The sequence below is a fragment of the Helicoverpa armigera genome, chromosome 10 (genome assembly GCF_030705265.1).
Source record: "Helicoverpa armigera isolate CAAS_96S chromosome 10, ASM3070526v1, whole genome shotgun sequence".
Classification (NCBI taxonomy): domain Eukaryota; kingdom Metazoa; phylum Arthropoda; class Insecta; order Lepidoptera; family Noctuidae; genus Helicoverpa; species Helicoverpa armigera.
The window spans coordinates 6,858,313-6,919,260 of record NC_087129.1 but is presented as its reverse complement, the minus strand read 5'-3'; the positions used below and the strand labels follow the sequence as shown (position 1 = coordinate 6,919,260).

Sequence of the window (60,948 nt, the reverse complement as noted above, 5' to 3'; positions counted from 1 at the left end):
CGAACACGCAACAGGCAAGCAATCCCTCAGTCACTAGAACCACTCCAAGCGCGCAAGCTTTGTATTCAAAGTTTGCTGTTCTCGTGAGATATTTAATTTCTGTTCTATTTATCTTTCATCCAACTTAATGACAAATAACACAACAAAAATACTTCTACATATTGTTTACAATAATTTGTATTGTAACATTAAAATAATATCAAAAATCACCTATTACAAACGTGCATCATCCAATAAGAGCACATATTTTTATTTCACACTAAAACATTTATTTTCTTTTTCTCTTATTCCACATAATAGATCGTTCGGAAGATATGTCCCTATTTTTAGTGGTGGAGATGAAATCGAGCGTGAAATGGTTACCACACGGAGCGGTTGTCTCGTGAACAAACGAATACCGGATCGCCGTTTGCCGCCGGGGCGTTTGCCGGAAAATTGGCTGGCACACCACTACGCTCCGGCTTAATAATAACAATGTATTGAATGTCTGCCCTCCCCGTGATGGGCAACTACTTATCTGATAGAAAACCGGCAAGAGTGTGTTCGTAAATTAAATGAAAGATTTGAATTTTCCTTTTAAATCAAACTGAAAAAACTGAAATGTTTATAGTTTGCAGCGTTTTCCCGCTAGTATACTTTCCTCTTCGTTTTGTAAGGCGCGACACATTCCGAGCGATAAAAAGCTTGTCGGTTGTACATGTCATTCTTTGAACCGATACCTGTCAATTGATTGCTCGTTGGGGTTTCTTACGATCGGAAAAGCCGAGCGGAAAATCTGCTAGTGTGAAAACGCTTTAATAAGTAATTAATGCTATGCATGGCGGCTAGTAATTACCTCTGTAGGAAGAGGTTATTCTACAGCCTGTAAAAATCATGCATAGCCACTATCCCATTGCTTCCTGAAATCCTAATTCATCGCAACACAATTTTATCAACAAGGATTATCTTTTGATGATGTTGGATATTTTAATGGCTATAATTTCAAAATTTTAACATGAATGTCCCATTGGAAGAATATTAATATTATTAAAAAATCATACGTTACACGGTACAAGCCGCAGTAGGGACCTGCGCATCTGGTATTGCTTTACACATCTCTATTGACTGTTGTCTTTGACTAATATTGACAGAAAATGTCTATATTTTATTGAACTTTTTTGATGACTTGTCAATTTAAATTGCTTACTTTTACAATTTATATATTTTTACTATCAGGCGTTTTATTACTACAATAAGTAGGTAAATTTCTGTTTTAATAGTCTTAAAAAGGTCCTCTTATATACTTCTACGTTTAAAGTAGAATAAACTACTTGCTAGATATGAATTCAGAAATGAGTGAGGATGAAATGGAAGCTAACAAAATGCGAAATGCTCTTACTGCTATCGCAAATGAAATGCAAAAGTATGTACCCCAATGTATCAGTCCTTTAATTAATGTTCAACATCATCTTTATTTACTGAAGGAAGGCATATACCTACACGAACATTGGGCATCAAAATCAACCTATCAGAATTTCTAAAAGCAAAACTTTTCGTCCCCTTTATTGAGCATGTTGCCAAAGCCTTTAACTAAGTATGTCAGATAGACGTATCTAGATTTATCTAAGTTGACCAGGATCTGAGAGTTAATTTGAATCAAAACGATCCACTATCACTTTCTCAGAAATTCCATCAGGTATTAAAACTTGTAATGATAGCATCTAGCGTTTCAAATATACTGTTACTTACCTATACCTTCTTCACTTTTTCCTTAGGCTTCACAGTGAAACTGCATCTTCAAATGAAACAGAAAAGAATGAAAATGGAGAAACTTTAAATAAACTTATAAAATGCAAGACAAATCTTAATTTGAGAAAGATTCAAATTAAAAAACTAAAAAGAAATCTCCGAACAGCATGTGGTAAGAACATCAGTAGATATAAAAAATACCTACACCTAAATAGTAGATAACTACAATTTTATAGTGATTGGTTAAAAATACATTAGATATTAATTTGGAAAATAATATTTTCAGTCGTTGCTAAAACTATGTCATCAGCTAAGGCAGCCGAAGCAGCATCACTCAGTACCCATTTAGATATTACAAGAAGTAAATATATGGACTTAGTACACCAACAGAGTGAAAAAAATGAAGTAATACACCAATTGAATGGAGAAAACCGCGCTCTCCGTAATCGGCTAGATTTTTACAACAACATTATTCAATTAGGATATAAAGAGTTACAAAATATGCGAAATGAATGCGAAGAAAATATTTCTTTTGCCGAACAATTGAAACATATTATTGTTTGCTGTGGACAGTATTACGCAGATCATTTTAATGAACATGAGAGATGTACTCGATTAGAACAGAAAAATAGGTTCTTGAATACTAAAATAGTCATAATGGAAAGTAATTTGAAAGCAGCTACAGACGAACTCCGAAATCTTCGTACTTGCATAAAACCTTACCGTGAGAAAAGAGACACTCCAACAAATTCACGGCATTGCATTGACGTGGTATGCTCGGAGTACAAAATGGGTTCTCACCAAAGAAACTTTGCAAATGTAACCATGACGTTTGAACTAAATAATTGCTCTTCACCGACTTCTATGAAAGATCTAGACCTAACCAGCCACTTAAAGACAGTTAAAAAACTTCTCGATGATCAAGATAATCTCATAAAAGATTTGAAAAGTCTTTCAAAGGGAATAAATGTTGATGAAACATATTTAACTTATTTTATTTACATTTACTTACAGCGTCTGTTTGTAAGTACCCATCCTAAAGGCCATGAAACTCCTTAAGCTATTAGATTTTTTTTAACTATTTGTAAGCCTACGCTATCCCCAGTTGACAGGAATGTCAGGCTATGTTTTATGGCGGAACGGGAAGAAGTTCCCGCTACATGACAGGCCGTGGTGACCGAGGCAGTTTTACCACAGTGGTAGCGATAGTAGTATTTTGGCCAGCTTTACAGTTGGCTTAAACAGGAACTAAACATTTAGATCATAGCTTACCTATAACCGGAATTAAATCACCAACAATTAAAAAAGTGGTTCTAATTTAAATACTTAGGAGTCAATCAGTATAATGGCTTATAATTTCAATATTCTACGTGAAATGGTTTAGGTCCTAGGCCCATATTAGTCTATGCCCATGATGATACCTACATTAGTAACCACGAAATTCATCGAATCATTTCAATCACTCGAAATCTATTTCCTATATCTGTTATCTACTTATTAGGTACAACTACGGTGGTATGTATCTGCCTAAGTTTAAGAGGGCTATCACAAATTTTCGCGAATTTAAACGTTTTATACGAGTTTTGATGCTTTCGATATAGTCACTATAAAAAAACAAAAATAAGATTCAGAAAGTTTGATCATTTATCTTGAAAGTGTATTAAATAAATATTTTAATTTGTCCACGTACATCAGTAAAATCTTTGTCTCTGCAAAGGATGTTTCATAAAATGTTGCTTTTGGGTATCTTTTGATGCTTCGGTACTCCGAGGATATAGCAATTTAACCATTTATAAAAATGTTCAAGATACAACTATATCTTGTACTTGGAAGTGCTTAAATCAATTTATTACAATTCATACAGTATTACACCAAAAATAATTCTATAAAACTGAGAGTTACTGACAATTTTCCGTACGAAACTATATTTTTTATCTATGAAAGTATAATCCAAATTCAAATAAAAAACATTTAATAATTAAGGTGGTATTGTTATAAAGCTTGAAAAAAAAATTGGTCTATTTAAAAGTAAAACAATATTTTAAAATAATTTTTGTTTGCAATGCAAAAATCAATATAAATCTTGTGACGCGCGGTGTTCAACTTTAGTCAGCGCCAGGCGCTTACCGAGGAGGGACGTATCGCTCGCTGTTGCGCCGCGTAAACTCGCCGGAGTTCGAAAAATATAGCGCAACCTACGCATCTAACACGTTTTGATACTAGTGAGTTTTATTTTATTTATTAGTTATAATGATCTGATTGAAATGTAATATACATAAGTATTAGGCCATGATATTCTAATTCGAAAATGTTATAGATTGGGTTCTCTTTTTTTGATGTTGGTTATAAAGAAATATGTACGTAAATGTCATTGTCTTTAGTTTCGCTGTTGCATAATAATGTAATTGGACTTCTTTGATTCTTGCAGGATAATGAAAGCATATTTAATTCAGACTATCAGACTCAATTGAATACCAGTACAAATAATATGGTAAGTATTTTTTGTCACCCGCAAAAGGTATACGTGACATATTTGTTTTAATAAACTATCTACATTCCTAGTTTTCATTGTTGCAGGAAAATGAAGATACAATACATGGAAGACGAATTATAGATTTTAGTTTTTTTATAAATCAATTACTTATAATTGATAAACATGGTGAAAAGTTTGGTTGTCGATTAAATAATTTAAAAATTGTAAACGATTACTTGTTTATTGTAACTCAATCGAGCTATTCTAGGTTATAAAATTCATCGGTACAAATAATATTTCATAAACTATAAAAACAATAAATTATTTCGGAAAAAAGTGGCAAAGTCTCAAGGTGTCTCAAGTTTGTTTGTGCCGCGTGGCGGTCCGCAGGTGTGCGTTGCGTATTTCACTAGACGCACACATGCGCAAGTGCTGCCGGCTATCGTCTAATTTACCTACAACTGAGCAATTCGATTTTGTAATAGCGCTCTTAAAAATAAGTTTTATGAACTTTAAGAGAAATACACTACTAGGTTTTGTTTTTTTATGGATATTTTTTAAGCCTTTGAATATCTTACGAGCGAAGCGGACATACAGATCATTTCGAGATTTCGAGGGATAATACAGAATGGCAAAATTTTCAGCATTTTAACCTTTTAGCAATCTATGTATATTACCTACTATACTCTATGCCTTTTAGTGAGATATGGTTCTATCTCTATTTTTTTAATTTTATTGTACTTATATATGTTACCGGCCGAACCCGATTTTAGGACAAACCAGTTTTGCCTAGGCTCAACTAGTTCTTCCTATACGCGTTAGGATTAACTAGTATAGCCTAGTCCAAACTAATTTGACCTAAGCCCGATAGGACGGACCAGTTTAGGCTAGGCAAAACTAGTTGATCCTAATATCAATACGCACACTCTAGGATAAACTAGTATGGCCTAGTCTAAACAATAAACAAATGTAGCGAGGTCGGAAAGTAACTGAACAAACATGTCAGGACATGTTCATGCGGGAATGCCGATGAGAATGAGATGCAGCTGCAACAAGAATTGTTCCACAAACAGATGCCAGTGCAAGAAGGCAATGATACTCTGCAATTCTAAGTGCCACCAAAGCAAACCGTGTAAAAATAAATAACAATTTGAATAATTAACATAATACTCGTATGATTATTGCTTCTTAAAAAAAACAGTATTATTTTTTATAGTGTGATTGTTTGTATTACCAATTATTATCCATAACTTTTAACGACAACAATTTTAATTTGAGATTTGATTATTGCTTCTATTAAAAAAAAATACTTACCTATTATTTGTTAGTTTGCTACATATATGTAGTATGATTGTTCGTATTATCAATTTATCGATGAATCATTATAGTTTAATAAAGATGATTATTTTTCTAAACACGGAGTAGTTTATTTAGTTCATCTATTTATTTAGACTTTTAGATATGTATATGTTTTGACTAGGCTATACCAGTTTATCCTAGAGTGTGCGTACTTATATCAGGATCAACTAGTTTTGCCTAGCCTAAACTGGTCCGTCCTATCGGGCTTAGGACAAATTAGTTTGGACTAGGCTATACTAGTTAATCCTAACGCGTATAGGAAGAACTAGTTGAGCCTAGGCAAAACTGGTTTGTCCTAAAATCGGGTTCGGCCGGTAACATATATACGATATTTTTCATGGTTGATTTTCTAACCATGAAAAATATATAAGTTTTAATCTAACGCCATCTTTACTTTTGTGTACGTACGAATTTAGTTTAGTACTGCAATTGTCCGCAAGATAGCGCTGTTTTTGCATTGTCAAGTTTTGACGTACTACATACACAGATAACATAACTTTGACATTCACGTTAGTGACATTTTGACAATCAACAACAAAATTATCGTCATCGCACGTGTATATTTGTAGCCTGTGAGTGATTTATACTTGTATATAAGACTTGGCTACATAAATATAATTACGATTTCTTACATTCATCTAAATATAACACAGATGCATGTTGCTTAAAGTCTGTGCATCGTCAATATTGAAACACAGTGCTACAGTTGTAAACTTACGACAGTTTTGTAGTAAAAGCGCTAAAATGTCTTTAGAAGAAGCTAAACAATTTGCCGCTCACCGGGCTGTTAATGAGTACGTAACAAATGATTGTATATTCGGCGTCGGCAGTGGATCAACTGTTGTATACGCGGTTCAAAGGCTCGCTGAAAGAGTGGAAACGGAAAATTTGAAGGTGACCTGCATCCCTACATCATTTCAAGCAAAACAGCTGATCGTTAAGCATAACCTAACATTGGGCGAGCTTGATACGAATCCTACGATAGACGTGACAATCGATGGAGCCGACGAGGTGGATGCTCACATGACGCTCATCAAGGGTGGTGGCGGTTGTTTACTACAAGAAAAAATAGTTGCCTCTTGCTCCAAGAAGCTTATTGTTATAGCTGACTACACAAAAGATTCTAAAAAGCTAGGAGACAGATACAAAAAAGGTATACCAATAGAAGTTGTACCCATGGCTTATGTACCAATTCAGAATAAGATTGCTGCTCTTTATGGAGGGGAAGTGAAGTTACGCAAAGCTGTTGCCAAGGCTGGCCCTGTAGTGACTGACAATGGTAACTTCATTCTCGACTGGGTGTTCACAAACCAAGACTTGGATTGGGACAAAGTAAATAAGTATATAAAAATGATTCCTGGTGTTGTAGAGACTGGTTTATTTGTAAACATGTGTGAGAAGGCATACTTTGGACAGCCTGAAGGCAATGTAATAGAGAGAGTTGCTGTATAATTTAGCTGATAGTTCCAATCATGAACTCTGCTATTGTGTTATGTATTTTTGGTGTTCTTGTTTTAAGGATCAATTTATCAATGTTAAGAGAACTTAAGTATATTCCTCAAATGATGCAAGCTATACATTGATGTTATTAAGAGTTGAAAAGTACTAGCTAAGCGAAAATATTTTTGTATGATTTTCTGTGTACTTAGTGAATGTAAAAAAAGCTACAAGTTACATAATTTAGTTTTTTATGGATTTCATCATTTTTTTATCAGCAAAAAACATTGACCAATGTTGATTTCACAATCAAATGCCTTAGTGGGTGGTAACAATATAATAATATGTATGATAAGAATTAGCTTCACTGATAGTTACACAGTAGATTACTTGCTGGTCCATTTACTTAAGACACAATTTAAAATTTTCAGAGGCTAGGTCTGTGTTCTTGGAACAATCTTCCAGTTGGATCTAAATAAATATTCTAAATATGTAGTTGTTAGAAAAATAAATAGATAAAGTTTAAAAGATTTACTTCCTCCTCCTTGCTAAATATGTACTAGGAATTACCCTCTAACTTAAATCTCATAGAAAAATATTGTAATAGAGGTATTTACACTTAAAATAAACGTCAAAAATTGTTCATCACTGTCAACCGCAGGCATGCCCAAAAGGCTGGCAGCATTGCCACACTGATGACAATGCTTATCCTAAGTCCAAGATAGTTAGTAGCCAGCCTTTTGATCAAGGGAATCTCATAATATCTACTATCTGTTCTACGTGTGGGTTATACTTAAGTAGATACCAACTCATGTTTGTCATATTAATGAATGTGGTTGTATAAATTGTTGTTACTGAAGTGAGCGTTGTTGTGTTTGTGTCATGTCCTGGATAATATTTTCAGGTACATTACAATATGGGTAAAAATAAACGATAATAAAAGAAAAACACTATGATATTTCTTTGATTTAATCAAATAAGAAACACACTTTGGCAAATTAAAATTTTAACTTGTTTAAAATTAAACAAATCTGTGTAAGAGGTAGAAAAAATAAAATGTTAAATAGACTTATCATAGTATTAGGCCTTACACTTAAAAACTAAATTTTTGTTTATTAACAATAGCTTGTGGCAGATTTTTTATTTGCTTAACAATAAGACTTTTGTAAATAAACTGTGTGATCTAAACAGATAAATAATTCAGATCTTCTATTTTATAGCATTATATTCATATCATGGCCAAGAACATGTTTTATTATACATATATTTAGGGAATGTAACACAGTTGCTTTTATAATAAAACTTCAATGCATTTTTACATTGTTCTTATTAATAAATATTCCACTCTTCTGTGCACATTTTTACAAAAAATATCAAGCAAGAATTTTATTTCAAAACACTCAAATTGTGCAATCTGCCTGTACCTTACTGGCACTATGAGTAATCATAGGTTGATTCATAAAATCTATTCAAACTAAACACCTACAACAATATGTTGTTATCTTAACCAGACCAATTTAGAATAAAAGTATATGATATCATGCTTATATAAATTTCGATTAGAAGGACTGAAAAGGTCATGTCTATAACATTTAGCACATTAGTCATTAATTTTTGTAAAATGAAATTTTACATTTACTATGAAACAATAGTGTTCAGAACCATATCTTAAAGCATACAAACCAATTATGACAAACCACACTAAAAATAATAATTTGTGCTCTATTAAGCGAATTTTTGTCATGGAGGAATCCTTAATAAATTGTAACAGCTTCATGTGAAAACGTAGACCCTTTAGAATAGTGTTAACATGAATGACTTAGAAAGACATAACATTTAAGACATAAAGCTTCTATTCTCTATCTATGACAACAATAAATTGACATACACATTGAAAGGGAAATGAAGGTTACACATAAATGCCCAAACATTAAAAATTGGGGTGTTGAAACAGGAATAACCAGTATATTCAACCTATCTACATTACACCAAACATTCAGATATATTTAGATGTCAATAATAATTAGGGCTTCAGATAATACTGAGGAACTTAAAACCTGGACACCCTGTGAAAATCAGAGTGGTTATTTTGTCTTTTGAAACAAACAGGTACTTTTTTGTGAAACTTTAAAATAATTGCATATTTCTGTGTATCACTAAAACATTCAGTTGCAGTTGAGAATATTTAAAATGTAAGTGAACACACATCAACAGTATAGTGTAAGTATAGTGCATCTGTAAATGTCTAATAGAGACTTGTTTTTTTCATGATGCGTAAGAATTCTTCCTGATTGATTTCCCCATCACCATCTCTGTCAGCCTCGTCTATCATCTCGTGGAGTTCTTCATCTGTTAAGTTCTCGCCAAGTTCTTTAGCTACTCTTTTCAGATTTTTAAATGATATCTTGCCTGGAAATAAACAATTGAAATTGTAATTAATTCAATAAACCGAGTTGAACTCAATTAGCTACAAGTATTAGAATGTACAACAAAAATTTTACTGTAAAAATTTACAGGTACCACATAAAATCACACCATTTGGTTAAAATGGAGCTGATTGAAATAACATAGAAACAAGAATTCACTTCACTAGACAAAGACAAGTGGAAAGAGCAAAGAGGTATGTAAGCCTTCAATCAAGATACAGGCTAAGACTTATCTAGAGCTTTAGCTTAAGAGAACTCACCAGTTTCATCATCATCAAAAAGTTTAAATGCTTTCATTATTTCTTCTTTAGTATCCTTTTCTGCCATCTTGACAGTCATCAACTCTTGGAAATCTTCAAAGGATACCTTGCCATCTCCCTTATCTATTTCTGCAATCATCTTTTTAATTTCTTCTTTTTTCGGCTCAAAACCTAAAGCTCTGATAGCTACCTTCAATTCTTTAGTATCTATTTTCCCTGTATTTTCTGTGTCAAAGAGATCAAAGGCTTCTTTAATATCTCTTCTTTGTTCGTCTGTCAACTCAAACTTAGGTCCTGACTTCTTACGTACTCCTCCAGTGTTATTGGAGCCAACATTTTTCTTCTGAATATTTGCTACAGCAGTTGCCTGTAAATACGTAGCAGCACGTATGAAAATGGACCAGAATATAACTTATTGTATTCTTATGATCTTTTAGGGTAAATGGATATAACAAGGAAATGAAAATGAATAATTGAGTGCTTTTCCATCACTTACCATCGTGATAATGAGTAAAATAATTTGCTGCCTTGAAATTCGTTACCTGCATACAAAAGTTATGTTAGAAGCTAACTATCATGTCTGTTATTCCCAATGAATAGTAATCTTTCCAATATATTGATCCAATTTCTATATGTTTTCAAAATGAAATAATCACAACATTGAATTAAAATCTTTCATTTATTTATAATTGATATACGATCGACAAGTTCAAACAAGTTTTTTTTTAGTGCAATGTCACTAATGTCAGTGTCACTGCTGTCCTGTCAAGTGTCAGTCAGCTTATTTTATTTTTGTTTATGGCAATCGATGCTGATGTCGAGGTATCGACGATTCTGCCACTAACGAGTGCTCGTAATAAAGGTGTAAGAGGTAACAACCAAGAATTTTGGTACTGGTTCCATCCAGGGGCTTTCACGAAAGAAGTCCCGCAGACGCAACGCTAGTGTCTATGCGATTGCTCAGTAAATACGTACAAAAATATAGTTCCACAATTTTCCGTGGGACTTCTTTCGTCTTACGTATGTTGAGGTCGGCTTCCAGTGTTACCGGATGCAGCTGAGTACCAATGCTTACAAGGAGCGACTGCCTATTTGACCTCCACACCCCAGTTTCCCGGGTAACCCAATATCCTTCGGAAAGACTGGTGTCAGACTTACTGGCTTCTGACTACTTGCAACGACTGCCAAGGATGTTAACTGACAGCCGGGACCTACAGTTTAACGTGCCCTCCGAGTTATAGATAATTTTAGGTTTTCAGCCCACGAGTGTATCTACGCTATCCGTTCTGTGTGTATAGGTTTATTAGGTTATAAGCAACCGCGTGCATGGCACTCATTGATGTCGAATACATAGTCTATCATCTAGGTAAATTAGGTATGTACAAAAGAAACGAAGCACTTATAAAAAAAAGAATTCATTATAATTTAATACGATATCAATAAATTTGATTCATGCAACAAACAAGTATCAATACATTTGTTCTGTAGGCGGAACATTAGTGTTAAGGTGCAGAGGGCATGGTGCCGATGGACTTCATGAGGTGGTAGCAGTGCGGCAGGCGGGAGCGGTGGCCGATCTTCTGCAACGTGGCGGCGGCCTGTGCCAGCATGCCGGCGCGCTCGCCGGGCGCGGCGAGCACGGCGGGCGGCAGGTGCTTGCACGCCATGTACAGCGCCACGGCGCGCTCGCCCTCGCCGCCGCCGCCCTCCAGCGCGCGCTCTGACGAATATACACAAAATTACTTATTAATATACTTGCTTTTATTTTAACTTTATGCAACATAGTTAAATATGCTATAGGAAGGCATTCTCTCCCGCCAACCGTAAGGATGTGCATAGGTAATAGATACGCAATTAGGGCTACGAAAGCATCGTACATGCATATCGTTATTCTGATTCAGTAGCATAACACTTTTTTATATAACTGTTTAAGATTGAGGAATCATCATCCTCCTAGCCTTTTCCCAACTATGTTGCGGTCGGCTTCCAGTCCGGATTGAGAAACAACAAGATTGAGGAATGCTGTAGTAATATCCATCAAAGAAGAAAAGCTCAAAAAGATTTTCAGCCCTACCTTTGCCACAAATGATGGAGGAGCGATTGAGCCTCGGCCGCAGGCTGCCGTCCAACAGTTGCTGCGTGCGTCTGGGCGCTGCGCCCGCCATCATGCGGCACACCGCGGATTGCAGGAACACGCGGGAAGTCACCCACTGCAAATATATTAATAAAATATAAGTAAGTAATCATCGAAACCATTCCCCGTGAAAAGCTGTCAATACATAGGACCTCGAAATCCGAAATTGCTCTTATGGAAAAACATCATCTCTTGTATTCCATTTTTTTTTTTCATTCTGAAGTTTCTAATCTAAATAAAGCAAACTGCTTAAACCTAACATCAGTTAATACTAATCCTATGTTATACCCCTTCGCCCCAGCCCAGAAGGCAAGGAGAGAGCTTGGCTAAGAATGTATCTATTTCCAGTTGACTATTTGGGGTTGATTCCTATTTTCGACATAGTTATCACCTTCGTCTGACTAACCCTTTCCCAACTATGTTGAGGTCGGCTTCCAGCCTAACCAGATGCAGCTGAATTCCAGTGTGTTACATGGAGCGACTACATATATAACTCTTCAACCCGAAAAAAAAAGACATTAAAAAATAAGAAAAAAATACAAACCGGTAAATTCTGCGATATCCTCCTCAAAGAGTGGAGGTCTCGTTGGAAAGCGCGCAACTGTACGTGCGGCGCGGGTCCGCAAAATGTTTCCGCAGTCACGGCGCATGCGCGGTCCTCACTCGCCTCCCACACTCCCGCGCGGACTTCCAGTAGCCAATCGCAGCAGAGCACTTGCATAAGCTGCCGAAAATAATATTATATTTGTTTAATACATTGGAAAAAATAGATAAATAGATAAAGTAAGACATATAACGATTCGTTTAGTTTGGCATATAAATCGAGAAAATTATTATCATTCTTTCAAGCAGATAAATACGTTATCAAAAACATAAAATAGAGTTTATGAATAACAGCGATTCACACATTTCAGGTCAACATTTTCTAAGAGATAGATACATGTCGTCAAATAACTTCACAGTCCTGAAGTTAGCTACTACTGACTTAATATGAACAAAACACTACTGGGCATGCGACTTCAAAAGAACAAAGTTTTTTGCGAGAACTGTAATATTTCTTTGTGAGCACTAGTATTTAAAATAAAATAAGATGACAATAACTATTGCAATTAAAAAAATGAGTCAGCAAATACAATGCCTCGATTGTTAGGTACGCTATCAAAACAATGTGACATATTTTGAAAATGTATAGGACATGGGACAATAGCATTGTGCCAAGTTTTTTTTAATAACAACGTTAGAGTATTTAACAACATTCGATTAAGATTCTATATAACATCTAATACATAGATACATAGTACTTCATTCACTTACATGAAATTAAGGCAAAAGGAAGCACCATCGAAGGACCTTATATTTTCTGTATATAGGTACCTACAATTTATTTGGATATAAAAAATGCTTCAAATACTGATTGCACATTATATGAAACTTATTTTATAAGGACAATATTGGACCCACAGATAGGTTGCAAACATGCACAATATTCGATTACTTTCCAATATTTTCTATTACATTCAACTACAAAATTTTCATTTAAAAAATATAAGAATCAAACTTGCTACAATTTAACTTCTTTACCGACAATACGCATACAATAAAGCCAAAATACAGTCCATAGTACAACATCAAATCAAAAATATAAAAATAGCAATAAAAAAAAATAAAGAAAAAAAAATAAACCATGCAAGAAACAGCTCCGATGCGATGGATGCAACTAATGCGAGATTTGCCTTGTAGTAATATTGCACAACTCGTGTTACCAGTGCAATGCAACTACAATGCACTCCCGTAATAGTTATATCTTCAAGCTTCTTCTAGTAGCTAATCACATTCAAAAAACAACTGAAATAAGCAAATAATAAGGTATAAATTGTAATAAAATAATAATGATATATCTGATACGAACCAACATAAGTTGTGTAGGTTTACGGCAGCAGTAGTAGGCTAAAGAATCAGCTAATCTGGTTCCAGCAATGTCGCACACCTGTAATATTTGAATAACATTTTATATAAATCCAGAACTAAAAATCTGCATATTTTTTGGTAAGACAAATCTGTATTAGACCAATAATAAGTTCATTTAGTTAGGCCCTTTACAATTACAATAAAAAAACAGTTACATTATTATCACAAAGTAATTTTAAAAATTAACCACCACAAATAGCAGATACTATAGTCCTTTCTTAAATATTCACCAATAATTCACACACGAGACAGTTCGCAATGAGCAATAAACACTGTTTATAATAAGTAGCACACACCTTGAGTATGGTCTCTGCGGTCCTGTCGAACGAGCGCTCATCTCGGCACTGAGCGAGGCTCAATAGCCCGCGCCGGCTTTTGTATGCCATATGCAATGCCCTACGAATAATAGTACAATAGCTATATTTTCATCAGCTCATGTTTATGCTATGAAAGACAATAGTTATTAATACAACAACTATAAACTATACACTTTTGTTTTATAAACACCAGTGCGACTAGAATTTCTAAGTTTCGCTTGTATGAGAATCTTCTCATTGTTAATTAGACTGCTGTTGAATAATTATTTATTTTAATTAACATGTTATTGACCTGCATTTTACTACATGGGCTTATCACTTTGTGTATCGAAACACGTGTTGTAATTTGGTAATCGGTTTTAGTGATGTTCACAACAAAAAGTTACTAAAATTACTTTATTATAGCTGAATCGCAGGTAAGAACACAATTAGAATAAGAACAACATTTTGTGTTAATTACTTTGTATAGCATCTACCTAGCCATATTCCTAGCTCACAGTTCTAAAAAAAACCTTTATAATGTTCCTAAACGAACTTGATACTTTACATACCCAGGTAAAGGATCTTCACAGTTGGCGAGGGGTTCGGGCAACATGTTGAGTCGGTCACCGATTTCCACAGCTTTGCCCGTGTCGGCCAGCAACCAAGTAGCGGCCACACCCACTAGGTTTGCCCACCATTCCATTACAGGATCCCAGCAGCCTGAAGTCAGAATTGGGTATGTATTTTTTTCGTTCTATCTCAGTGGTTCTTAACCGGTGGTCCGCGGACCGCTGGTGGTCCCTGGAGGCATTACAAGTGGTCCGCGAAGCTCGGCTTCGCGACGTTGCTATAGGAGGTTTTCGCATGGACGTATATCGGGTGTGTCGTACCTAGTCCCCCCATTCATGAAAAAATCTATTTACTAAAATGATTATTTGAAAAATTGTTCGGTTAACCCTCAAATTTGGGAACTGCTAGACTGCTTTGATAAATCTGTCAGTATTAGATTAGAAGGCCAATTTATCGAGGAAGGTCACTTTAATCCCGCATGCGAAATAGTTCCCGTTTAGGAGGAAAAACTGCAAAAAATAGCTTGTAAATAATCAGGTTCAGCGATTTCTCCTTAAAGAAGAAATAATTCACGAGTCTACAAGTCCAAAATCTAACAAATAAGCTTTCTTATACTAAAAACTTCTTGTTTTTAATATAAACTCACCAGTATGCTGAGGTGCATCGGTAGACACGTCATCAGTGATCAGTTTGATCAGCTCCAGCACATCGCGCGTGTTGCTTCGCTCGTCAGCACACAGCAGCATTTGCAGGCTCTTTTGTAGGAGCTCCAGATGGTAAGCCTACGACAGTTAATAAAAATTAGAATTCCCAAATTCTCCCGGTAACCTGTTACTGTAAGTAGCAGGATGTCAAATAAGGTATATAGGAAGTCCATTATTTATCATCCTCATCCTCCGAGCCTTTTTCCCAATCACGTTGGGGTCGGCTTCCAGTCTAACCGGATTCAGCTGAGTACCAGTGCTTTACAAGAAGCGACTGCCTATCTGACCTCGTCAACCCAGTTACCCGGGCATTATTTATAAGTCTAATAAAGGCACTATAGTTTTGATACAGCACTGCAAGTCTGGAGCACCGTAATTTTGTTGTACAGGCTTGCGATCGGTATCTTTTTGTTATATAAGATTAATGAGGATAGCTTTAGTAACAAAATTTTTAAAAAATCGAGGGAATCTGCATCTGCATGATTAACTTGCATTTTTTAAAATACCGTTGCTAGCTATACATTATCTTCTGAACTTTATTAAAGAAAGACTTATCCTGTTTCTTTTATACCTGCTTAACCATTTCTAAAGAAGTGTAGACATTAGTTTATAAAGTTAAAGTAATGTCTATAGTTAAAGTAACGGTCAAATTGGTTTTTTCAAGGCTAAAGAAACAGCAGCAAAATTCATAGAAAAATTGAATTTAACCGTTACTTTTACTTTAGACATTACTTTGACTTTTACTTTAGCTTTAACTTTTGATGAAGAAACTGGCTGTTAGCCGAATATTAACTAATACTATATATTTTGAGAATAATATGTAATATTCGGCTTCATTTACAAAAAGAATAAAACCTTCCGTGTGAACATTCCACAGCTCCCTTTCTAAGGATTATCTAATACCTTTATTATAGTTTATATTGTAGTCAAAAGATAAGCTATTATGTCATAATATTGATATGTGGAAGCTAAACTATGTTCACCACCTGATTACACCTGAGTCATCAGTGTAACAATCAGATTGTTTTAATTCATTTGGTCCTACCAGCTGCTAGTGACGTCACATTCATAACAAATAAATTGTTCTATAGTATAACAGTGCTAGTCTAGTACACGAACGACTTCCGAACAACACGTCTTAGTCGCCGAATATCGGGAGGCAGTCAAAAGTTGAACCTCTTGTAAAAAAAAAAAAACTTTCACATCTAATAATGTTTATGAAATAAATAGTATAATATAATAATAAAAGTAGTGATGTTTTTAGTGCTCAATTGGCCAACGATCTAATTCAGGTAAGACTGTGGGTGCTCTGAAGGTACCTATGGTTTGGTAGCAAATTACAGACTGCTAATTCCGACTGCACCTGTCGCAGTTGTACAATATGTTTGTACGTATTTACATGAAAACGGTTTGGTGCGGTCAACAATTGCAGTCGGCAGCTTGCTTCCAAAACCTACTTTTATTTCTCAAAAACATAGAACCGCATAACAACCAAAAGTTGGCCTTTCTTACGCATTATTCGAAAACCAATTTATTATTACTTGATTTAAATGAAACTACGACTCACCCTCATAGCATAAGCCAATGGATCCGCAGGGTCAGGCAGCCTGCAGAACAGCGCAGCAGTAGCAGGGTTACGTTCGTAGGTCCAGCGTCGCGTGCGCAAGAACCGCATGCCTCGGGGGCTGCCCACCCAGCGCAGACGTACCGGCCACTCCGAGAGGGAGTCGGCACATGACACGCGGCACAGGCTCAGGTAATAACTGGGGAAAGATTAGCACTGTTATGTTAATGTGTTACAGGCATTCCCAATGTTCTATTTATATGTTATTTTGCTTAATAGAGAAAGAATTCCGACACAAACTCCATAAAAACAATGACAAATTCCTATCCCTATTAAGAAAAAATCGCTCGATCCTTCTCCATGTGAAAGAAGGCCTGTGTGAGTGGGACGATAAAAAGACTGTAACTTAGTAAGAAAAACAACAGACAGAATATTGTGAACGGCCGTTAGAGATTATATCCATCTAGTTTTGATAAGTAACTATTGTTGTTTGCTAATGTAATTTATTTGAAGTACTTATATAGTTATTAATTCACGCTAATATAATAAATGAAGAGAAAAACGGGAGAAATGTAGGCATGTGGATAGAGTTGAAAAATGTTGAGCGCTTAGATTCTAATAGTCTGATGCCTACTTCCAACAATTTTAACATTTCGTATGCGGTAAGTGGAAAGTGATAAAGGGTGGGGGCATTTTGGGGAATATCTTTTGTAAATATTGACGTACAAAAAGTGCGGTTTTGCAGTCTGTATAAATGATTTTGTGTTTGAGTGTATGTATTTGCACTTTCCAAAATAAATAAGTATTTTGCGCTCAGTAATTTTATTTTCCCTTAAGTCCCACATCCAAATACTTACGCACACAACCAATTGCCGAACTTGGGCATATAATCCTTGAAGACCAGTGCTGCAGTAACATAAGTATCAGCCAACAGATGTCTGTTGCCGGTCACTTCAGCTAAGTTGACGGCTTGTAGCGCTAGAAGAACTCGTTCGCTGCGGCCGCTGTGGCTTGATAGTATCTCTAACTGTGCGAGACGATGGGAGACGGTTGATACTTCAGCCGCCCAATGTTGAGTAGCTCGGCGTGATGGACTGTGGAAATAAATATTTGATTTATATAGGTATTATATAGTCGAAGAGCTGTGCTTATCTGATCTTGGCTGCTAGAGCATTCCCTATAGTCGAATTTACTAACAAACAGGAGTGCGCAGGGCAAGGCGTCGAATAGCAAACTTTGGAAGGAAGAGTTAAATGACGGGAATTTTACATCAGATTTTTTGTGAATTAAACTAGTAGTAGGAAGTAAGTTGCAACTACGGGAGATTCCTAACTTATCGCATTGTAATAAGATCTAACAAGAAGATAACTCGACTATGGTTTACTAATTTGGTATCACTTGTTTAGACACGAAATTAACTAGGTAACATTAACAAAAATATAAATATTCAAAAAAATAATAAAACTAAGTTGTTTTATTTACTGTTTTTTATTTGCTCCAATGCTTAGTATAAATAAATGAACTTAATTCATTCATTGGTCTTCATTTATCTGTTTCATTTCCTATGTATACCTATTTATTAGGTATTCTAGACTCTAGACGCATTAAAACACTCATACTATTGTTCATGTTAAATATCGAAACCTTTGTAACGTATAGCATTGTAAACAAAAAACAGTTTATATCCCAACCTGTCACTCCACAAATCACCAGCTCTCCTCGCGAGGAAGGCACCGAAGGGCAGTCGTTGTAACATCTGACGTAATACAGCGGCGATGAGAGCGGAGTACTTCGCGTGTCCCTGCCCGCCCGCCTGAACACTATTGCCTGACACCGCCAGACTCCGGTGAAGTTCCAACCGAGCGTTTTCTAAGTCACCCTGGGAAGTATAATGTTGGAGTTAAGGTGGTGATCTAAAGTAAGTATGCAAATAGTAAGGGAGTCTGCGGTAGTCTACTATGAACTGATATTCCGACCACAGATTTTATCGAAAACTAAACTAAGTTTGCATTGCAATAAAAGTAATTCTAATCATATTCTTATAACAAAAATTACCTTTCTAACTACATTCTTTTTGGAACGCAAATTAACTTTGAAATAAATAGGCAGGCGTGGTTATGTGCTTATGCCGACTATGTAACCTGTTCTGTTTCTGTGTGAGCTGAGGCTAAACTCTCAGGACATAAATTGTAAGGCTACCGATTAGATGACTTGGTTTGGTGAATGGAACAATATTTGTAAGAAGGAAGAATACTAACAGTTTCTTATGGTAGATAGAACACATCATATCAAACCCAAATAATCTCTTAGACCTCAATATGAATAAAAAAACTTTTAAGAAGAATTAAAATTATATTCTCACCTTTTTTATAAAATTGTCCGCTTGTCGTTTATGTTTGTAAAAAAGTCCAGCTTCTTTCGATTGTGATTTCGGTACGGAGTCGCCATACACCAGTAACTTGATCAGACATCCTCCCAATACAAGGAAATTTATCATGTATATGAAGAAAGTACTGAATAGCCAAGTTCCCCATGACATTCCCGTCGAACCTAGAATTTACAAACAATTATTTATAAGAAAGGTAGAATAGAAGAATGGCGTAAATAAGAGAAAAGCCTATTATATTTATAATGCACATAGCTATGTAAGGCAAATAAAAACAGATACTATTATAGACATATAGATATTATTACCCATTAAAGGGTACTTAATATAGTGGTAGGAATTGATTTAACCCTTCTAGGACTGGGTTGTTGCTTTTGGCCTATTTAACTGTTAGATAAAATGGTACTTACTAAAGTCATCATCAGCCAATATTTTTCTTTGATCAACCCTTGCAGAGAAATCAGTGACAGAAGACTCCAACATGAAGTTACCAAAGAATGAACTGAAGGGGTTGAAAGCTATCAGACCAACCATGAAGGCACACAAGGCTAGCCGAGAATGGTCACCCATTCCCATAACTATCTTCGAATTAGAGTACTTATCTTCAACCTGGAAACAATTTAACAATAGATTTGTCATGTTATCAGAATTTAAAATTCTGGAATGATTTTAAATTTTATAAGTTTTTTGTTTCTTACAAACAGAAATTATTCGAAATTATTGCCACTAACCAATTTGAAAAGTTATTTCACTGTTATACTATTCTCGATTAAACCATATAACTATTAGGCTATATTATATTCCATTATGGCATTATGTGAGTATTACCCATGGGATATGAGTAAACCACTGGAAAAATGCTACATAAAGTAGCAAATAATCAATCAGAGTTTCTGGTACACATTTTCTAGTACATGATTATTTTTTTAAACAAACATCCCATAAAGGAAGATTTTCTCAATTTCTATATTTTATATAAGTTACCTTATACTCAGGCGAAGAAGGCGAGTCACTGTCAAACCCGTGTGGTGAACTGGACGGTGATGAGATGTCGCTGTGTGGAGGAGTGTACGTAACGTCAAACTGTGGCTCTTTCACTCCAGACTTCTGGAACGCCAGCTTTAGAGCCATGTTCTCTTGTTTTAAGCGAGTATTCTGATTCTGCAGGTACTTTATGTATTCTATTGTTTTCCTTAATATAGCTGATTTGTTCAACTGGAAATTTAAATAGAGAGAAATTAAATCATATCCAATTAGAATGAGTTCTTTTGATCTTATCTTTAAACTTATTGTTATCCTATAAGAATTGAGTATTGGAAAAAAGTTTGATAGTAACTTGACATACTTATAAGAAAAGTAATTATATCACATGATAGTACCATTACATATGGCAAATAAGAATTGCATCATGTCACAAACAAAGATGATGCAATACCATAGAGTAACAGAAAAAGGTAATACAAACTTTTGCCTCTTCTCCGACCAGCATATTCTTGAGTTCCACTATTCTATCATTAATACTAGTTCTGTAACGTCTTTCGATAGCATTGTGCGCACTGCGTTTCACTTCCTTAACTTTAGGTACGCCCATGTTGGGTGCCTGACTTAAAGTTATCTTTTCACCGTCAAGAACTACCGGTATGCCTGTTAAGAGAGTTGGTCCATTGTTGCTGGTGAAGAATGTATGTATGGGCCGGTTCTCTGTACCTGTCTTAGTGTTTGTGATGATACCTTGCTGTGTTCCTGGAAATATTAGATAAAAATTAACATAAGCCTTACAGAAAGGATGTCCTATGAAAAAGCTATAAACAAGATTCTAAGAATTCCAGTATGAATCATATTTTTAGCCCTTACCTTGTACAGGAGGACTGGTGTACATAAAAGTCTGAGTCTCTGGATTTATGATATTTGACTGTAACACAACTGGAGAAAAGTTTGCATCAGATGTTTTTAAAAGTAATGGTGTTACTCCTTTGGCATTGTTTTGTATCAGCAAAGGCTGGCTTGTAGGCTTTCCTTTTGCTTGCTGGTTTACATTCATTTGTGTATTTAAATCCATCTGTTGCACATTAGGTGCCAAATTTACATAGACTGGACTCTGGACAACCTGTTGCACAATCATGGGGGCCTGTGCGGGCATTCTCTTGCGGCCATGCTGCGTGACATCTGGCAGTGGCGCGCCATCGTTTAGCGGCAAATTATAACTCTCTTCTCTGGCGTACACTCCTTGGACAGGGCTACCTTTAGCCTGAGGAGGGCTTACAGGCTGTGTCTTTGCTCTGTGGGTATACTGTGACACCATTGGGTTCCCCGTAGGGTTGTAGCATGGCGACACTTGAGGCTGTGTTGCTACCTCGGATTTAACTTTAGTATCAACACTGAGTAGAGGCAAATCATCCACGCGAGCTAGTTCATCTTCAAGTGTTTTCATAAAATCTCCATCACAACCACTCAGAAAGTCTGAAAAGGTTAAATAATTACTTCTATTACTCATAACTTTACGACGTAAGAGTTATCTTTCTAACCAACAACAAACAAGTCACTTACCTTCGATTTCTGCGATATCGTGACCGTTGAATACATCCGAATTTATGAATAGATCATCCTGCTCCATTTTAAAATCCATCTTTGATTGATTATATTAGAAAATATTTATTTCCACATTGAAAATACACTTGTTTACGTTTTTTGGCATTTGATATCTATTAGTCATTTGACATTTGTCTGATGATTCTGTTCAACCAATCAAAATAGAGAAAATAGGTGGTGCGATATGACGTCATACATTCTCGTTCGGAAATATCATTGGAAAAATATATCTTAAAAAAAACAATCAGTTCTTACCTTTTTTTTTATTAAAAATCGATTGAAAAACAAAACTCTGCTCAAGATACTAGGCAACGCGAGAAACTGCTCTACAAGCCCACCTACCATACATAGTCATAGTCATATGCCGGTAATTTACAAAAGATGGCGCTTTCTACACAATTGTATTATTATAACAAACAGAGGCTTAAATGTTTTTTTAATGAAATTAGTTTCGAGCTTGTGGTTTAATTAATACCCAAAAAGAATAGATAATTTGCTGGGTTTCGCCACAGCAAAAGCAATTTAGATAGTATGTACGGGACAATTAACTTATATTTGAATGATTAATATAGGCCTAAAATCTATATAAAACTGTGTTCTTCATAACAAAGTAGATTATTTCTTCACTCACATAATTTAAATTCAAATAAATAATGAAAATTTTTCTCAATAATTTTATACGCACGCCAATTAGAACACGCCATCTGCTGTCAAAATTTGGCACCTGTACAAAGCGCAGATGTAGCGCGTAGCACTCTCGTAGCCGTAGTTGCAGCGTAGTCATCGACTACAAACCTCACCATAGCAGTCACTGGATGGCGATGTTGATGGTGTGCATCAAAATGAACAAATCATTTTCCAATAAGATATATTATTATAATAGGTATATTTTCAATTAATTCAAGCTATTATTATGACAGAACAAAAACTTTTTTCTTCATAGATATTGCATGTTTTTTTTTGTCTTTTTATTTAGGATCCGCTATGTCACTGTGTTCAATGTAGTTAGCAGATAAATTATTCGGGGTATCATTACGGCTAATTAGCTGTTGCTATTCCAGTGCTGTACAGATTTTCTGCATTTTTTTAATCACGCAGCCTACTTACTCTACTGCCAAAACCTCAGGTTTCCACAAGGTACTGTCGTACTGCTACGCTTTATATTATTATCATGATGGTCAAATAATTGGTCATGATGTATTCTTTTATTTAAAAACGGCATTTTGATTATTTTATTTCAAGAGTTCCTATTTACTGGTGCTTTCAGTTAGAGTTTCAGCACTGTTTTCAAGGATTCATTTGAGGTTTTGTGAAAGGAAAAATGAAATCATGATTGATATTAAACGTTTAATTTATATTTATAACATTATATTATCTGTAAATATAGAGTTCTTACTATAATAATATGTAGTTACGAGATAAACAAACTCGATCTAATATAACTTAAATGTATACATACAGTACAACTACATATTAAAGTACATACGTTATTTTCAAATTCCAACTTACTTGATGAACTATAGTGCGATAACATCATACTTAATAACATATATTTATAGGCACAAAAGTGGATATATAATAATTACATTATAACATTTGATTTAACAAAAATGTGAGGTATTTAATTGTTACGGCGGGCACCTGTAGGCACCAGGTCTTCAGGGTGCTTCGCCAATGATCAACCACAAAACACAAGAGTGCATATAAGGTACCTACTACTGGAATGTCCTAACATAGATAATGTTTTAATTACAACAAACAAAGGCACAAAATAGTGAAACCTACTAAAGTGTAGCTTTTTACACACACCATTCGTGATTAAATTAATTAATTACACATTGCGTTCGCAAAATTAATGTAGACACATTCGTAGATATCTATGGCATTTTCAAACTAGACTAAAATAACAAATCAGTCTTCCAAGCAATTACCAAATAATAAGTAATGTATTTATTAACTTAAGAGTAATATAAAATTATATGTTTTCTTAGGACTTTATTATACATAAGTATTTAAGAAATCAAGTTAGTAGATGTGATAATAACATGAGCGGGAATTAATGAGAAGTGAAAATGTGCAATTTTTACATTTAGAGTTTTCTTATTAGAAAAAGAGTTTACACTTCGAGCGAAACACACGTTGTTACACTCATAGATCAAATATGAAAAAATAAACTAGACATTTTACGTATAACAGCGCATCACGACGATTTTTACTAGTTTACCACAAACCTAATAATAACATTGAGCATTCTTAACTAGGTGTTGATGAAATCTCTTAACTCTAATATGAACCACCGTGCTTGTGCAAAACACTTTATATTGAGGATATGGTGAGCACACCTACATAATTAACAACGAACATTTATGGCAATCGACGAACAAATTAATAAATTAATCTAACCCGTAACGTAAGGAAACAACATAGAATAGATCGGTACGAAGATACGTCGCTATCCGCGGTGACATGAGCGTCGCACACAAGGTTCTCTTCAACATGCATCGTTACGAATAAATTAAGGATATGATAACTGTTTCACATGGATAGTATGGCATGGTGCGACGCGGTGGACTAGAGTAGCTGTAGCGAGCGTGAGGTAGTAGCGGCATTTCAGTCTATAAACATCACAGTCGCGGACAACAATTGCACAATAACTTGTCTGGGCGAACCCGCCCGAGGCGCGGCGGCGTGGCCGGCGCTGCCTGCTTGCCCTTCGGCCCTACAGAGTTACCAGTCCAACTAAGACAACATTATATGCTAGTTAAAGCTAACTTATTCTGCTATTCATTAACAAAGACGTAAATGTTATAAAACAAAAAAACTAAAGAAGAGAATAAACAAAAATAAAAATCACAATAAGGCGTTGTTCAGCATAAAACGGAAATTTTATTTCGTTTTCAGGCTTGAACGAACGCTTTGAAATAAATAGAGAAGAAGAGAGGTAGAAGAAAAGTGGCCGCGGGGCCCATTGCAATCGCCCGGCCGGAGCGCCCGGTCATCGGCGGCGTGCGCACGCGGCACTGCCTACCAGTTAGCCTACCAATAAGTGTCTTACTCCTAACTTTGTACGCCTAAGTCAGTCTTTTCGAATGTACATTCCACGATGTCGTATCGTTCAATCTCTTTCGCTACCACAATCTAAAGCGAAATTACGCGGCGGAACTATAACGCCATGTGGTTGATCTATGTCACGTCGACGAGGTACTGACAGGTCTTCGACGTGATCATCATCTTGCACGGGTGACCGCGGCGAATGTGGCGGCGATCGAGGTGGCGTACGGGGAGCCAAAGCAGCGTGTGCAGCCGCGGCTAATGCCATCGCGTGTAGAGCCTCTCGTCCACCGTCTCTAGTCGCTCCCTCTAATGCTTGCTGTAGGAATGACGGATCAATAAGGGGTGTAGATGGATTTCCATCTTCACCGTTGCCTCCAGTTCCACTCAAACCATATGGGAATGCAGCTCCGTTTGACTCTCTTTTGACCCCTCGACTCATTGGTCGGCTGGTCGTTATGCCGAGTTTCTTTACTTTATCATACAATGTACGTGAAGGAACGCCGTATTTACGCGATGCTTGTAGTGCGCTCATTCCATTACGCACACATTCGATAGCTGATAATATGTCGGATCTTGTGTATTGTTTGTATCGCTTCCATTCAGGTTTCTGTTGTGGTGGGACATATGGTGCTAATCCGGCTCTCACGTCTTGTTGGAAATTTGTAGGCGGGGGTGATGGATGGAAAGTGCGTTGGCTTTCATCTTCGAATGATCTTTCTGTGTATGGAGAATGGGCATCTTCTGATCGGTCGGACCTATTGTAATGGGGTGAAGAAGCTCTTGATGAAAGTCTACGTGGGCGGTAGTCGAAAGGACGATGCGGGCTAGCAGCGCGCTCCGATTCATGCGCAGACCCATTAGAATGCAGACGAGGTGGAGCGTGTTGGCTGACGGGGTGGCAAACGAGTGACATTGGTTGCGAAGAGTCCACAGGTGAGGTTTGGGCCAGGACGTTCCTTAAAATGGGAGTGTCTCTAGTAGCCAACATGCTGGATAGTTTCTTACGTTTCAGAGGGTTCATGTCAGCAGAGTCGTAGGCGGCGGAGAGTACGGGCGCGGCGGGTGGTGGTGGCCAGCGCGAGGGAGGCGCGGGTGCAGGCGGTGACACGCTGGAGGGCGCGGCGGGCACCACGCGCGGCGGGGACGCTGCCGGCGTGCGCTCCGTGCTGCCTGGCCGGCGCCGCAGCTCCGTCATGTCGAACAAACCTTTAACCTCTAACTGCTCTGCCACCTTCATGATATGTGGGATGTGAGCCTGTGTCACGTTCACCTCTCCCGTGTACATGTACTCAAGAAGGGCTCGCATCTCAAAATCCTTAACTCCAGGGAAAAGGATGCTGCAGTGGTCCATTGGGACATCAGCTAATATCGACTGAAAGTACGGCGAGTTAGCAGCAAGGACAACCCGGTGCGCCTTGAAAGTCACCTGGTCGTCGACCACTAATGTGCAGTCCACGTAGGTCTCTCCCTTTATCAAAGCCTCTAAAATCTCCACTAAGTTGGTTTTGTGGTGATTCCATTTCAAACAAAATGTTTGCGGGCCTTCGACGCTCCCCATCTTTCTCAGCTGTGATTCTGTAAGAGAAAGAAAAAAGCTATAGCATTTTGCACAAAATGAGATACTATTGTCATATGGGCGTAAATACGTACATAACTATAAAATCTCAAAAACCATCATCTAATGGTGGCCACGTTTAGTAGGTATTACGCGAAGGCAAATATTAATTTAAATGGACGAACTAAATGCAAAAAAAAAAACTAATAAAAATAATATAGAAAAATAATTAAAGTGAAATGAAATAATAAAAAAACAGGAATTCTTTCTTCAGCACAGTTTCAGAAATCTTTCATACAATCACAGCTAATAACAAAATCGCGCATTTAGCATTAAACACAAAACATAAAAAAATGCATTTGAATTGATGAAAACTTCCATAAACAATAGTAAAAAAATTATATCCGATATATAGGTACCTGGCAAAATTTCGTTATTAGTAGAGGCGGGATACATCGTAGAAAAATATTCCAAGTCACGCACTAGTCGGTCAAAAGCGATATGAATCCTTGCGACTTAGTTCGTGCAACCTGTACGCGATGCGCATCGCCCTGCGACCAGCACTGACTGACGACGTATGCCGGCCCAGCGCGACTGCCCGACTGCACCGCCCTTCCCCATTTACATATTACGCTCTATAGCCCTTCCATACTGCCAAATTGACTTTTTACCTTTTATTCGGCAGGTATTATCAAAGTTAGGGGACCGATGAAAGCAGTCACGCCGGAGTCCCTCCTGTTGTGTTTTCTATAAATTTTGCACCACACCGGCTCATGTATTTTCGTCTTTATTTTCCACAAGCTTATGCATAAAATGGTATGGCCAAATTATGGCGCTTATTTAATTCATACAAACCTTGAATATAAAACAGGTCCTGCGTTATCAGCCGGCTACGAAAGCGTAGCACCTCTACGAAAGTAAAATTATAAACAATAAATGAAACTTACCTCAAGGAAAGTTAATCCAGCGTCTGCACGTAAATGTGGTTGTTGTTGAGAATTTTGATATCAGGAAAACTCATAAGAAAATGTTCGCACACTTGCACTTAACAAAGTTCGTAGCACGGTCGGGGTTGTTTCGCGCGAGTGGAGAAGTGTCGGCTACGCCCTGCGTGTGGGGGCGGCGTGCTCTTGCGAGCGTCTGGCAGTGACTGTGTTGGTGGAAGGCGGCCGGTCGCGGCAAGCTTGTGTGCGCCTCCTCCCCGCGCCTCTTGTGTGCGCTTTTTACGCACGCAGCGCAGCGAGCCGGAGTGCAGTGCAATTGCGTGCGGGCGGAGGGCGCGGGGCGCGGGCCGGCGCGCCCGACGAATTGCAGCGCGCTGAGGAGGGCTCTCGCGCCTGTGTGCGTGAGTGCGCACGCGCATCTATACAGCAATTGTCGTAGTATGCATCGCGAGCGCTGCCGCTCGGCGTCAACACGATAAAATAAAGCCGAAATCAGCTTATAAAAAATTAATGCCGCGCCTCGCCGTGCCTTTGTATGTTAAAGTTTGAACTTCGCGGCTTGCCTTCGGAATCAGGAAAAGAACTTAATCAGTTTTCTTACAAACGGTTTTTTAAGATTGTCGATTGAAAGGACATGTTTCAATGTTGTTAAAAACATGTAGGTAACACAGCACCGATACAACAATTAAAACTCAATTTATTAGATAAAGTAAAATATAATGTAAAAATATACTTTTTTACACACACCTTACAATTGTATAGGTATATGAGTATGCAAACATTAAAATGAAGAACTTTCCTTATATGTACGTAAATTCAGCCACAAAGTTATATCGAGCAATGAATTCCGACGCGCAATGTTCAACATTTCGATACAAACATGACCGTCCTAAAAATTCCCAAAAGTGAGTGAACAACGCCACCAATCGGGGTCATTGACACATTGCTCGCGTAGGGAACGCCAAAATAGCGCGAAATGCACTCAAAAATAGACCAAGCTGTGTGTGCAATATTTTTTGTTAAGCGATGCATGCGTGCCTGTCTTCCGCCAAACTTTGGGGGAGCATCTTCGTTTACGTCATTCTTACTTTTATAAGATACATCTGAACATTTCTTAAAAAGAATAATCTTTGTAGGTGATAATTGTGGTTTAATTTCATGACCCATGTCATTAATTAGTATTCATTATTGATTAGGTTTCAAACATATTATCTCTCTCCTTCATACCAAATGTCATGCGTTAACTTAGGATTGTGTGATGGCACCAGAGAGTCTAAGTACATATTCCCCAAAAAATATACAGGTAATTTTATATTTAACTTTAATGACATACTTTAGGTGTTGATCTTAAACTAAAACGTTAAACACATAAGTAACACGATAAAAGTACTTACGAAATTTCCTCTCCTAAAACTCCTGCGAATTCAGCTAGACAATATAATGTAGACCATAAAATAAGTAGACCATAAAATAAGTAATAATAAATGATATTGTACTTGAATAAATGCTGAATTCACCACAAATTAACAGAATAAAACGTCAATCTTCATGATCGGGGTTAAACATCCCACAATCAAGATGATACGGGATGCGAGAACTTCCCTCGAACACAATAGAATGAAAACATATTTCGGATCATTAATGGTATTAACTGTCATATTATAGAAGCGAAGCACATTGCAATTTTGTGATGTGTGTCATAGGGTGGTAAAAAAATGTTAGCCGGGTTTTAATTAAAATATATTTTGACGTGAAGTTAGAGAGTTAAAAGCAAAAATATTAGAGAGGTATAGGGGTTTTTTGTACCAAGTTATACTGTAGGAAATCGAAGAGTGAGGCAATTCCATCAGAAACACAAAAAATAATAATTTAACCGTCTTAATTCATTGCATTCATTCCTTTGACTTTCTCACGAAATACATGCAAAACCCCGAATTCCTAGTCTAAACAATGGCAGCGAATGTCAGAGCAATTCTCTCCTATCAATGGCGAAGTGTGGAGTGCACTCAAACCTTTCAACTACCATTTGCATATCGATACTGGCCTCCAGTTCGAGCACCAATTGTTAATAATTCGATTACTAACGCAAATGTGGGAAAATTTTGAGTTAAGAGAAAAAGTTTGAAATTATTGTTAGACGGACTGCAGCGAAATCATATTGAAGGTATTTATGGTTTGATCTTCTTATTTATTTAAGTAAGCCTTTTGGAAGATAAATTATAATGGATTCCATGGGGCACCAATTTCAAATCAAATTACGTATCTGTCTACCAAAGTAAACCAATATTAAAACAGCAGATTGAATAAACAGATGGCTGAATGGACCGACTGACAAACATATCGACATCAAAAAAAGAAACCCAAAACTCCGGAAATAAAAGCAAAAATTATTATCATCCGTGTACAGAATTAGCAACTATTTATATCAATTTTGCGGACAATGGCTTGCACCAATTAAATGAAAATGTATAAAAAATACGCATGTCGTAACGTCAGCGGTCAACCACACGACCGTTAAAATTTCACGATAATTTGGCTATTGCTCCGGAAACACGAATGCAAATGTGCCATTGTCAATACTTAACAGTTATGACCTTTGATCGAACTGCGCCGTCTGTAATTAGCTTAGTGATTCGCGGAAGATGTCACATTACGCATCGGGGAGGCCAATAAACTTTGTGAATCGTTCACATTTGCACAAATTTACACAAGTAAACCAATGAACTTACATAAATTTTAGCGACAATTGATGAACAATGCACTAGTGGGGGATAAGAGTGTATTATGCTAATACCAGCATAAACAGAAACGCATCGCGACCTATCCCACGAACGCACGCGCAACAAAAACTGCGAGACGGGGGATAGAAAAAGCTAATAAAAAAGCAATAATGCGATCCCGCATGGTGGCTTGTTGAGATCCCAAATTGACGAGACTGATGAACCGTAAGGGACAATATTTATGAACAATATAGCTGAAACTTAACCCAAAGAGTTTCGATTTAAAATTTTGCTTCAGATAATAAAAACAACTGAATTGAAAATTCTGTTAGTAATAACATGCAAATAAATAACTTATATATAATACTTATATGTAACTTTGTATTAATACGTTACTTTAACAAAACATTATTCGTGTTAAAAATATAATTTTAACATTCACTATCAATGGGCATTCCCCATAATCATGTACGATATTTGTTTGTGGTTCCAATTAATGTAATCTAACAGCTAAGAATTAATGGTATAAATATTTAAAAGTATCCTGGGTATCTACGCCGCTAACAATAAATGCGTTAAGTTTGCATAATGAGCCAAGGGTTGCCAGCATAAAGAGATAATTGTAATTTTACGCGTCCTCGTTATTTGTCACCAGCATCCTGCCACGCGCCCTGGATAAATTTATTATTCTATATTATCTGGGGTGCTCTACCCTTATCTACAATTAACTATTAAGAGATATTAAATAATAGACTGTACAGAATCTATTATTTTGCACACTTCATTATTATTTATTTGTGTTTATTATTTTAGTTAGTAACTTATTTTTGCACTTAATTACTTTTACTTACTGGGTTTCTCTATTGGATAGTTTGGTTTACTGTGTATATCTCGTAAACCTGCTACGAATAATTAGCTAAATAAACTTAATACGGTTTCTACTGCCTTCCAAGAATGTATGTAAATGTATGCTTTTAAAGCTTGCAAGGTACATAACCGCGATGATGATATAAAGGCAGAACATGCTGGCCTGCCTAATATATTCAGTTTGGGTCTGTAATCGTCGTCGTCCACGCCCGGCGACCCCGGATGCGGTTCATTGTAGCGAAACTCCCCGGACCCCGAGGTGAAACAATACACTCTTTCCTTCTATTGTCTATTGCCTGCCCGCACAAGTATTCCTATTCATATTTTTATGTTTAAATGTACACATGTACCTAAGTATAATGCGAAATTAAATTCAAATGTAATGTTTATATTCTCAGAAACAAATACTTTACATAGTCCCAGTTTTAACAATAGCACCTTACCTAGTTCGTTATTTTATTTGAAATTAGAAAGATATAATCATATTAAGCACCCCAGAATATTATAAACATAATTCAACTCGTAGTAACGAAAATGTCATTTTTTATAAAGAAATAACATCGGTTCACTCAAAAACGGGTCAAGTGGATACATAAAAAACTATTAAATTAAAAAAATGGGCGGTTCTGCTAAGTATCGTTGTCAAAATATCGGCGAGCACCTGCGTAGACGGAGCGGCGCGTAACGAACTTAACTAAAATATAGGTAAATCGATTGTTACCTCATAAATAACACTTTCTAAAAAAACTTCTATTATCTTCCAATGTTAAAGCCAATTAAAAATACTTATACATATATCATGGTTTTGGTACTTTTCGTTTAACCCACTCAATTAGACGCACATAATTCAAAGCTTTACCTATCTCGCATTTTACGACACTTAAGCTTAATTTATCCGGCACTGCGTGATAAGCATCTTATAAAGTATATCCAGAGATAATTCGCTTCTCTCGCGGCCATGTTGCCTGCGACCGCGGCTCGATAAAATAAAACAACCGCGAGCTCGATGCTTTTGGACTTTTTTTATACAGGATCATTTTTCTTGCCGACTCGGCCAAGGGATTATCTATGATACTTGCCAATGAAAACTAGTCTTACGGTGCATAGTAATAAGGTTCCACGGTTTCTGGAGGCTGTGGAGTGGACGTCCTTGGGCGGACTCGATCTGCTAGCCGAGAGATCGTCCCATCGCGCTGCGCTGGTCGTTGCACCGAAACTATACTTTTAAAACGCATTGGAAAGTAGAAAACTTTATTCTTGTGATATTTTCGAGAAACTTCTGTCCAATTTCCAGTTTGTGCAGGGCAAAGTTGTTGTTAAAGTGTATTCTGAGTTCAATACGGTATGATTTAACGGCTTAGAAGGGAAGAAAACTTAAAACAGCAATAGGCACACTACCTATGTTGAAAAATTAAATGAAATAGTTAAATGTTTATCTCTTCTAATTAAGAGTTTTCTTCTCATTGACACAAAAAGATAGTAAATAAATATTATGTGTACATAAATATGCAAGGGAATGTTTTGTAACTGTAGAGCATTAGTTTTAGTTCGCGCCCATCGCTAATGAGGCAAAATGGTTGCCCTCGAATTTACGACTAGGCGATGACGCTAAATGTTGAAAAAACCGCCTCATGTCGTAACAACGGACCAAACTGCCATCATATGGGCTGTTATCTACTGTTTTAGAAAACAACTTTCGCAATGCTCTTTGTAAAAATACTTTGAAACTCAGTAAATTTTAGGTAAGTCATTAACTACCAAAACTTTTGTATGGAGACTGCTCAAGTCATGATCTTATAGATGCGAGTGCGAGGAACTAAAACTGTGAAAAGTTATTACTAATTGCGCAGCTAAAATCTTTATTGCAAAGTGTTCTATTATTGTCTTAAAATGCTGAATAGGAACTCGGCAAGATTAACCCGATTTCGGAGTCGTCAACGGCGTTTTATACAACGCAATTTTAACGACACTGAAAAACGGAAATTCTAGTTCTGCCACGCAAAATATCAACACCAAACAAAGGGGTGAAATAAAATAAACAAACGACAGTCACCGATAGGGTTGTGACTAGTTGGTAGTGTGTTTTAGCAAAATCAATAGCATGTTATGAGGTTCCGTTATTTCCGTCGCGTATAATAACAGTATGGACATTGCCGGTGCGAATAGATGGACGGTGCGATATGCGGTCGCGGGGACTAATTACGGGTATCATTTGCAATAAACTTGTCCACCCTGTATAGTGGACACACGTGAGGTGGTATGCGAATGTGAAGCCACACTGTATTGTGTACGAATGATGAGTAATTACTGGGTTCCATGTACAACTTGTACCGGGTTTTCCTGATTTGATAAACGAGTTGATTGGCTTTTGTGGTAGACCGTTTGGACAGAAGCTATTTTCTGTAAAAATATCAACTCTACATTATTAAAACTACCACATATTAGAAAGATAAATAAATGATCTATTTTAGAAATTGATGTCATTAATTTTTCCTGGTTATTAATGCAGCCTAAAACTTTTCTCACAAACATCAATTTCCTAAGCAGCTAAACGACTGGCTGTATTAAACAAATAATATTGCAATTTGTATCCAAATACCGATCAAGCACCAATAACGTATGTCAATAGTAAACCCTACAATGTTAAGGGGTTTTATGCTCGCTTTATTCGCGAACACCCCTCGCGTTGCCATGGGGTTGTGGTCAAAATTGTATTTTTATTATAATTGCTCCGTTTTATTGAGAGCCCGTCGAGGGTAAACATTGTACAGTTCCAGTTTTTTCTATACAGTGTATTAAACACGAGTATCATATAATTATTAACGAATAATGAAATGAATGTTGAAAGTCTTCCAAATTGTAAACGGAATTGGCAAGAAGTTTCTGTTGGACTCTTTAAAAATGTAAATGCATTCATCTAATTATTCGAGTTAAAAATAATATAGATTAATATTAATTTTGAATAATTTAACGTATAAATAAATACAATTTTCACTTTTATATCATATAATATCTTTGTACTGTACTATGCATGTTCATAAATAAATGAAAGTATTTGTACTTATAAAAAATTGTATGCATGATGTGTCCTCCTGTAATTAAAGGAATACACATGCTAGATTAAGCTATGTCTTAGTTTTAAGAATGTGATGTGTATATTCTTTGTTGGAGGTCCAATAAATAAATAAATAAATAAATCTGATAACCCATGAAAAATAAACAAGAGTACCGTATTATCATTGACTAGTAAATATATTGTTTTAATGTAAAACGGCTAGTGAGCCATAAGCCTATTTGAGTTTATCTCCATTTAAGTATAACCGCTGCGCAGTAAAATACAAAACACGAAAAACAAAAAATAAATATCATTTAAGCGTAAGATAACTGTGACAGTTTTACTATTCAAATAATAGCAAAAAAAGCGAATACGTCCGCCTGTCCATACTCAATTGGACCCGCATCAAAAGGCTTAGTCTAAACCCCTTTTCTCATTTTTATATCACGAAAAGATTGCCCATGACCATTTTGTTGGCAAATATGACTTGATCCTATTGTCCGTAAGAAAACTATTCGTGTCGAATTTAAATGTTGTCGCTGAAGCGGTAAACTGTTCGGGATAAAATACCTACATATTTTTTGTTTACTCACATATGAACCTAGTTTGACTCTGTTTAGACAGACATAATGGTATCTGAGAACTGAGACCTCATCGAGCTAAACCGTTTAAAAATACTATGCATTTTAAAACCTTACATTTTTATTTGCAACTTACCGTCCTAACGATTTGTTAAAACGTCATCACTCGAGGCTTGTAAATCACATTCGTACGTTCGTGTACCAATTTCACCACCGATATTGCAATTTGTCATTTCGTTATCATTCATTATCGCAATGCATTAGGTTCTGAGTACAGATAGTGTTATCTTTAACTAGAATTCGCCCAGCTTGATTACAGAACAGAGGCGCAGCACATGTAAGTACTGCAGATTTCTATGCTCGATACTTTCTTTATGAATAGTTTTTGTGGATGTTTTAAAGAATTTAGATGGGGTCATCTTTGGGGAACGGAATCATTCGATACTCCTTATTTTTTAGAGATATAAGTAATGGGCACCTTTTGAAATTCTAAATGCAGTTGTCCTTCATTTTCATCAAAAGTATAAAAAGTTTTGTAAAAAATTATACACAATAAAATTCTCAATTCAAAATAAAATAGTGTTAAAGTTAATTTAATTACAACAACATGTCCAGTGTCCAATATCTACAATGCTATTAGTCAACGTGCAACTATGCCTCGTATCATCAGTTTCACATGTGCGTAACGCATGCATTTCACAATCAATCTCACGTATTGTGAATTCTATACAAAAATTGGTAATTTGTTTGCGAAAGTAGCATTTTTATGCAACGCACATAATGTTGTTAGGTACGTGTGACGCGACCAATGCGTATCGCGCAAAACGCAAGCGCACGCACGATTCCTAAGCGCAGATACAATGCGTACGCCCGATAACGCAATCCTGCTGCGATAACAAACTGTCCATGGCGATACTGCATATAAATTTGCTCAGACAAACACTCCGCTGGACTTTTACCCGCTCTATCAACGATAGATTATATTTAGAGTTAATCAACCAACCTACAAATATTTTTCCATACAGTGTAGCCAACTAAAGTGGCTCTACCACATACATTTACGTTTGCCATTCACAAACGCGAATATAGTAGCGAACATGTGCTTGTGTGTAAAGACAAGGCCGTCTAGAGAGATTCGCATAGCTCGTGAATCAAGGGGTATCCCCGACCTACAAAGCAATGCAAGTTTGCATAAAAAATACGCAGTCCACTTTTGTGGTGCAGCCACCGTAATGATGACATAACAATGATAAATGCCGGGCGCGTGCCCTCGCAAAAAAGTTTACTTTGTTGTAGGCGGGCGTGAAATTACGTCAATTTCGCACAATTGTACCAGGAGATTATGAGTCTGCGAGAGGTGTCTTTGTTGTTGCGAATAATGGTCCGGTCAGTTTTGCGCGCCAGTTTACAAGAATATGGACGGAAAAAAATTGCAAACATACATTTTGCTACTTTAATAAGCAATAATTTCAGTTAACTACTAATAACGGTTGTCAAGAAATAATTATATCGATTTGTTAATTTATGTTTATTAATGTGATCTTTGGTAAACAAACCATAATTTTGATGGAATCTAAAGTTTTCTTCGTCTCGTTGCCTAACATTGTGTAATATGATCGTTTAGTTAACACTCTTAGCATCTTTTATAATTACTGACCAGTTGATAAAACAACTGTATTTTTTGTGCACATAAAAAATAGTTAAATTTACCACCAACTTGATAGTTTTTAGTAAGCCGCAGTGGAGATTCGCGTAATTTCATTAGGAGAACATAAATTGATGAACTATCAGAGCGGCAACGAGGCATGACGTCACACATTTACATAAAACACATGATTACTATAATATCTACAAATAACGCACATGGATTTGTTAATACGTGCATATCAAGGTGAATATAATCCTTGAAATCGATAACGTATCAATTCATAGAATTCTATTTCTTCAGTTACACGGCTAGACATAGACATTTTGAAAAAGTTGCCAATTACAATATTAGTACACCATATTTTTACGCTCACGTATGGCTACAAATTAATGTTTAGTAGTGGTCGAAGAATTTTAAATGAAATTGACGTGGCTGAATGGTATTCGTAATAAAGTAGAATATTTTTCTTCATAAACCACAGAATGTATTAACAAATGTTTACTAGGGTACTAGGATGAACCAAGAGGTGGCTGATAGGAGGTATAATTTAGTGATACACGTGATACGTGTACATAATGAGTCTGTGCCGCTTATATAGTAAGAATTACGGCTATCAGCCGTGACGAATGATGACGATGACTCATTTTGGCAACTGGTTGGCGAGAAGGCGTTGCCAATTTACTATCTCACACATACATAAATTCGCACACATTGACAAGTTCTGCGATAACAATTTCTGATACCCTAGTACTTAATATACCTACTGTTAATCGCAACGCCATTGGTCGGTGAATAAATATTCCATCCTATGTTGTATTCAGAACTCAGAACGTAGTATTAAAATTATCCCTTTGCAGTTCTTGTAGTTAAATGAAACAATTTCCTCATTCGTTCCACGTTTATTATGCAAAAAGATAAATGTTTAATATCCACCTATGTAGATAGTTCTGTTTTGCTTAAGTACCTCAAAAGAAGTACAAAACTGTAAATAATCATACATGCATGAATAATTAATTTACGAATCAATTGAGTTGCGATATTTTTAACCTAAACAGATTGTTAAACAACGCTTCCGAGGCTAGCCGATTTTGAGGCCAAGGTTTGACTGCTAAGATGTAGATATTTTTATGTAAGATAATTTTATCTGTTTTCGAAAGGTTAAAAAACTGGTGCCATTCATTTTAATACGTTTTAGATAAAGTAAACAGTGCATAAAATTAATACAAGTTTAGCATAATGAATGATGACGATGTTATTTTACTTAGAGAAATATTGACCTGATAGAGGACATGTGTCACGTCCTCCATCCATGTATGTTTTTAGTTCATTAATTCGTAAATCAACCCCTTGAATGTGGTGTACATTGATAGTTGAGTAAAGGGACGCTTGTGGGCCGTCCGCGTCAGTCCGCGCGGCCTCGTGACCAAAATACGTGCTTTGAATAATTGAAGCATAGGGCCACTACCACCTCCCCTCCTCTACCCCCCTAGCTCACCGGACTTTTAGTTTTTATCGGTTCATTATAATACGCCGCGAATTATTGATGGATCTTACGTGTACCTGCGATTAACAATTTTCAGTTAATTAAATTGTTTTACAAATATACCCCTAGTTTATTTGTATATAGACCTGTCTTAAAAAATGAAAGTCCTTTTGCTATCTAGCTAAAAAACTTAGGGAAAAATTGAGGCTAAAGATAATGACCCGTTTCAAGATGAGAGGACAAATATGAAAAATAACTAGAACATTTCGATGTCAACAAAATTGAAAACAGTAAATTCACGTCACCCAACAAATAATTGAGGATACATTTGTCTATAAGTAATTACATAGAAAGATTCGGCTGTCGTAGTTTCAGCTACTATTTGTCTTCCACACGCAAATGTGGCGGGGAATTAGTGTGAATAATTGATACGTGTCATTTGGCAACCACCCTGGCCCACCACCCCGTGTCACCAAACTTAACATACCCACGTTCTCTAAGTACTTCGACTATGAACATTTCTTTAAGAAGCTTTTTTTGTCTAGTTTCTTTTGCCCTGAAGGACTTGAGATAGTAGCAATTGCATAGTGAGATGAGATAAAATTTATTGTTTTGAAATCACATACATGGTTTTGGAAAACGTCTGACAAAATCTTCATTTGAAAATAATAATTAAGTAACATCAATGTCTAGACATGACTTATCATATGGAAGATTCCTTCTAGGATTCCATACTTAGATACCACCCATGCAGGGGTAAGGAGTATCTAATTAAACGGAACTAATACATAGTTTGTTTGAAAGCGAGGTGGAGGAAGATATGGCGTTGTCCACGCACTTTGGTGGTGGCGTGGTGGTGATGCCCCACATCGATATTTCGTGCATTATTGAATAGTCGCGTGTGGCCTCCCGAATTTCCAATGTTTGGCGATTGATGTGTAGATTGACTTTTGTCATTTGCCTCGGCCATGTCAAACAGTAAAATGTTTTTCTATGCCTTCTCCACAAATTGTTGGATCGAATCGTAATGGACTGGCGAGTGATTGAAGTATATAAATATTTTTTGTCCCCCCTCTATCTGATTGGCACGACGATGGATGAAAGCTGTCCGTTGTTTTCTTTATTCACGTGATCGATTAGTCGATGTTTTGTGGGTGTTACGAATTTGTTCGCGATCGATGATAACGAAATAATGAGGGGTAATAACAATACCTCAGCGTTACCTTCATATATGCCACGCATGAGCTTTTTCCAAAAACTGAGTACCTACTTCCACATGTTCTTTGAACTTATGAAGGTTCATCTACTGATGAATAGCCCTAGGCTATTGTTCAAATGAACCTCGCGCTTATTGTGTATCTGGTCAGCCTTTGTATACAAGTGTTGAAACCGCTATGCAGAAAACTTAGTGATAAGAGCTACGTAACGTTGTGCAAATGTAGTGGGTGGTCGGCAAAAAGTTTAGGATAGCCATAAAAGCGGCATCTTTGCAAGCACTGATATAAAATTTCGGCATCTTTGAGACTAAGCGCCAATGCGGATAACTTTTTTAAGAAGAAAGTTTTATTTCGACGAAACAGTTACGTGGTCCTTTGTGAAGCCGCTTTGTGAATTAGCAATCACTAAAAAGGATTTTTAAGAGAAATGTTTTTGACCATCCTTTTTTGTACCTAAATGCTTTTGTTATGCAAGGGTTGTTTAGGTATTGAGAACTGCTTGTTTTGTAGAAACTAAATATCGTTTTGTAAACATACCTACACGCACACCGATCATGGTATTTTTAAGAGACTACATACATAAGTATCGTTTACCAGTTATGTAAGTTATCTTAATAGCTCAACCACGAATAAGCTCTGCGTTTGTCATGAAACTCTTGCCTACACTTAACATAATACACTTAAAACGTTCATAGTCCTGCTCTTCTTTCTGTGATAAATATTACTCGCGTGAAACATTTGAGTTATCTGTCGTGTACGCCTTTACGAGCCATTAGATTCATGAGGAGAAATGCTTTCCAAAAATACCGTTACGGTCCTTCCAGCATCAAATAAAAGAGAAACCCTAACCCGCAACAATTAACCCTTTTGCGCACGTTTTCTGCGGAGAATAGCGCAAGAATAGCGCAATTTTTATTGGTTTACAACTCGGCTCAAATGTTGCAGAACTGTCCGCAAAGACGCCGACACAAGATCATAATAACTAAATAAAGGGGTACAATAAAAACAAACGGAAAGGGTTTACAACAATGCGGAAAAATTACGCAATGACTAGTTTTATGATTGCGTAAAAAAAACTTCGCAGGTACGAAAAGGGTCTTTTGTTGAGCCGACTTTGGGCTGGCGAAGAGTTTAAAAAAGAGGTCCAAACTGCGAATACAAGTGCCATTCACCGGTACAATGATAGTGTATGCAAATAGATGCAAATGTTTTAACGATGGTTCTTTTTATTATGACAATGAGGGTATTGTGCGATCGGTCGGGGCTACTGAATTCGATTATGAATATTGTAAAGTCATTATTGATTCCGAGTAGACGTTTTTTATAGTCTATTCCAAAGTGTAACTTTTTAGAAATAGTTGTTGGTGTTTCTGTTCTTATAACTACTTCTAAATACGACTCAGATCTCACGTTAATTAAGATCAATTCTTTGATCGCGAACTTGCTATTTTGTCACCTGTCCCTTAGAGTTGGATAGTCTCTCTTTTTCTGGAGGGCTCATGAGCATACACTTAACTGAGTATTAAAACACAATTTTATGTTTTTTAAATACCCAAATGAACAAAGACACTCAAGTTTCCATATAAAACTCCTTTTACGAAAACAACTTCTAAAACCATATCAACTGCATGATGTTTGCCCCTTTTGAACTTGATCTTTTTATCAAGTGTGGCTTCGAGCCCGAAATTATATCAGCGCTTCGTCGCCGCATTCCGCGTCCAAACACGCACACATACACGCACCCTTCTCATATATACCATAGCGATGCACACTAATGCAGTATAGTTAGTCAATATCATTGTATGTCGAATTAGTTGATAATCTACAGAGAATATTGGCCGGATTTGAAAATTTTATTCAAGGAAAATCTTTTTGTGCGTAATTGGGTTTTTACGTGGCGCAAATAGTAAATTTCAATGAAAGAAAGTTAGGGTTATTTTATGATATATTGGAGCCTTTGTCGTTAATTTACTGTTGTAAAAGAAATGGTCATTACAAGACGCTGAAAAAGTGCTTGTCAAAATATCTTCTAGCCATTCCCGAGCAAAGTCATATTGTAAAACGCTCATCATAAAGAGCAATATTTTTCAGTCATGCATACAGTTTCCCATGGCAAGGATATATAAATGTACCTACACTTAATAGAATGTGCCTAGAATGTGCCGCCAAAACTATTCAAAGAGATTCAAAGATGGTGTGAGACAGCGTTTAGTCTATCAGCGTGTCCAACACATGCATGAAACTGCTTCAAGACGATACAAACACATACGCACACAGACGCAACCAGTGTAGACGGTCGTAGCACATACTAATAGTTCGAAACTCAGATTTTCTCACAGACGCGGATTTTCACGTGAGTTTCTTCGACGTAACTCGCTGTTAGCGCGCGTTTTGGGTTGGTTTTGAGTGAGTTGTCGGGTTATGTGTGTGATTTGGGATCGTGGTACGGCGTCATGCATCTATACGCACACAAGGGGATTGGCTAGACACGAATATTGCTCGCTATGCTAATGCAGCGGAGATTGGGCAGGTCGATGGCCGCTCCCGGACGCTACGGAGCCATTCGGCAGAACCCGTCGGCCACCCTCGCACGCCTTCACAATCATTTAATCGTCTCCTTGGTATCTCTACCCAGAATTCTTTGGCGTTTTCTTTTATATTTGCTTTATATGGTCACAGAGACAGATAAGATAGTGCTGCCTGCTAACTTAATTGGACAATATTTTTAGTAATCTTATAGTGGGAACGGGAATGCCAAACTATTATTAACCTATAGGTACAAGCTCATGACACTGGCATATACACAAAAGTATGAACCTATATCACTATGTGATGTAGGAACATGTAATTAAGTTACCTAATGCTTATTTTGGGAGGATATAAAAAAAATAGAGCCAAGGTACCTTTAGGTGCCTAGCCTACCTAACTTTACTGGCTAGTAGAGTCAAATTTTGTGAAGCAACATCTTCAAAATCCTTAACGAATGGATAATAATGTCTAATGACAAAGTTAAAATAGTGTCCGAGCAGCGTCACTGGCCAGTGACCTTGAGTGGTGCGCGGGCGCAATAGATTAGTCAGGCACACATGCAACACACACGCACTACCCTATTGCGACACATTGTGCATGTGTGTGAGTAGTTGCATCACGCTAGGGTGAGGCCTGCATGTTTTTTACATCCAGATGATTTTGATATTACGACTCTATAATAAAATGCTGATGCCTGTAGCATCTGGCTAGTTCGAAGTTCAAAGGCCTACCTCAACGTGGTTGGAAGCTGACTCGGCAGGTCCTAGATCGTGGTATAAGCTACAAGAGAGCAATAATTATGGTAGGATAGTTTCGAAGTTTTTCTGTATGCGTGAACAATTAATTTGCTATCCCACTTTTCCACTAAAGAATAATCATTTAAACACAAACCGTTTTCGAAATAATAGGTACAATAATCAAACCTATCCAGTAATTTACCGCATATTATCTTAGTGCAGTCAGAAAAAAATGTTGGTTGCGTGGGCGATTTGACAGGAGAAAAGACAGCCGACGACGTGGCGCATAATGGATGCATAATAATGGTGTGCCACATCTCGTGAAAGTGCATCGCTGCAGCGGCAGCAGCCTTGAGCCGAGCCTTTCCCTCGTCCATCAAACGGCGCGGGTCGCCGCTTAACATTACACCGTACATTAGGCTATCGAGCGACATTTATCGCGTAACCGAGACTTCATTAGGCGGCAAGACACGAGACATAAAAACTGCTTTGGTGCTATATATCTTCAGATCATTTTTAAGACCCACCATATAATATAGAACGTACTGACTGCCATGATATTTGCGAATTAGTTCATGTTAAGGTTTGAGATAAAACTAATTTTGAAAGATTGAAGTGTTTATTTTGAATTTTCAAATACACAAGCATAAACAGACAAAGCGTGGTATAAAACATGACTAGCTTTGATTCTGAAAGGGTTCGTTGTTTACAAAGTAACAAGTAACAGAACTCCCCTTGCGGTGGTGCGATAGGCGTGCCATGCATGGCTATAAGGCGAGTACATCCTGGAGTGCGCGGGGGGAGGGGGAGGGCTGCGTGGGTGCGGGGAGACACAAGCGGTTATTTCGGTATGCACATTGCATGCGGCGCAGGCGACGCCGGCATAAGCGCAGCAGCGCACTTGCCACTCGAAATAGTCAGGTCAGGGACCGCGAGTATCGCCTCGATCCTGCCCCAAGGTCAAGTCTCTGCAGCACCGACACCTCCCACCCCCCTCCCCCCACGCCGCGTCTATGCACATTAATGTAAACGCCTCACGAGTCACGCCTGGCTATGTTCTGTACACCGAAATTCGGTTACCGGGTCCATTTTAACGCTTCATTTAATTATTTAGACACGTAGGATGCACTGATATCTGATATGAGTTTGTCCATCTTGCATCATCTACAATCTTTTTGGACGGTAGTCTCGCACGTTAAGTATAGCATAAAAGATAAACAATAAATGCATTTATAAATTTTGTTATCAGAACGAATGTTGCTAAACGTGACCCAATGAAGTTTTAATCGATTCTTAATTGCAAAAAGCCAATTAAAACGTCGCGAGATAAAACCGCGAAGTGCGCAGCGATCGTTAGAAAGGCAAGGGTCACAATATGACTTGCGATTAATAATTTAATTGCAAACGTAAAAACTAGAGTCCTGAAATTCCCAACAGCAAGAACAATTTAGTTTGACTTCTATATTAAAATAATCTGGTAAGTAATGGCTTTTGGACTAGAGTTAATTCACCTCCTAGTAGGGCTGCCATTTCGAATTTCGCCAAACCCGGACAAATATTAAAAAAAACCCGGACATTTGGCGTAAATAGCATTTTTTCCCCGGACGAGTCCGATTTTTTTTGTTTAACAAAACAAGACCTAATTTTTAATATTACCATATTACTTAAATTCAATGAGGTCCTTCGTTACATGAAAAGTCAGGGCCTCTCTAGCTCATGTAGTACCTAGTATTGAAAGATTGTGACTTAATGTATTTCGAAGGTCATAATTAAGAAAGCTCATATGGAAACTAGGAGTTATCTTCTTGATAGGTTAGACAAAAAATTTTTGAAAAATACAAACAACTGTAAAGTGAAGTCGCCGCGAGCGCAGCGAGCGCGAAAATTTTTGAGTTTTGGGTCACTAAAGCACCTAAACTTGTATAATAAAAAAATCCGCAAAGTGAAGAAGCCGCAAGCGAAGCGAGCGCAAAATGTTTTGAATATAAAAAAAAAAAATGTGTTAAGAAAAGAAGCCGCGAGCGAAGCGAGCGCGAAAATTTTGGAGTTTTGGGACACTTCGACTTCTGCATTATTAGGCGCCCGGGTAATTCGCATACCCAGGCACCATAGGTTAAGATGGCCCTATGAAAAATGTCCGGGTTTTCCCCGGACACTTCTTGAAACCCCGCCCGGACGGCCCCCGGACGGCCTCCAAACGAGGACAAATCCGGGGAAACCCGGACGGATGGCAGCCCTACCTCCTAGCAACCTACTAGTAGCTTCCTTATATAACACAAACCTATACAAAAATCATTAGTGATTTAATTGGTTTCAAATTGCACCACTAATTATTAATTCTCAAACCCTTTTGCAAAGTGAGTGTCACGTGTGTGATCTCGTTTCAGTCATCGTAAAATACTTATCAATGTTTCTGTGGAAAAATACTATACAGATACACATAGGCACTACAAAACACGTTTTTCGGGACATATAAGGTACCACCAGCATGTATATATTTGCAAAACTATGTAAGGTCTTGCATCGTACTTTATAACATTCTTTCTGCATCTGTTAAATGTTTTGTTAATACAAAACAATACGAAAGTAATTCTTACGAAATGGGTACAGAATATTGGTGAAAGCCTAAAGATACAGGCTGGCAAGAAATTCTTGATGGTAAATCCCCAAAATTGCTGCAATCTGTGCCTGACGCACTCAATATTACTTAGCAGCTGTAATTACACCTAAAAACTAATGAGGAAGCATATTAAGGGGCAAACAAAAGAATGAATAAAGGGTAAAAAGCCAAACTGTAAAGCCATTTACTTCAACGTATGTACCAAAAGAATACATTGACAAAATGCTGGTTCGGCCACATAAACAATAACAGGATTCACCCTCGTGTCAGCGAGCATTGTTTTGGCTTCAGCTTCCCTCAGGTTTAGTCATCGACACCAAACTGTATGGGGGACCCTCACCAACATGTCCTTAATTACACTGTCACCTGAAAGACGATATTGCCATAGAAATTCCAGTTTTGCAACAGAAGTGAAAAAATTGTGATTTTGCTGAATAAATGCTTGAAGAATTTTTCTGCACTTCATAACTCCTATATGATCTCCAGCTTCTGTAGAAAATGTAGGTAAAATAAAATTTGTAAAATTTGCAATTTGCTCCAATTGTATGAGATCATTCAATAAAATTTAGTGTAACGGACTCATAGCTTGAACAAAGCATTTATCAAAATTCATCACATAGTGTATCACATAATAGTTTCCAAATCAATTAAATTCAAAACAATGCCATAACAAACGCCCTGTTTCCATTATCATGTCAATTGTCCATCTTTGATCTAATCTTGGCAATGATTGAAAACAGGAACAATTTTGTTTAAAAATTGTCGATGTTTCTAGGCGCAAAGGAGAGATCAAGGCGTCCGTTGCGAGGACATTGCACTTCGTACCCTTCCCCCCTACCCCCTTTGGTCCTTCCCCCACTGGCCCTGCCGAAAGTCGCTAACCAGTGTTAGTAGCCGACCGGATTAGAGTGTTTAGTCACCGATGCATTTGGTATGTTTGGTTTATACACAAAAATGATCAAGCCCTGACGTTGAGAATTAAATAATGTTAGTTGCACTATGACTCAAGCTATAATGGCAGTGATACGGTTGTTTTTAATTGGCTAAAAGATAAGAAGTAGCTCTTTAATTTCATATTAGTTCGTACAATTTTAATGAAGCGATTGGACACGTTAAGAATATTTTGATGGTTCCAAAAGTCAGTTTTACAGATTTGCGTGTGATTTTTGTGTTTGAATTACATCAAACACAAAAATCACACACTAATTAAAACATGAATCTTTACAACCACATGTTCAAATTAGTCATGATAAGTTAGTTAAACTCTTTCTTATCCCATATGCGACTGTCTTGTGTTGCCTGCTGATACCTATGTACTTTTAAAAACATGCAAAGTATGCCAACATAGAGAACCATTGTTATCTTTTTCTTTTTACTCAAATCTTGCAAATACAGCATGCCTTATAAATTCAATGTGCATTGTACGATCATCACCTATATTTCCTGATAAAAATCTCGCTGGCCAGTTCTCAATCGAGCAGTGTCCATTGAATGGAAGGATTGCATCAACACCGTCGCATTGGCTACAAGCGGCGCAGACGCATCGCTTCCCGTTACTTGCTATGTAACTGGTAAATAGCGGTTATGTACTTAAATATTAGGCGTACAGTCAGCAAATAAGTCTTTTTACGTCCTGTAATGAAGTGACGTTGGTATGTTTTGTGGTCGTGTGACACACAACTACAACACATTACATTAGACAGTTATTTAAATATCTGTATGTACATTATTATAAATTAGTCATAACAATTATGTTAACAATTTCGTAACTAAATAAATACATATTGTAATTCTACAATGACGTAATTTGAATAAAATACAATTGCTTTACAAAACTTATTTTACATAATTATTTTACTCTTCAAAACTGAACTGTACAAAATTGACTTCACACTTGCTTTAAATCCAGATCGAAAATTCAAAATGAAAAGTGCAAAAAAGGGAGAAAAGAATATATCAAACTTACTATACTTTTGCTGACGTTATGTCTGCAAGAGATGCAGCGACGTCGGCGGGGTGCGGGACGCGGGGAGCCGTTCGGCCTGCCTCAACACGCGGCGCGTTCTACGACGCCCGCGCAGCGCGTGACGTCGGCATTTCCTGGATCACGGAGTTTGTACTTGTTACTTTACGTAGCATGCATTTTGTAGTTATAAGAAAGTGATTGTTTTATTAGTGAATCATAACTACATCTCCATTTACATAATTATCCAGCAGCCAATTTCAAATCGTCATAAATTAACAATTTAGAAATGGAAATAAAAAAAGCTAAAATAGGTTGTAAAACTTTTCGTCTAAAAACTGAAAGAGCTATATTGACGTCTATCATGTCGAAAATAAGTTTCTATCAAAAAAGGATGCATATAAATAGAAAATCCCCATAACGTCTCACTGTTGTGGAAGTGGACCGTTCCCAAAACGAGACAGAAGTCAAATGTTTACCAAACCTTGTCCAGCTGATTGAAATAACCTGCTTCCCTCGAGTTCTGTTTTCACTACTTATTAAAACTAGTTACGAACAATTGTCTCAAAACGCTGGTCAGTCTATTTTTTAAACGGTAAATAGAATACAAACTTGAAGACATCACACTCTTCGTTGGCGATCTGGGAATGGCTATAAAAGAGACATAAAATATATATTAACCTTTTATCATTCCAATCAGGGTTTTGGAGAAAATGATAGCAGTACGTGTAGACCAATAGCATTAAATAAAGTCGTTTTCCATTGCAAGTAATCCTCAACATTCCTATATTTTAAAATTCTTTGTTTTCCTAAATGTTATTAACGCATTTTCCTCATCGAAATTATAGAAAACTAACTGGATATTAAATTTTAAACTAAGCATGTAAGTATATGCAATAACAAATATTGTAAATAACAAGTTATTGGATCAATGTATGAATATTATTATCAAATATTTACAATAGATTAGTTAGTCAACATGACTTTCTTTGTCTGCGAAATGAATTTAATCTTCTGCCTAATTACTGGACCAGGGACCTGTAGACTTGACCTCATTACTTATCTATTTGGCACGATGATTCTTCTTCATAGAATTAGGGAAAACATAATCATCTTATTTCATTGTTACTCATCATTTCTACTAAACAATATAATGTATTCTCTTAACTCTATCATCCTGTGATTAACTAATCATTATGTTTTTCTATGAGCAAAGCAAATATAATGCAATACGAATCTCTCAAAAATCATCATGAAATACTATGTCATTAATGACATTCCTATACCTACCTATAGCTAAATCCATAAAACAAACTTTGATCGGCAGAGATCAACCTAAGAAGTTCATAGAAAATCACAATTGTCTCTATCACGGATAATTCCAAAGATTTTACACATGAAACACCCAATTAAGGTCACACAATTGTATTATTTACAATGACCATTAGCTAACAATTTGTACATTTGATAATTACACTCGGACCTTCGACAACAATGCTCCATTTATTTGTTTGTGGGACAGTTACAGTGATAACACTATCAGTGAATGCAAATTGTCACTGCACAGCCAAATCGCTAATTGAAGTGGTCTGTCAAATACTGATAAAAATAACCAGTTATATAAATTGACCTATTTCGAAGATTTTAGTAGTTTTCTTCAAAAATCTTCAATGCATCCTATTTTTTATATAGCACAAACCACATACAAAGCACGCTTCCTACGTTCCCCAAGCATTCAAAAGCGGATGGAACATAGTAAAATCAAAAAGAAAAGAGTTCAATTATATTTAGCAATCTCCCCTGTAATTACAGAGCAAGTTTCCTTAATTACAGTCCCCCAATAAAAGGATAGTTGCTTCCTACTTCCCACGTACGGGGGAGGGCAAGGCGCATGCGACATGTGAGCGATGCGGCTTATTATTAAGTAAATATAAAACAGTATTTACCTATGCAGAGTTAAGAATCTTAAGAAGTTTTAGACAAAGATTGTTAGCTAGCTTCAGTATATAAGCTATTTCTACAACAATTATAAGTTACGGTGGGTATGACTGTATCTAAGGAGTATGTTTTTTAATTGGTGTTTTGAGTGCCTAATGTGTAAAAGTTTAGCGGAAAATACATGAAACGTACCTATCACTTTTGTAAAGATTTCCCTACGCAATATCGTCCTGAAAAGATTTTTCTCAGAATATTTTTGAGGAAATACATATGTGCCTGTACAATTCTTCATAGATACAACAGATTCAGGCAACTCTATTTATTTAAACTCTGTAGCACGTATGTGCGTAAGTTGATATAAAATAAAACGACGTCACAGTTCCGCTGCACATTAAGACCTGCGACAGACGGCCTGCTTCAGATTAATTGATCACGTGTTACATTACATCAAATTACAGTATTTTTAGACGCATCATTGAAAATCTTTGAGTTCACGCCTGACTGTGTGATGGTTATTTTATGTTATGGAAGGTAAAGGTTTTGGTACCTCCTAGCGACTTCCAGTAACCTATTTATTTTGAATAGTACCAACATGTATTTACTGATTATGTATCTACATATATGAACTAGATCTTTCAGCATCTTCATTTCAAAACCAGATTTTTTTAATTGATCTGGATTTCTGTTGGGTTAAGTTGATGACAAGAATGACTGATTAATGACTCTTTGTCTGTTAATGGGTTTAATACAGTGCGAGTGTTCATGCGTTTGACCTAAAGAACCACATTGTGTTACAGCGACCTAGACAAACGAAAAGTCTAGAATATAACATAACTTCAATAAAATAAAATAAGGTACCGAGGTCAATACCTACATGCATTAGAAAAATTAAACTTCCATAAACCACGGAAAAGTATCTCCCCATTTTAGTTTTACCGAATTACACGGGCATGTAATTAAAAATACGTGACAATTTTCTATTTTTTCTTTGTAAATTTTCTTCTTCACGGTTATTAAGTCCGAGTGACATTAAAGGGTTGACCTAAGGAGTAATTAAGTAACAGCCGATATTATTGGATTGGTATTTAATTGCTAACTTAAGTCGCAGCGTGGAGGGAAAATAACACGTTTGTAATCATTTGTTTATTTCAATATGCTATGTATACGTAGGTACCTGCGTCGTGGTTAATATACTTCTAGGTATGGGTATGATATATTACAAAAAAGAATGGGAAACAATTTACAAACGAGCGAATATTTCTATTAGAGTTTGGTACATAAGGTTACATAATGACTCTACGTCTAAACTCGTAAAAAATAAATATTTTTTGTATATGACATAATTTTCTTAACTTGTTCCAAAAATAAATTACAGATATTAATAATACCTACGGGTCAATATACTGCATGCTAATGATTTTGACTGATAAATATTCAGCAAAAACAGTGGATTTTGTCGAAACAATATAGAAATGACTCACCCGTCCAAAACGTTGATTTTTATACTTCAATCAAACAGTTCGGAATGTTACGACTTACTTACAGCGAAAATAGCAGTAGCAGATCCCATCAAGGCACCTCATTGATGGGTGGTAAGATACTGGCTGTAAGTTTCAAATATGTCTCCAAGTGCGGATAGTAGAATTTATTTGAATTATATGAATTCAAGACTACTGCTGAGAAATAAAATAATAATTCAAGAGTTCCAGGGTGATTAAATATATATAGCAATAGAATCGACACAAAACAATAGTGCTACAACATTTAAAAATAGAACACATTCTATTCGAAATAAACAAATGCAATAAGTGGCCAATGACACTTAGCAGCCAGTCTCAAAGAGTCACGTCGATCAATGAACCTCATTGTTGTGGCTTGCGAAACTATATTAACATGTTCACCTTCTCGTGAACGCTTATAAATTGCGAATTTCATTAATTAAAACGTTGTTACAATTCCACTTATTCAAATAGCTTGCGATTTGAATAAGTGGCCTACGTTTATGCGGTGTTTCGTGCACACGTACATAACAACTACCTTGTTTATAAATAGATTAATTAATTTGCCAATTTATTTTTGATGGTGGTGGTGTTAGTTTTCTGGGCACGCAACCCTTGAAATTGATCCCGCAGTTTCATCGCAATTTCTAATTAATTACACTGTAATTGTTCTCTCTCTTCTCGATGCCTAATTTATTTTTTAACCCATAGTGCAATCATAAAGTTTCACACACTCCTTCCCAAAACTCAAAAAAGCGGTTTGTTAAAAAGTGCACCTTTTTATGCAGTTCCAAAAATCCGAAGGTAAATAATAGCGTTTCCAGTAAGCTAAGGGATGGTCAAGTCGTTGGCGGGTCAGAGGTGACCAACGTTCGGCTCGGACCCACGGCTTGCACCCTTTCGCAATTGCATACTACACAGATGGCCAAGAGAAGGATTTACTGACCGTTTTTTTTTTTAATTTTAATAACAAAGCACCCTATTCAATAGGTGGTCGATAGATAGATGCAACTTTTCTATTGATACGTCTAACGATTATGTAAAGAAAGATTTAGATCTTATTCTGAAAGATAATTTTCTGAAAAACTTAAAGAAAACAAATTGAAACAATTACTTCTCTGACACGAAGTACTGGTTTTTTGGTAAGCAATTCAGCAAAAAGCGAAATGAGACCAGTATAGAATAAAAATCAGTAGGTAGATGCAGATTTGCCAATTTGGCAAAAAAGTAATAATTCTTTTAAAGCTAAAAAAATATATTTTCAATGTCAGTGTTAGCGAGTAAGGTACGAGTCATGTGGGACAAGCACAGTATCCCATGAGGTCAGCGGTCAGCGGTCAGGGGTGACCAACGGCCGGCAAGGGGTTGCGAATAAAACTGTTTGACCGTGACCAAGTACATCTTGTTAGGGGATTTTTTATGATTTAATTTAGCCAGAACATATACAATGTGCTGATGTGGTACTAATTAAGAGTATCTTTAATATGATGTAGGTTCATATTATTACATTAGGTAGTAATTGGTAACTATTCACGCAGATGGTTAAAGCACCACGTTGCACTTTTAGATCCTATATCTATATCCTGTATCTTTTTTGTATGATGATATTCCATATTATACAATGTTTGTGCATCATTTAGTATAAAATAAATAACCTTAATCTTCGTACATAATAAGCAAAAGCACGCACATAAGTAGGTACAGCTAATGTGTGATGTCGGCACAATAACATTGCTGACTTGCATAACAGACTCGCTGACCGACCAAGTCTCGCATTGTTTATTATTATGTAGAGTTATTAGTCATCTTTGCGAAGTTCAATGTCAGTGCACGGATTAAGTTCAAGTTCTCAGTCCCATAGGGTCAGCGGTCAGCGGTCAGAGGTGACCAACGGATCGCGAATTCATGTCCGAATGGGTTCGCAAAACCCTTCACCGTGTGATTCAACCCACCTGTGCCCAGACACCATTGTTGTAACACAATAGCATTTTCCGAAGTTTTGCAACACATTATCACTTCGCAAATAGTTTCTGCAATTGTGTTATCAGTTCTGTTCACTTTTTAGCAAAACAATATTGAATAGCTTTAGGTACCTACTAATGGTGGTATGCAAGATAAAATGTTTTAGCGATCCTGGAAGTAGTAACAAAGTAACAAAAGAATAGACGTCGTTTCGGTTACCTCATTGCCAAGAATTTTGACGTGCGAATAGGTAGAAAAGACATGTTTTTTGAAATATCCCACACTGCGATGTTAGGTGAATTTCTTTGTGTGATAAATAATAATTTGAACAATAAGGGAGGGAAGGGAAAAGCTCGTTGATGATAGAACCGGATCGGGCCGTCCGTTCGTCACCTCTGACCCACGCTTGACCGGTGCGTCCCTAAGACGCTCTGCCAATCTCTTAGATTAGCAAGTTTACACTACCATACAATTAAATTATTATTTCATGAGAAATTAGATTTTTAAGAACCCGTTTGCAGAATTTTTTTTCACCTGATAATATTTATTTTCCACAGTAATAGATAACCGTTATCAGTAAACAGTGTTGATGAATCATAAGCGAAAATTCTGGACAATTGGCCATCAAAACAATACTACAGTGACATTGCTGATCACATAGCTTAATATTTTTTTTTTCACACGTGTAGAGACTTTAGCACTGAGGACATCTCGATAAGGACTTGGAAGTATATTGTTCGCACTGATTTCGGAGATAATATGCCACACGATTGATTATAGAGGTAAGTGTGGATTTATTTTAATTTCTAGTAAAATTATGAATATTTGAGAAGAGAAGCGATTTCTTATAATAAGAATAATAATTGTAGAAATTGGTACTGGTGGAAAATGCGTCATCAAACCATTTTTGACAAACAAAAGAATTATGCCCCTAAGATTTAGTTAGATATTTCCACATAATACTTTCTTTTCATAACATTTATTCATTTCAATTTTGCTGTTGCCTCTACTGCTTTCTGTTTAACCAAATAACATTTCGTTAAGTAAACACAATACCTTTTTCAATCATTCAATAATAAACGTCACATCAAATTTCACAGTTTTGCACAGTGTACTGAACACTGGACATCGGTCAGTCGTATTTACGGCTCTTTTATTTACTCTAAGCTTATTAAACCCCATCTATTGTGAATATTTTGAGGGTAATTAATAGTGGGTAAGTATTGTGCAAAATATTCTTTGTTCATCGATGTTCGCGCTTTGTTCGGCCCTTGCGCATTGTCCGCAGTTTTGTTTAGCCGATCATTAGCCCAGTGGGCAGTTTCGCACTGACCGCTCAAGGGGTATTTTCTCACAGATATAGTCTACCATGACCGTTAGTTGTGATTAATGGTATTTAATTTATTTACATTATTTTTTTCTTTAATATTATGCATATCTAATATTTTTTCTGCCATTTTTTAACAGCACAGTAAGAAATGGCATTCAATGTACCTTATTTTATGCAATTTGAGACAATTCGGTATGTTGTGAAACAACTAAGTATTCAATTTTCACAACAATAGGCAAAGTGCATTCACATAGTGCAACTTTATCAATGCTCATGCGCACAAAACTCGGGCAGTGATGACCTCTGAACTACAAACGCTCTTCACACAGCCGTTGAGCAATTGTGCAAAGACTGGTTCCCAATCTTCACATAAAATGTGTGTGAATCGATTGATCATAAAACGCTCGTATATATAAATAAATTAATATCATAAAGGAATCGCAGACCAAAACCGGATAGACACTGCGCTATTACCATAATTTTAGTTTTAAAACCAGTAAACAGTGATTCAAGATAAACCACGCTTTGTAACGGCATAAAAACAAATGCGAAAATAATAACAAACATCTCCTCGATAGTTTGTTTTATTCTGTTCGCCTGATACCACAACTACAGACACAATTGTACATAGCACACAAACGTAGATAACGCAAAAACAATTCCACAATGTAGAGACAGCTGCGAATGTGTGGGTGTGTAGGTATTTGCGCAGGACGCGAGGCGATTTGCCATAGTCTTGTATGTAGTGGTTCGCGAATCACATCAGACGAGAGGAAGGAGGATCGCCCTCCCGCGCCGCCAGCCAATGGGAGGACTTCCCGCCGCGACCAAGCTCCGTATCGACGCGGCCAGTTATCGCGAATATTTGCACATGTAGTAGTGTTCGCTTATATACTTCCATTATCTTTTATATACCTACTAAAAAAACGTTTGATATACAGCTTAACCCTATTGGTCGATTAAAGTTCAATGAATACATAACGTTTATTTATTTACCGAATTGAATACATACGTTGTCAGTGACGCAACTATGAATGAGACCTCTTCCGTATTATGCGGCCTTGGTACCGCGATGCGAACGCAAGTTTTCTACGCGGCTGTTCCGAACAATAGTTTGCGTCAAAACGTCAAACATCTCCAAATTCCCGACCGGAAGCACAAAAACAAAAGGCGAGGGGTGAATTCTATTAAGAATTGGGAGGATTACTTCTAATGAGATTCTAAAACGCGGCAGGGATTGGACTATGTTTAGCAAAGCAATGTGCAACCCTTCTCTGTGTAAAATATCTCAATTTAAACGTTTAAAAACACGTGTTCGACAGAACAGTGATCCCTGGAGACGGGAACGGGATAACACATTGCTTGTTATAGCAGTTAATAATGTTGGCTTAAAAATTAAGCCCTTTAATACCGCATCAAATAAAAAGTTGCATAACAATTAATGCATCAAACGATTTCATTTCGATGAAGGAACAGATCAATTAATACAAAGTATATTTTTACCGAATTTATAAATTAATATTTTTGTCTACAGTTCTCGACTATGTAAAACACTTTGCGATCATTTTTGGGAAACGTTTCCCAAAACAAAAACCGAAGTTACACGCAAACAATGTGCCACAAATAGCATCAACAAAAATGTTGGAACAATTACGGTATACCTACACGTAATACAGCAACCCCTTTATAATTAATGGCAAAAAACCTCTGGGGATGTCGCGGGATTAGCCCTCTGTGTGGCAAGGCAAAAACGTCATTGCACATGGGCGTATTTCAATTAGCTGTCAGTTTGTCAACTACACCGCTATTATTTTTCAGAGGACGTTGCGAGTTACCCCTTCCCTCATCGAAGTTTTATAAATAGTCTCAAGTATCTTAAAAGCTCTGTGATACTTTGCATGGATGTTGATCTGTAGGACTTTGTTTTTGGAAATAATAACCAGTGTTCATTTTCTATTTACGAATATTTTTGAACATGAATTGATATTGATTCTTTTTTTACAATATTTCTAAAGATACAAAGCTTCTTAATTCCTTCGCATTTTGTTGAGCTAAGTAGGTTTTTTTTGTAGTGCTCCTGTATTTTCGTACCCTGTAATTAAATATTTCTTGCCTTTTACGAAGTTTACTCATGGATCATTTTTTATAAAGTACAGTTTAATTGCAGCTTCCTATAACGATTTCACATCCTCGAAAACAAATCTCTGTTGATTTTTTGCCGATCGCGGATATTCCATTTAACCCTTTAATGCAAAGGAAGTGTAGGTAAGTAGGTCAGATAGTACATTGCACATGTTGTGAAAGCGGGGTAAAAAATACCCCTTTATTGCGCTTTGTTTCCATACGTGAAAAAAAACTTTGATTATTGCCTGCAATTTGTACCCTCGATGCAGTATAGTGCGGTTGTTCAGTGTTGGCATCTGAACGAATATTATTTTATGGTATGAAATTGAACATAAGTGAACATAGAAAAAGGCCACTAGATATGATAATGTAGTCAATGTTTATGTACCTATAACTTATACGTATTGCATACTAAAATTACCTAGATAATATACATTTTACAATTTTATACACAAACGAAGAATGGCTATCATTCTAACAGCCCAAACTGCAACCGTAGGTACTGTTAGTGCATCTACTATGGTTTCAAATACTCCGAAATACCTACTGTACCTACATACTTAGTTGATTTAGTAACCAATGCTAACCAGCATCACTATATCCAACAAACCAGCATTTTATCAAATTTTTTGCTCTCTCGCATACGTTTCAACCCTTCCCGCGATCTTGCAGCCATTCTTTGCCTACCAAATTATTTTTTGTTCGTTTCTTTTTAAATGGCACATGCAGTGAGAGCCTGTTTTTTTATCTACGTCAACCTATTTTACTAAAACGCAATATCATCAGCCTACCTGGACTGTCTCGGTGTCTATTCTTTTAATAGATCATACTTAATCGATTAAAGCTTGACAAAGGTGGACTCGCTCCTCTAGTTTAACCATTTCTTACTATCTTCTTATAGGATTTTGTAAAACTGATACAAGTTCAACTCGAAATAAATATGCATAGGTTTATGAGCACCGGTTATACGTGTCTCAATTTTGCATTTAAAATATTGCCAGCGTCTCGTCGTTGTAACATAAGAAACCTTTCACCAGAGCTAAAGTTTAAAAAAAAATTACGTAACCTAAGCCTCCGTCAACATTTTTTTCGTGGCAGCTAACAGTAAACCCAAATCCAGCGATATCTTCACCAAAACAAACGGTCTTGCAAAATGTCAGAATCGGTGGATTCCGAAATGGGGAACAAAAAATGGCAGGTAAAAAGTCATATACCGGTATAATTGTCACAAATTAAAGCAAAAAATCTTGAACAAAAGGTATCAAAATTCTGCAAGCCACACGAGCAGGTAGGCGAACTTTATAAATCTAAGGTTTTTTGTGAAGAAGTTGTGCAAAAGCGTGGGATGGGTCGTGGATTTATAACTGTACTCGGCAAGACATAGCCAGATCGATCCGGAACATAAATCTTCTGTCTGATTATACAATGAAGAATGATATTCGGCTATATTTAGATTTTTTGTAAAATCCATGTTTGTTTGCAGCCTTGTGTGAACGGAGGGTTTAGGACTTTGCTATGATGTAGCAGATTTTAAAGCAAAAATCTTTGGGGAAAAGCTTTGAACCTATATCTATTCTTTAAAAGAAATCAAGCTTCAGTTATAATATTATAAAATAGACAGTGAAAAGTTTTTGGACTGTTTTTGTATATTACAAAATTAATTGGCTACCCCATATTCAAAGTCACGACTCCTTTGCCTGTAAAAACTTGGCAAGTTTACTTTTATCATAAAAGTAAACAATTCGGTCGCGACGAGGAGAGCCTTAATAGTTTTTTGTTAAAAAGAATTTTGTGCAAAAACTTCGAACAAAAACCAAAATCTGCTCTCGCTGGGTTCGTAACGTGATAAGTTTATTTTGAAATGGAGATCGAAGTTTATCGGCTTACGTAGAATTCTTATATTTTTTTAAATGGTAACTGCAATCATTCCAAGGATTACTGAAGTCAGATTATCACAAATCCAAGTTCTTTATTCTTCAAGTGTTTATCACAGAAAATGTGCCGCTGTATCATCAGCATTTATTTTTACAATTAAATAATTGAGGTGTCCTGTCGTTGAAAGGATTATCAACAAAGTACTTGCGAAGCGAATTCAAAACCATTACTGATACTAAACAACCGTTCTCAAGCTCCAGTCTACACACAACATAATAAACATTTCAAGAATTGCAATGAGCAACATGTGCAAGTAATATTCTTCTTATTCAAACAACATTTAGTGAGCCGCTGTGAGGGCAAACTTAAACATTTGCGCGAAGTCGATGAACCCTCCTGAACAAAAACTCCCCCGAGTTTCAGTTGCGCGGGCGCAGACGCGGCTGTGTTCTCACGCTTCCAATGAACTCTGACACCGGTAAAAACTTGCCAAACTATAGGTACGTTAAAACGTTTACGTTTGTTATGGTTTCAGTTCGTGTAATAAGACAGAAAAGTAATTTAAGAATATCCTAATATAACTTATGAACTATAGCTAAATCATCGCCAACTATAGGTTACATTTTCATAATTCAGTCATCTCATATTTTAATCTAATAGCTTCCAATTAGAAATAATGTTCAGCAAATTGTCGGTGAACAACGCAACATAAAATAAAACATTGTTCGTGTAAATGTTGTTAGTAATGAACAAGCACTATGATTTCTATGTCTTTTTATCATGATATTATATGGCATTGGCTGCTAATTTTGCCAGACGACCCTGTCGCTCGAGTATTGGCTCATTAGACATCCCTGAAATAAGATTTGTCATAAACATTGTTAGACATCCATTAAGAGTTGAATAAAGCCCTTGATATGACAGCAGAAATATATACCTAGAGTATTTATAGTTTCTGGCTATGGGTTTTGCTCTAGTTACCAGGATTTAAGCCCTCAAATGTCGTTACAGCACAGGCCATTTTCTATTACAATATCTTACTACTATAGAATTCATCATAAAAATTACTTTACGTAATTTTTTTTCTGCATATACCAACCAGCCATTATCACTGTATTTGGTTGTGATGTATGTATGCTTTTATCAAGCTGAGGAATCACAGTTGTCACGGCTATCGAGAATAACTTTACGTATTTAAACTGGCATTTCTTAAGATCCCGAGGAGGCAGCTACAATTATAAAGTAGTTGGACTAATTTCTATAATACGACGATGTACTAATAATAGTTGACATGTGGCATCGCAGGAAGTAGTTTTACTGCGAATGGCACGTTTCCTGCGCCCTGCCGCGAACTCTCATTATTCTTTCAGCAAATATGTTGTGACTACCCTTTACTTGCCTGGGGCGGACGTCGCAAATGATCTTCCTTGCCCTCATAATCATTGTATCATTATCGATCATTAAAGGGTAGACAGTCGCCACATGGCGGTAGTTTGACGCCACAAGGTGGATTAAGAAATTTACTGGTTTTATTTAATATAAAAATAATGATTAATGAGTGTTAAGTGATGGTTGATTTGACTACCTTTAATTTGTCTTCAACATATTTCAGGATATGTAAAAACTGTATGGCAATTCAATCTCATCTCACGCAAAAAAGGAACAAACATGAGCTAATCTCTAACCCGTTAGATGCAACAATAGAATTGCTCATTGCAATAAAAATTGTGCACCTTGCCAACATACATTACGGTATCGCAATACTATTGATCGCGTACAACTCATAACGGTACCAACGTTGTAATCTATTGAACGATCAATAGCTGTCATCACTTCCCCAATCGCATGGAATGGTGGGAACAAATTATCGCAAACACTTCTGTCGTCCGCAAAAAAGTGTTGCACAAAGTACTATCGGCAAAAAAGCGAAACTCCCACGCTTTGAAAGGGTTGAACATGCACCTGACCTATATTAAATTGTGTAAAAAATCTCTGTTTTCTTTATCACATTTTTTGCTCATTATTCACATTGAAGATGTCAGAGAATGCATTTGATCTAGTATTGTGACCATGATTTACGAAATTCGTGAAATCATAGTAATTTTAATTTCTTCTCTAAAATAAAACATGAATCTGAATTTGGGTATGGAACACCGCAATAGCATTAACTTAAAAAAACTCAAGTTTGTCAAAATTATTAAGAACAATACAATCAATTTTTTTTTTCATAATTGTTACCTCTCCGTACTTTTGTAATACTAATGGAATAAACATGGAAACAGGTTGAATAGATAACAGATCAACATAAAGTGTATTTACATAACAAATAATAACAAACCGATTTGTCCGGCGTTACTCCACATTGTACTCACCCCACTTGCGCAGGAGTTGCACACAATGCGCGTATTGTTGGCGCTCCGCAGGTAGATGCAAAAGGGTTATCCGCTTATGCAAAAAATATACTAAAACTATCCGATTAACACCACTACAAAACGCGACTTAAAGCCCTTAGATCCATGTGATGATTTTGTTAATAGACTTAACATTTTTTTATACCCTAGAAGCGTGCAAGTGAAAATAAAGTTATGTTTATACCAAACTTTTCCACGCTGCAAATATCAAACCGCCAACGTAATAGCACCTAACCAACATTTAAATTCATAGTCAACTTTCGCTAAAACAACAACAATGACGCAATTGCAGATACTCAAAATAACTTTTATTTCGCTACCTTTTGACACTCGATTATCATCGACTTTCACTCTAAAGCGAATAATAAATAAATTGCCGTACATGAAATGGTGTGCGTGTCTGTATTTTGGTTCACGCCTCAACAACATGGGGTTTCGTGAATTTGGCGGCCTTTAACGAAGGTACTTCATTAAGAATTCATTGACGAGAACGCGTGAGCCGACAGGGGAGGGTGAAAAGGCCGACAGGCGATGTGTTGCAAAATGAATAAATACTGGCGAGAAATAGGGGCAGTTCGCTAAGGTAACGACCGATGTAACTCAATAATGCAGCCAAATGTTCTGTTTTAGCCTGAAAGCCTTGCCGCCTGTGTGCGGCTATGAGCGGAGCGGTCTAATAAGACTGGTCCTGAAAACACAACGCGAAACAAAGCATTCGTAATGAGAAACGCTGACACGATAATGCCATGGCAAACAGTTGCAATCGACAGTTCGCAACCGCCCCTTTCTTGACAAGACTTTATTAAACTATTACCTATGTTTTATTTAGTCGATTGCATATCATTTTGTCGATTCTCGATAACGTCATTGTTGGTTTTGTGAAATGCGTCTTATTATTTCGAATCTTCATACGTATAAGAAGTAAAAAACTGCATTAGA

The 60,948-nt window shown here is 36.6% G+C and overlaps 5 protein-coding genes and 1 long non-coding RNA gene across 7 annotated transcripts; 3 read left to right on the top strand and 3 right to left on the bottom strand.

Moving 5' to 3' along the window:
* The first annotated feature begins 1,050 nt into the window (after nt 1-1,050).
* On the top strand, nt 1,051-2,787 carry LOC110372270 (uncharacterized). Its single transcript, XM_021328870.3, has 3 exons — nt 1,051-1,402; nt 1,755-1,900; nt 2,015-2,787. Exons 1-3 carry the CDS (start codon nt 1,320-1,322, stop codon nt 2,785-2,787), a joined length of 1,002 nt encoding a protein of 333 aa, XP_021184545.3. The 5' UTR covers nt 1,051-1,319.
* A 480-nt stretch (nt 2,788-3,267) lies between these two features.
* Nucleotides 3,268-4,701, top strand: LOC135117425 (uncharacterized). Its single transcript, XR_010276899.1, has 2 exons — nt 3,268-4,219; nt 4,306-4,701. It is a non-coding gene; the product is annotated as an uncharacterized LOC135117425 (long non-coding RNA).
* Nucleotides 4,702-6,079: 1,378 nt separating this feature from the next.
* On the top strand, nt 6,080-7,950 carry LOC110372296 (ribose-5-phosphate isomerase). Its single transcript, XM_021328909.3, has one exon. The coding sequence runs from the start codon at nt 6,218-6,220 to the stop codon at nt 7,010-7,012; it is 795 nt and encodes a 264-aa protein (XP_021184584.1). The 5' UTR covers nt 6,080-6,217; the 3' UTR covers nt 7,013-7,950.
* LOC110372298 (uncharacterized) lies at nt 7,778-10,400 on the bottom strand. The gene is made up of 3 exons (XM_021328910.3): nt 10,180-10,400; nt 9,684-10,050; nt 7,778-9,406 (listed from the first exon to the last, which is right to left on the bottom strand). The coding sequence occupies exons 1-3, from the start codon at nt 10,180-10,182 to the stop codon at nt 9,243-9,245; spliced, it is 534 nt and encodes a 177-aa protein (XP_021184585.1). The 5' UTR covers nt 10,183-10,400; the 3' UTR covers nt 7,778-9,242.
* Nucleotides 10,401-11,087: 687 nt separating this feature from the next.
* On the bottom strand, nt 11,088-22,054 carry Srebp (Sterol regulatory element binding protein). Its single transcript, XM_064036555.1, has 16 exons — nt 21,856-22,054; nt 21,163-21,768; nt 20,774-21,051; nt 20,293-20,523; nt 19,719-19,917; nt 19,285-19,472; nt 18,614-18,801; nt 17,780-18,016; nt 16,926-17,121; nt 15,301-15,436; nt 14,654-14,804; nt 14,082-14,181; nt 13,727-13,804; nt 12,362-12,541; nt 11,758-11,893; nt 11,088-11,403 (listed from the first exon to the last, which is right to left on the bottom strand). Exons 1-16 carry the CDS (start codon nt 21,932-21,934, stop codon nt 11,186-11,188), a joined length of 3,201 nt encoding a protein of 1,066 aa, XP_063892625.1. The 5' UTR covers nt 21,935-22,054; the 3' UTR covers nt 11,088-11,185.
* A 1,182-nt stretch (nt 22,055-23,236) lies between these two features.
* Nucleotides 23,237-27,785, bottom strand: LOC110372381 (broad-complex core protein isoforms 1/2/3/4/5). 2 transcript variants are annotated; one of them, XM_021329021.3, is made up of 2 exons: nt 27,454-27,785; nt 23,237-26,526 (listed from the first exon to the last, which is right to left on the bottom strand). In XM_021329021.3, the coding sequence occupies exon 2, from the start codon at nt 26,507-26,509 to the stop codon at nt 25,013-25,015; it is 1,497 nt and encodes a 498-aa protein (XP_021184696.2). In that variant the 5' UTR covers nt 26,510-26,526; nt 27,454-27,785; the 3' UTR covers nt 23,237-25,012. The 2 variants fall into 2 exon arrangements, with proteins under 2 accessions (XP_021184696.2, XP_021184694.2); XM_021329019.3 differs by lacking the exon at nt 27,454-27,785 and adding an exon at nt 26,926-27,385.
* Nucleotides 27,786-60,948: the final 33,163 nt, after the last annotated feature.

Coding starts and splice junctions, on each gene's coding strand:
- Srebp (XM_064036555.1), bottom strand. CDS start 21,934: ATGGATTTTAAAATGGAGCAGGATGATCTATTCATAAATTCGGATGTA. Junction 21,769..21,855: donor CGATATCGCAGAAATCGAAG/GTAAGTGACTTG, acceptor TAACCTTTTCAG/ACTTTCTGAGTGGTTGTGAT. Junction 19,918..20,292: donor CTTCTTCGCCTGAGTATAAG/GTAACTTATATA, acceptor AATTGTTTCCAG/GTTGAAGATAAGTACTCTAA.
- LOC110372296 (XM_021328909.3), top strand. CDS start 6,218: ATGTTGCTTAAAGTCTGTGCATCGTCAATATTGAAACACAGTGCTACA.
- LOC110372298 (XM_021328910.3), bottom strand. Junction 9,407..9,683: donor TTTTGATGATGATGAAACTG/GTGAGTTCTCTT, acceptor GTTTATTTCCAG/GCAAGATATCATTTAAAAAT.
- LOC110372270 (XM_021328870.3), top strand. CDS start 1,320: ATGAATTCAGAAATGAGTGAGGATGAAATGGAAGCTAACAAAATGCGA. Junction 1,403..1,754: donor ATCGCAAATGAAATGCAAAA/GTATGTACCCCA, acceptor CTTTTTCCTTAG/GCTTCACAGTGAAACTGCAT. Junction 1,901..2,014: donor AAATCTCCGAACAGCATGTG/GTAAGAACATCA, acceptor TAATATTTTCAG/TCGTTGCTAAAACTATGTCA.
- LOC110372381 (XM_021329019.3), bottom strand. CDS start 26,962: ATGTATCCCGCCTCTACTAATAACGAAATTTTGCCAG. Junction 26,527..26,925: donor TAATAACGAAATTTTGCCAG/GTACCTATATAT, acceptor TTTCTCTTACAG/AATCACAGCTGAGAAAGATG.